Genomic DNA, 72089 nt, shown 5'->3' with positions numbered 1-72089 from the left:
ATGGTTTCAGTCAAATGAGGTTTCTATCATATGATAGGGATCCATATATATATATATATATATATATATATATATATATATATATATATATATACACATATATATGGTTTACTATTAAATAATCGAAAATTAAAAGAAAAACATAACTACAAATCGAAAGCTAATGTTGAAAATTCATAAACCCGGAAGGTCAGAATGTCAAAAATCATGAGGAATTGCCGAAAATGTCAAAGTCAACATTTTACAGCAATTACCCATGATTCCATCCTTACCTAGAAGTCCCAGACTCCTGCAAGGAACATCCCGTTTTTGCAGGGGGGCAAGCACCTCTGCACTCCCCACACCCCTGCTAACTATATATTACAACTCTGAGATCGCACTACAGTGGGGAAAGGGCAACCCCACTGTACTTCAGTCTCTTACTAAAAAGCCAATATGTATCAAACAGTTGACTTTTGATCAGCTGTACTGGCTTTACCGCCATAGATGAAAAGATATGTTTCCATATATTTCACATACGATGTATGCAGTGAATTTCATATATATATATATATATATATATATATATATATATATATATATATATATATATATATATACACACACACACACACACACACATATATATATATACATATATATATATATATATATATATATATATATATATATATATACATACATATATATTATACTGTATTCATATTCACTGGCAGGCTGTCATTTGGGCCTGAATGAGTTTTCACATTCACTGGCAGGCTGTCATTTGGGCCTGAATTTGTTTTCTTTATGTATTTGCAACCTACTATTTTGATAATTGTTTCATTATGTTTTATTTTTCTGTTTTCCTGAGTCTCTTAACCCTTTAGAACATGGCAGCATCTGATCACCTGTTAAAAAACTGGTAGACCTTTCCCTTCTGTCTCTTTTTGTGCATAGTCTGGTTGTAATGTTATATGCAAAGATAAGGGGTTCCTTCCAAGACACCCTGTATATTATGGTGGATTCCAGTACTGTTAGAGGGTGTTTTTGATCACCACAATCTGGTAGAAGACGACTATATCTACTTTCCTGATTACCTCTTTTTCTTATTTTTCTGCTGCATATAGTGCATACCTCTCAACCTCTTAGAGGAAGAAATCTGGACAAAGCCATAAATAGTGGGATGGACGAAGGCCCAAAAATAAGGATATTTTTTAAATATTGCTCTTACAAACTTATAAAGTTGTTAAAAAACAGGTTTTCAATTAGCCCAATTTTTCTGAAGGGTATGAAGTCTGAAACTCAAATGTCTGTCATTATTTTCTAACTTCGGTCTTTAATGATTCGCCACTAATTTGCCATAAAACCACAATTTTATGAAAAATGGACCAAAAATATGAGATAAAAATCTGGACGTTCTTTGAAAATCTGTACTGTTTAGAAGTATGATATGGTGTACGATAACGTTATTGAATACAGGTGCTTCTACTTAGGTCAAAATTCTCATCACAAGGGGAGGGTGTTAGGATGGGCTTGCTAAATGGCTGCTCAGTCTGATCTCCCTTTACTTAATCTGCAGATTACCAGCCAGTCTTCTGTGCCCAGGGCTTTTACTGATGTAGATAGATGCCTATTTTCTGCACCAGCATGTACCTGCAAGCCAGTTTTAGTATCTCCTGCCTCTAATTGGCCTTCATATCACACTCCTCTTAGCTCTGTTAAGGCTTGCTTACATCTGCAGGCCTTGCTGAAATATGAGCTGTTTCTGCCTATTGTCACCTTCCTGATAAAATCACATAAATTATTAACTAAATTCTAACTGTATTTTTATAAAATAATCCAGGTTATTCCAGATACCAGTAATGTCAGTGCCTGTGTATTTGCTGAGTCACTAATGAGTGCTTCGATAATGAATTGCTTACTCCTTCCTCAGTAGTGTTGTTTTAGTAACCCCCTGACATCCTGATGACTAATGACTGCAGTGCTTTGCATTTCCTTAAGGAGACTTTTTTTACTAGATTACAATCTAGACTGGAATCTCTTAGCAAGACCTTTGAAGTAAAGAATAAGTGCATCTCTAGAAAGGCTTTGGCAGGATGTCGCTAATAGATTGTGTTACTCATGTGAAACAGAAGCTTTGCTGTACTAATGCAGCAGATCAGTTTGACTTATGCAATATGCATATCTCCCAACCTTTTAGTATTACAATATACAGAAGTGGCCTTTTAAACACAACCACAACCAAGCACTGTCTTTGAAAACATATGTCTATATGACTTGCTGCTTGACTTGGCATCTAACAGTATATGCAGGGCCCAGCTCGCTGTTTGCTCACTGCTTGATAACCAGCATTTGGACCCCAGTGTTATGATCATGCGTGCACAGAGTTTCTTTGACTGTAAACTTGATTAGGGTACATTAGGGTAGATAGCCCCATTGAGCAGAACATGCTCCTAACTGTATAGTAAGAAAGTGTTCTGCCCTCTTTCCATTACTTCATTTTTTGACCAGGATTTATCTTACATCCTGCCCAAGTAAAGGTACTCCCCGTTTGAATCTGTAAACAGTACATCTGGATCAGCTTTCTACCCTGGTTTAAAATAAAAATAAAAATAAATAAGACTGGTGCAGGTCCCTAAGTCTTCAATGTGGCCACATAAACTACACTGCCCTTAACCTGTATGGCACCATCATTCTTGCAAACACAGCTTTCATAACCAAAATACTAAAGTATAAGCAAATACAACAAGGTATAACCACACCATAGATACCTGGCCAGACACTCCATTATACAATCTCTGGAAACAGTTATCATATTAAATCATGGACAGATAGTGCTTTTATTTTAAGCAACATCTACAGCTTATTTATCTTCTCTCCTTTTCTCTTCACCAAAAATACTGAAACTCTTAAAACAAAAATTAAAGTTAGGGGAATACCCAAATCTATACACCCAAGGAAAACTGGTAACACATAAGAACTCAGTACTGATGTGAGGGTGACTGACAGTGCTGAATGTACAAAAGCATATGTACAAGTGACTCACTAGCATAACATATGCAGCAGCTCTTATAGTATCAGCCTCCCCCTGCACATGACCCATATCCATCTGTGCTGTACCTCCACACTCTTCTGACTGTGTGAGAGGGTCAGCATCACCGGGTCACAAATAGAAAAGTGTGTGTGAGGGGTACTGACCCTGCCTTGACAATGTCCATGTTTTTCCTCCTGCCATGAAGATATGAATCCATAAATCAGCACAGACTTGATGGCATCTATCTTCCAGAAGTCCTGTGGTATCTCCTCTGTAGGCAGGATGGTGAGAACTAGAAGCTGCTTGAGTGTTGGCTGATAATTTGGATAAATAGCATGTTTTCATGTTTCCTAGCTGTTGCAGACTACATATGATAATATGAGATGTAAAAAGCTGTGGAGCTTGGACAAAGGGGAGCACTACCTGACTGCATGCACTAGCAACTTCTTGAATCCTGGATTATATTTTTAGATTGCAGATCCATCTCAAGGTCAGTGGGATTCTGATGTAAGCATCTGCAGATCTGACTGTGGAATGCTTCTTGTGTGACATGAGTACAAAGACCAGAAAGGTGAAGCTGACATCCGCTGTGACACCAGTACAACTGTGCACTGTATACACCGGTTGGCATATCACAATTCTGGCTAGAAACATTCCATCCTTCTACCAGCTCAGATCTGATGTGAGACATTGTTCTGAGGACCACATCCTCGATAACATCTTCACTAGTAATATGTCTCAGGATGATGGCATTCCTTTTCAGGGACACATCCTGACAAGTGATACCAGCAAGTTGTGGTGATGGATGTTTCTTCTTGGTATTCTTTCTCCTCCAGCTATGTTCTGTAAGCTGGAGAGCATTCCTCTTGTTCAAGGTAAGCTGTAATGCTTCCTGTTAAGCACTGTTCAATAAACATGGCAGGAGAACCACTGGAGATGGATGCCTCTGCCTTTAGCCTGCATACACATCCTGATGATCTGCCTTAAGCTGTGTTTGAGGCATGTTAGTAAGAGTGCATTTTTCTTAACTCCTCTACATTCTAAACACCTGACTATGACAAATGTTTCCTTAAAGATACTTGTTGTCTTCTTCAAACAACAATGTTTGCCATTACTCATCTTTTGAGATAGCAGGGGTAGTCTTTGATTATCCTGATGCTGCTTCCTGGCATGCTCTATTGCAGTAATCTCTTTCCTTTCTATGAAATCCATTCTGGATCTTTGCTTGGAAGCAGAACAGTTTAGCTCTCTGCCTTTCCTTTACATGGGTAGGATGGTGTTCACTTGTGTGTGTATTGTTCTCTGCACATTTTCAAGGGTTATCAACATTATTATTATGGGTGAACAACAGTGCTTAAAACTAATGTTTTGGGTAGATGGAGCTTGATGTGGATGTTCTTCATCAGGTGTGCTCACACCAATGGTACACTGGGCAATACAGGCTCAATGTACCGATTTCACTCCTTCATGAATCACCAATGAGGCAGTCACTGAAGCACAGTGTAGCCATTATTCTCACTGCCCACAGACTGCCACTGACCTTGAGCTGGCCTGCAGGCTAAAGATGTACTCAAAGATTAGACAAAATGAAACCTCATACCACATATAGCAATGTGGTCTAACTAGCTGCTAGCAGAAAGCTCAGATCGCTCAACTCTTCTGCTATCTTCCTCCTGAAGTGACCAACACAGGAAAATAGGTATATTGGTTCTCATCTGAGAAAGGCTCTTAAATTCATGCACCAGAACTATTGGCACAATGTGTACACACAAGGCAATGAAGTCTTTGCACAGCTGCTTACAGCAGTAATATAACCACAAAGCAGAATACATGGCAAGGCACACCCATGGTAGAGTCCTATTCGCAAATGAAGCATGTATAACATGACAGCAAATAAAGACACAACCCATGTGCCTCAAAAAAAAAAAAAAAAAAAAAACAGGCAAGGTCACCTCACTGTTGTATCACTAAATGTAAAAAAAAAAAAAAATACAAGGTATAGTAAACCAAACTGACATTTGCTCCAGAGAGGATCCAGATGTAAAGTCATGTTCCCCATTAATAAATATATCTATAAATAAATAAATAGCCCCATGAGGGCAACATTAAGGTGCCCATGAAGCATGAAGACAAACAGTATGTGTTAGACATATTTATTGTTAATGGGGGAGAGACACACTCTTTCAGACATAGTGAATCTGGATAACCGAAGTCTGTATTCTATAAAAAAATGTGAGCGGAAAGCCAGAAGGGGAATAAAGCTGCCACAGCTGAAAGTTGTTAAAGGTTCTAGAAAATTCCAAACAATAACAACTCTAGATTACTTGACCATTATAACTCTGAAGCCAGCAATGAAACCGTAAAGTAGTGCCACCTTGTTGTTCCACAAAGCCAGAGTGGTGCCCTGCATGTTACAGCCTGAGGCTAAGACAGAACTGCAAAGGCTGGAGAGAGGTAGAGTCTTCTCTAAAGCTGAATGGAGACAGTGAGCAAAATCAAGTTAGAAATTTAAATGTCTGGGGCTTGAAGATCACCATGAATCCAGTGCTGCAGTACTTATAGCCCATGGTAGGGCCACTGCATCTGTCTCTGCAATGATGTGGGGGGAGAGGTTGTGTTTACAAGGATTGACTTGGTGCAGGCATACCATCAATCAAAGCTAAATGAAGATTCAGAACGAATCTTAACCAGTAACACACATAAAGGACTGTTTAAGAATAATAGACAGGTATTTTGAGCAATGTGTGCGCCAGCTATAAAGATAAAGACAATGGACCAATGGTTATACAGAGTCCCAAACATGCAGTGCTACCTGAATGACATACTACTGGCAAGTTAAAATGACGAGGACATCTGAGCAATTTAAAATGAACTCTAGACAGGCTAATAATAAAGTACCTGCTCCATAAAAGTGTGACAAAGGGGGAAGATACATTGGAGATATTATTGACCAAAATAAACAGAGGAAATTATCAGCTGAAATGCAGGCTGTGCTGGACTGGAGAATTATTTCCATATTTTTTTTTTTGCCTGATCTAGCAGTTGTGCAGTTGTGCTAGCATCCAGTGAAAGCTTTGCTACAGAATGAGTCGGTGTGGGAGCGGAAGCACAGCTGCAAATGGACTTCCAGGGCAACACAGGAAATAATCAGAAAAGAAAGGGTACTGATAAAGTTCACACTGAGAAAGCAAAATTGCAATCTTTATCAAAAATATTTGTCTCATAAATGTGCTGGATGTCACGTGGTATAAATTGCACCATTAACACTGTTACACCTGTGGGAAGGGCTATCAGTGAAACAGTCGTGTACACACACACACACACACACACACACACACACACACACACACACACGCACACGCACGCACGCACGCACGCACGCACACACGCACACACTTTAAGTAGTTTTTTTCTATTGTTTTGAGCTGTAGGAACCAGAAAAGGAAATCCCAGCAGTCCCCCACTGCAAAGGGCCTTTGATGTCAGCTTACACTGATGAAATCCGGAAGTGCTGCCCCATACAAAATGTCATATAATACACAGAAATTTATAAATATTAGAAATCTGTGCTAAACAATTTAATACTAGTTCATAAATGTGATTTGCTGAAGTGTTTAAGACACACTTCTTAAGACCCTGTGCCATCATAAAGAGTAGAGTAACTACTAAAATGGTATTAATTCGGCTGCAAATGAGAGGAAAGTTTACTGCTCAGTAACTACGTGAACACCTTTCGGCACACACAAAAGAAAGCTGGATAGACATTATAAGGTAACACCTGCAAAGTTCTACAGTTACTTTGATCAAATAAACAAGCACAATCCATACCTCTCAATTGTCCAGGTTTTTGTCTCATATTTTTGTTCTGTTCCTCATAAAATGTGTGGTTTTCTGGCAAATCACTGAGGACTGAGGTCACTAAATAATGATATACATTTCAGTTATAGACTTCATGTCCCTCAAAAAAATGCATGCTAACACAAATACTGTTATTATAGCAACATTCTAAGGTTATAGGAGCAATATTTAAAATCTTTCCCTATTTTGGGCCCTTTGTTATAGGTTCATACTAGGCTAACTGCCCTTGCAAGCCATTGTAAGCCTAGCCAATTATCCCATGTCAGACGCAAACCCTGCACCTTATGTTTATAAGGCCAACACCTTAACCATTATGCCACCCTCCCACCCTTGTCCCCCCTTTGTTTTAGGTTTGTCTAGATTTCTTATCCTAAGAGGTTGAGAGGTATTGCACAACCTACAGTCATTGCTAAGAAAGGTATTGTTTTGTCATAACCTTGCAGCTCATTATTAGTCTTGATGTGAATTATTAAAATGACTTGATACAGTACCAGACCCTATCTTGGTAAGGATAGAGTAGTAGGCTGAACAGCCCAAGCCTGTCAAGGAGCTGGTATGCATTTTGATAGCAAATGGGGAGGGCTGTCACCAGTATTACATTTCTTTTTTTCAGATCATGAAAGGTTATAACATACAAAGTACAAAAACAGAGAGTGAAACATTGTTTTGATTTTGTCTCTGTAAGTTTCCAGTGATCTTGCCTCATAGCGGAGAGGCGAAATGCCACAGGGTGAGCCAAAACTGATGACAAAGAACAAGTATATATAAATATATATATATATATATATATATATATATCCATAGAATTTTTAAACATTCATATATGATTTACACTGTTTTAACAAATTGCTTTCTTGCTTTGATTTGTTGTAACACAAAGATATTGTGATATTGTACAGTATTTCCAAGCCCCTGGTATTTCCCTTTAAGATTTTCAAACTCTTAACCTACATTTCCTGACTAATCAATATCACGTAATCCTATTTACGTATGAATTTGAATGTTTCCCTTGATCTAATGAAGTCTTTTCATTGTCACAAAGACAAAAGCGCTTATTTTTAAAGTCAATTTTGAATAAAATGGACTGTTTTTTCTCTATGGTGGACGTACGGCTTTTTGTTTTACTTGGTTCCATATTTTTTGCTTCATAATCTTACTTTTGCCTTCCTGGGATGTAACAGTAGTAATAGTAAAGGATAAAGGATATTATTAGTTAGGAGAGCCCCCATAACTCTTTACAATCATTACTAGTTGCTAGCACGGGCTACAGTAAACGTTTTAACTAATATTTGTTGTTTGGCCACGTTGGCAGCTGAGAAACATGTCAATCATTAGATGTGAAGTGAAAAGGAGAGCTCACAAGTAACATACGTTGGAGGAACTTAGTACTGAGAGATATGATACCTAATGATACTTACCATCTGACATTAGAGATGTACGGTAAGGCTGTGAGTCATAGTGTTCAAGCAAACCCATTTACAGATGATTTCACTTAACGGGAATGTTGACACTGTTTATAACCAGATACATGATTCTGCACATGATACATCAGGTCATGGACTTTTATCATTTTTATAACAGAGACACTGCTTGTTAATATGTCCATAAAGAGAGCTAACCAAATGACTCATACCCCTGAAGTAGCTGTTTTTTTGTTTTGTATGTATGCTGTCTGCATCCAGTGTAAGCCATTTTTTTAAAACATTGCTTAAATTCTGCTTGCATATTTAAATTTGTTTAACTGACTTTTAAGGATACAAACTCACATTTGCTGTTTGAAGATTAGTAGAATACGAGTTCTAGCCACATAAATATACTTTGGATTCTTGAACCCACATTGCTAAGGAGGGAGAGAGTTTCTAATGTATGGATGTATGGATGTAGAAATCTGCATGACCACGTTTATTAGAGTTTATGGCATCCATATGAAAAACAAAAGAGATAACTATACAGGTATCCATGCCAAATGAGCATCTCATTTATTTAAAGATAGTATTCTAGGTTACCCTTTAAAAAGATATAATACATTTATTTGGTTAATAAATTCTAAATGGAGGCATTATATATACCTGCTAATTTAGAAAAAAAATGCTGGAAAATGTATTTGACAAAACAATTAAAATCATGCGGACATTAAATAATATGTATACTTGTACTGCATTGTAGAATAGAGAAACATGCAGCCACTTAACGTGATATTTAGGTCTAAGACTATATTCATTTCTTTACTGTTAATCTACAGACATTGAAATTCTTGTCTTCATAGAAGTGGCAGACTTTAATGGGAAGTGAGGATAGTTTGGCCTTATATGTTAGAGAAGATGTCTTTTATTCCACCAGTGTGAATTTTTTCTGTTTTATTTCATGCAGTAATAAACTTTATCCAGCATCAGTAGGCATCATGTCCAGAACTGGAAGTGGACTTCAGGAGCTTATGGTTAGTGCAGTGGTGCAGCGGTTGCATTGTTGCTTCACAGCAAGAGGTTCTCTGGTTCGTTCTCAGCTGGGGTGCCTTCTGTTTGGAGTCTGCATGTCCTCCCTGCATCCGTGTGGGTTTCCTCCCACATTGCAAAGAAATGAATCTGGAGCATTTCTCCCTCGGCCTTCACTAAACGTTGGCTTCATTCCAAGTCAGACTTTCCCAGTAAACAAATGTTAAATAAAAATGACAGCTATGGCTGTGAAGAAATTCTTCATCACATTTTTCCTCTCTGTCTATCATATGCAGCTTTGCAGCATGTTATCTTGTGGGCATTTCCTTTTCAGAATGATTCCCTTGTTGCAGCAATTTATTTTTGTTAGATATTTAATATCTGCCACATTTCTTCTCAAGAGTGCATAGTGAAGACTGCTAACTTTATCTGTAGGGCTTCTGATGCAGATTATGAGCTGTTAACATCCCTGACATTCTCCTCTATGCGTCTCTCATTAAGAACTACTTAAAATGATTTATGCAATAACAACACCTCTCCTTTCTTTTTGCCTTATTGTACCCATTATGATGGAGCCCAGTATGTCACCTGTCTTTCCTGTTGATTTTTCATGGTATATAGGTTCATAGGTGTGTACTAGGCCAATGGCCCTGGAGCCTTTACAAGCCTGGCCCACAGAAGTGCCCTGGCATCATGCCACCGTTACTTACTGGTGTTTCTATCAAGTAGAGCTACTGGAGTGATCCCCAGGGTGAACTTTCTATTTCCCATCCACTCATCAAGATTTCTCTTGAAAAGGGCCAGTGAGGTGCTCTGCTTGACATGTATGGGAAGTCTATTCCAGAGCATGGGCAGTCTCTGGGTTATGAACCTGTCCCTCCAGCATGTACTGTTGATTGTGTTAATGACGTTGAGGTCCCTGGAGTGTGTGGTGCAGAGGGATTGGGATTTCTTTAGGTGTAACATTTCTAACAGGGATGGGTCAGACATGGCTTTGTAAGTCAAGCAGAGATTGCCTCTTAATAGACGATATGAGACAGAGAAAAGCTGGAGTTTTTTGAGTCTGTCCATGTAGGTTATGTGTTTAAGGCCTAGGATCCTCTTCATGAGGTACTTTTGTGGCCTTTCCAGCTGTTGCAGGTGTTTAGTGAAGTACATGCCAAATGGGGCATTATACTCGATGATTGGTCTAATAACGGAAGAGCAGAGAGAGACGATGACCTCCTTCTTCCTGGATGCAAAACCCTTGGTAATGAGATGTGCCATATAGAAGGACTTTCTGACCACAGTGGCAATGTGGTGGTTGAAGGAGAGGTTGCTGTCAACCTGTGTCCCCAGATCTCTTAAAACGCCTTTAGTGTTCAGTGGGCTACCATCAATGTGGTACTTAGTGGGAACTGAGTTTTTCCCAAAGGGAATGACGATGCAGTTTTTGGCATTAAGCTTAAGGCCATGGTTTTGACACCAGTTGTTGGTCTCAGTGAGGACTTTCTGTAGGATGTCTACATTACTTGGGGAGTTAATAATGGCTCCCAGCTTGCAATCATATGTGAACTTGGTCAGCCAGAATCCCTCTGTGTTGGCCTGGACTTCTGAGAAGTAGATGCCAAACAGGAGAGGACCCATAACCAATCCCTCTGGGACTCCACTCGTGACTGGTTGGCAGTCTGCCTTGGAGTCTGCTACTTTCACACTGTGGGTTCTATCTATGTGCCAGTTTGCAACCCACCTAGTGATATAGGGGTCGATGCCTATTTTGGTCACTCTATCAATAATTCCTGAGTGGGGAATGGTATCAAAGGCCTTGGCCAGATCAAGGTAGGCTGTATGAACTGCCTTGCTCTCATCCACAGTTCTGGTGACTGACTCAAAGAAGTCAACCAGACTGAGCAGGCATGATCTACCCTTCACAAAACCAAATTGCATGGGATCCAGAGTTTGGAGATTCCCTATATCCTTGTTAATTAGGTCCATGATGATGCGCTCCATAGCCTTACATATCAGACTTAGGCTAATGGGGCGATAATTCCCAGGGTCTGTAGTCACTCACCCTTTATGGAGATGTAGCAGTGCACCATGCTGTAGGGACAAAGCCTGAGGTGAGGCTGTGATTGAACAGGGCACACATGGACAATTTCAGGTCACCAAGTACAATTACCACTGGATTCCTTTCCTTCTTGGTGGTTATAAATGTTATCCTTCCTATTTTGTACTCTTTCAGGGAGTTTCTGTCCTACAAGTGCAGTGTTATAGTTTTCAGACTAGAATTCAGATGCCTTGTCCCTATCTAACTTCATAGCTTCTTCTTGCTCTTTTCATAGAATGTAGAAACAGTGTTATTACACGTTAATGACATCTAACTAGAGACAGACTTTGTTTTTCAGCTTCTTTACAACATCATATACAATAGGCTAGTTGTACTGCTGTTTCTTGATTTACTGCATTAGTCAGGCTTCTTTCCATGAACTGAGCACTGTTTTCTACTCTCTTCTGAACTGCTTCTCTTATCCTTTTTCTAACTAATTTATCATATTTGCACTCAATTGTATACCAGTCTAGTAAGCATGTGTATTAGTTCCTCACATTGCATAGTGTTGTATACTTTGTTAAAATCTAGGAGGGTCTTCTCTTCCTCTGTAGAACAGAGACTGCTCTGAAATAGGCACTTCTCCAAGGGCAGTAACTCTTCACACGTCTCTGCTGCAGGTGAATCATGTCTGAGGATTTTCTCAGGTAACAGTTTAAGTAGCTGGAAGGAGCTACAGCATTCACTATGAACAAGTAAACTGTGTATTTAAGTGTCTCTTGATTCATGGACTATTCTGAATATGTCATAAACCACCACTGTTAAATTTTGTCTAGAACATGTGCAGCTTTCATGGTCACACAGCGCAGCTCTATTTCACAGAATGACCATTCAGTCATGCATTGCCAGCTCATGTGTTTGTTTGCATTTTTTGGCCAGGAGATCCCATTAATCAAAAGGTCCTTTTACAGAAGAAATAAATGGTGAAATCAAAGTATCTCAGATATATTATAACACAAATTAGCATAATCACTCATCCAACTAAGTGTATACAGGAGATGTAGTGTTGTACCCCATGCATTGTGAACATTGTTAGGAGACAAGTACCTTAACTTAGCTTGAAGATAACTGCAGTGGAAAAAGTACTGAGGTAGTGGCTGCTGAACAAGCAATTACTAGAAAATGGAAATCAAAGTCTAAACCAACTGTACTAGAAGTAGTGAATATAGTAACAGAGATGAAACAACTGGAATTTGGATCTTTAGAAAAGGATAGGAGCAAATTACATAGGAAAAATGTAAATTGTGGGAACAATATATACAAGGGAGGAATGAGATTTAAAAGAAGGCCGAATTTGAAAGACCTACAGTATATAATGTTTGACTGACAATGACTGGATAGACTATAAGTGATGTATAATGTTTGCAACTAAAATTGTCAGTATGGTTTGTGATGCAAAATGCTTGCTGTGATGATGTGAAGTATTGCCAGCTATGCCAGGAGAAGTAAGGCAGTGGATGTGTAACATATGCCAGAAAAGCTAGCTGGAGTTTTGTAAAGAATTATATGTCATTTGTATATCAAACTGATTTGTACAGGTGTTTATATTTGTAAAGTTGCTTGTGTTAAAAAATGTATCAACTGTGGGTCCTGCTGGACAGAAAAGAAATACACATGTATGTCAGACTGTATTGGAACTGTTGAAATAAATATATTGTAACAGAGGATACTGGAAGAGAAAATATTATTCTCGGTCCAGCTAACTTTGGATAATAGTCTGAAATTAAATTACCTGGTTTAGGCCATACAGATTGTAGGTTCGTAGGTTTGTAGGCATTTACTAGGCTAGCAACCACAAGGGCCTTTTTAAGCCTAGCCATGCATCCCAAATTTCTGACAAGTTCTGATACCCTTGAAAAATGTAAGCAGGGGACAGAGACATGAAACATTTACAGGTTGCCTGTGTTAAACTAGACATGAATTTCCTGTTCCCCATCCAACTGACCAAGTTAAACTTGAATCGAGTTAGTGAGGAACTCTTCTTCACACAGACAGAGAGCCTGTTCCAGAGATAGGGGTAGTCTTCTGGGATACATACCCATCTCTCCAGCAGGTCCTATTTATATCACAGGCAAAGTTTAGTCTTTAGAACAGGTATTTCTGGTGTTGTTTGTTTTGTGGATATGCAGGAGGTCCATCAGACTGGGGTCTGACAATGCCCTGTATGCCAGGCATAGATGTCCCCTCAACAGCCTGTAGGAGACTGAACACAGGGATTGGCGACACCTTGAGGCGGTCTGTATAGGACAGATTACTTACACCCTGTATTCTTTTAGACAGGACATTCTAATTGTTGGATATGCCTGGTTAGGTACATACCAAAGGGGGCACTGTACTCAATGACAGCTCTGATGAATGCTGAATACAGTGAACAATGACTTCCATGGACCTAGATGCCATACAAACCTTTGTTTGGAAGTTGTGCAACAAAGAATGATTTCCTCACTACTGTAGACGTGATGGTCAATGGCTAGATTACTGTCTATGAGTCTCCCTAGGTCCCTGAATACCGAGTCAACTCTAATGGATGTGTTGTCAATATGATAGTTACCAGGGGTGGACGACTTCCAGAAGGATACTATTACACATTTATTGGCATTTAGTTTTAGTGAATGGCTCTGACACCACTTGTCTGTCTGTGTCAGTGTGGGATTTAATGACAGCTCCCAATTTGCAATCAACTAAATTTAGTCAGCCAGAGACCACTGACATTGGCCTTAACTTTAGAGAAGTAAATGCCAAAAAGGAGCGATCCATAGACTGATCCCTGAGGGAATCCACCTGTGACAGACCTCTTTGTAGAAGTAGACCCAGTCTTTGGTATACACTGAATTGTATGAATTATTTGATAAGCATGAAGCATTTTTCTTGTTTTCCTGTCCAACTGATTCAATACCTTTTGGGGCCAGTCAATTGCCCCAAAACTGTAAGTTAGAACAGGAAGAGCAAATTGGTTTATAGCTTGGACATTGTTCCTACATATCAGAAGTGTTTTCAGTATTAATTTTAGTCTTCTAAAATATTCCTTACTAAGTTTTATTTGGATTTATTCATGTTTTATTGTTGATCCTTCATCAGTTCCCAAATATTTATACATTCCTTCTTGCTCAAGTTTTTTTTATATCATGTTCCTGCCCGAGACTGATATGTCCTTGGTGCTGTAGCTTTCCTGCTTTAAAGGTTGCTTTTGCACATTTATCAACACCAAATGACATTCTTATATCATATGAGAAAGTTTTTGACCACTTGCAGTTGTGCTTTCAGTTCCTGATCTGATGAACAGTAGAGTTTTAAATCATCCACAAAGAGAAGACGAGAAGTCTTTATAATTTATTGTTTTCTGGGTGCCAAATTGTAGCCATAACCTAATCAATGAAGTAGATAGCTTAGTGGTTAAGGGCATGACAAAGAGTCACTCTGGAATATCCCCTTTGAATTTTTATTCCTGAGATAATAATTTGTCCTTTATCATGGCTTAGCTGTAAAGTGGGTTGCTACTGTTTCATGGTCACTGTAATGTAATCAATCAATGCTTATACATTTGTAAGCACTCTTTTATCCATGAGTGTGGGATGCTGTCAAATTCTTTTTTGTAGTGTATCCATGCTATACTTAGATTCCTCTTCTTTTTACAATTCTCCATTATGACTTTATTTAACAACATATGATCCTTTGTTCCATATAACTTTCTTTTGTTACCCTTTTATTCTATTGCCATAATTGAGTTTTCTTATAAATGACTATAAACTCTGTTAGCATCAGTTCCAGTGAATAGTTTATACACCGTTGGAAGGCAAGTTATTGGTCTATAGTTTTTAGGATGTCTTGCAGGTTCACTCTTAAGGAGGTATATCATTTTACCTGTTGTTAACCATGTTGGTGTCTGTTCAGGGTTTGCATATAAATAGTTCTTACTCATGGCTAAATCGTCATGCAAAGATGTCAATACTTTTAGCCAGAAGTTATGTACTGCATCTGGACCTGGGGTTTTCCAATTAGGAGCTTTCCTTAATTTTGCTTCAATTTCTCTAGCGGTTACTTCATCTCACTTCATATCCTGTACATTTTAACTTCTTATTCTTTCTTTTATTTCTTCTAACATTCAGCATATTTATGTTCCACAGGATCTTCATAGATATTTCTCCAAAATGTGTCTATTTCTTCTTTTTTTTCCTTTTGCCTTGCTTCCCAGTTTCCCTATAAAACCTTTTTGAGTCATTAATAAACTGATTGTTTTGTAGTTTTTCTTTATTTTTATCTACATATATTATACATTTTTCTGCCTGTGCTGATCTCTATAGTTTATTACTGCAATGATGTACAACTGACCCTAGTCTGTTCTGATGCTGCAGATTGCAATTATCACATCTATCTTTCTGAATATTTTGTTGATCTGTTCACTCTTCTGTACACTTCTCACAGTGACACTTCTTGTTTTAATTGCTTTATAGTTTGATTTCTCCCCTTCCTTTCCCCTGTCCTGTGTTTCTGAGGTGAGACTTTATCTGTTATTAATTTAGCTGCACAGTAGTATATCCTATTTACTTCTGTTATATCGGATGACTTTCTATGAACAGTCTTGATTACTTTGTTCATTTGTTTTATCAGACTTCTAACATTTTGGGTCTTATTGACTTTCTGTTGTCTATTTCGTTCATTGATCTTAATATGCCTATCCATCTATAGTAAATCAAGCAATTCTTCCCATAAGATTATTTTCTTCTAAACTAAGAGTACATTCTTTGTTCTCCATTTCTTTCAGGAATTCTACAGAAAGTTTCAGAAAATCTTCCTGTGTTATAATCTCTTCAACTGCACCCTTTGTCATCTGTTGCTCTTTTATATGGGAACTCACTGGCCTATCACTTTACAACATTGACTGTGTTAGAGTTGCCACAGTTTCCTGTTCCTTTCCTTGCTGTTCAATTCCAACTGAGCATTTATAATGGTTTCCAAATGAGGGCTCCAAAATAGCTTCATATGGCAACTGACCATATGTTTCCCACTTACTGGTTTCTCATTAATTTGGGGATTTGTTATTTTATCATGCTGTGATGTTATCATAGTTAGATTTTCGGCTCTAAATCCTTCACTTGGCAGGTAATCCATAACATTGGTTTCTATTGCTTTAACTTCTCCATTACTAATCTTCTTTTCGAACCCCCCTTTGTTTTCTTATTTTTTTGTAATGTAAATATTTTCATATCTGGATGCCTTTGCCTGTACTTCTCCTCAAATTTCGTTGGTGCTGCTTTTTTGTATTGTTTTGCTTTTTTCTTTGCATAAATATTGCACCATATTAAATTTATTTTTCTTTTTCATATCCATATTTCTTCTTCAGATATCTCCCACTCCTCATGATTCTCTTTACTTGGGGGACTCATTGTTCCATCATGCTGTGACATTGCCTGTGTTAGACTTTCTGCACTAAATCCTTCACTTTAGGGGTATTCCATAACTTCAGCTTCTATTTTTTTAGCTTCTGCTTTACTAATCTTGTATTCTATATATCTACTTTGTGATCTTATTTTTTGTATTGTGAAATTTTGCATATCTGGGTGCCTTTGCCTGTATTTCTCTTTAAATATCTTTGGAGCTGATTTTTTGTATTAATTAAGTTGGCTTTCTCCTTTGCATAAATATTGCACCATATCAGATCTCTCTTTCTTTCCCATGTTCATATTTCATTGTTACAACTTTCAAAAATATCTAGATTTTGGTCTTTATATTTTGAACTTCCTCAGTCACTTCTTTTTCCAAATGACCTACACTTTTTTTTTGTCTATATAATGTTTTTTATGAATCTGTTGGATTAATGGACACAAATTTGCATTTGAAGCTTTTGACAGTTTTTCTTGCGCAAGTATTTTTCTTCCATCTAATTTCTCTCTTAATCTTTTTGTATATCATCTGTCTGGAAATTCTGGGCTTCTTGCATAATAGTAATAATACATAATTTCTTTCTTATCCTCAGTTGTCCACTCTACCAACTTGACAGCTTTTTTTCTTTTTGGCCTGTCAGTTTTTGTGATTGTTACAGACTATTACTTCCTTCTATACCAGGGGGGCCATCCTCCCCCTGAGCCTGGCCTACCCCCATTGTAGGAATGTTTCTGTGTCTTGAGGACACTACACTGTCATTTATTCCAGTCCTGGCACCAGTGTACCTACCAGGATTGGGCACTTTTTTTTATCCTGGGACTTGTGCACCCAGCTATCTCTTTTGTTTTTAACTTACTTCTGTCCATGATATATGCTATAACAAATACAGTATATATATATATATATCAATGTCATCTTGGTAAGATTTTGTAAAAGCAGGGTCCACCTTATGAAGGTACTCTTCAAGACTTGAGGATGAATTCACTTCTAGCAATACTACTGGTTACAGGGAGAGACTAGTGATAATGTGAAGTGCAGCAGTGTCAGATTCTCAGATAGTCTCAAAAACAGCATTTACCAGAGGTAACATGTAAGCTCTTTGGATTCTTCTTTGGCGCAATTTGCAAGACTGACTTCATGAAGCTATTAGAAAAGGTATTCCAGAGTCTAGGTGTCAGCACTCTGTCTTCCACTGACTTGAGAATAGAGGGAACATTATGAATCTGGGTGGTACTTGACCTTAGTTCTGTCCCTGGTACCTATAGTCTGACTTTGATTATGAGATGCACAGGATCCTGTTTTGTGGTTTAGTAATACTGGGAGATTCATATGCACCCATAACTATTCCCTTTGTCAGTGTTGCTATGACTGCTGTATGCCTCACATCATCCTATCTGTTTCCACTGCCACTTTTCTGTGACAGTCTATACATGCCTGAGTCTATCCCACAAGGATATTCCCATTTCCACTGAGCAATTAAACAAAACTTCCCACTGTGCAGTCCACATTTCCCTGGGCCTTCATAGTACTCAACAGTGCCCCACTTTGAGTTCATTCATCTGTCTACCGCTTGACCAATAAGTCTCTTCCTTTAGAGTTTTCTTCTGAAAATAATATAAAAAACACAGTATCCACTTTATTCCTTTCATTTTTTTCAGTCTTTTTCTTGCCCTGTACTTTACTTCTCCAGTATACATGATCACTAAAAGGTATCACTTATTTCTGTGTTCTACCTAAGTGTTTCAGTTAGCACTAAACTATTATCATCTTTTTATAGTTATTCCACTCCCCAGGTTAACATCAACCTCCTTGAACCCCCATATTCAGAAGCAATAGCTCTACTAACCAGACTTGGCCTTAGATGTGCTGGATCTTTTTAATTTTAATCCAATGGAGGAAAGTCTTTCATTTTTTTCATGATGTCCTAATTGAGTGTGATTTTTTAACAACTGGCAATATTAGGCTCCTTTTATACTTTACTACTTTGGTTTTGTAGAATAATTTCATCTTTATTTTGAGGGAGAGATTTTTAAGCAATTTAAGGGAGTTGATATGGGTGCTGCATTTACTCCTACATAAAATATTTGGTTTTATAAGCATGGTAGAAATCCTGTGCTTTTAGTTCAGAATATTTTAAATATTGTAGAATGCATCCTAGGTTTTCGGATGACATATTTACTTTATGGGATGGGCCTGATGAAATAGTTAATGAATTTATTAACCATTTGCATGATTCTATCAGTTATTTTTATTTACTTATAGTTTTGATAAGAACAGTATGAATTTATTTATTACTGTTCAGCATACGGATAATGGATTCGAATCTAAGATATATATAAAAAAAGTTTTAGCAACTCTTACTTGCATTTTAATAGCTTTAACCCATTTTATTTTAAGAGAAATTTAGTGGCAAGAATGACTTCTACTATGGACGACTTACAAACTGAGATGACAAAATTGCAAAAGATGTTTGTTGAGACAGGTTACCCAAAACTGATGGTCAATGAAATTACAAATGGAGTAAGGGGACCTGTGGGGATTAAGTATAAGCCCCTGTTGGGCATTGGCCTCACAGGACAAGGGAATGACCCTTCTACAGACATTACTTTGTCTGGTAAATTTGAGAGAGCCTGTGTCATACAATACAGTGAGTATTCACAGGCTATTAAAAATATTATAAGGCAAAATTGGAAGATTTTGAAAGGGAATTAAGGGACTTATAATATTTTAGGAAATCAGCCATTGTTTATTTTTAGACCTTGCCTAATTTCAAGAGATTATTAGAGATGCTTAAGAAGGTAACAGAGAATGGGAGAAATAATGTAGGAACAATAAAATGTATACCCTGTAACCAGTGTAAAAAGAGGTAATTGTGCCTCTGTTGGATTAGTTTAATTAGCAAAATGCTCATGATGTTCATGTTTCTATGCTGTCAAAATGGAAAGATCCTTGAACTAGAGGATTTATGAATATAATTATGATATAATTATGCAATTGGAAGAATTTTAATAATGCTCTAGCTAAGCATGCTGATGTATGCAATGAACAGAGGAAATTTTATTTTAGGATTGTGGAAAAAATGGATATGAACCCCCAGGGTGCTGAATCAGAGAATTTATTGGAATATAGAGAACTTCTTTGGCAGCTAAGATTAAATGCTGCAACACCCCCAGGCCTTAATGAAAATATTTTGATCCAACCTGTGAGCAGGTTATGGGCTGCTAAATTATAGTTTACATAAGACCATTTGACACGTTTAAAATATAATTATTATTATTATTATTAAGACAATTTATTTATTTTAACACTGGCTGTTTTTTTTGGATTAGTAATTATTTTTATTGTATTTATCTGTTTTGGTGTGAAAACACTATTCATATTATTCCATTTGGAAAATATTTTCTCAAGGGTCACTGTTCTTTAAAAATGGATGAGTATGTTTGGGTATATAAAGATATGACATGCCTAATAGTGGTATTCTGATGAAGTCTTCATTGAGAGATGAAAGCACTTAATTGTATGTATATTTTTTATTTTTCATTTAAAAAAACGCTGGAAGTTGTGTGAGTGGTAAAAAACAGAATACATCTGCTGATAATGGATAAAGAGATACTCTTCTGAGAAACCTTGACAAGTAAGCTACAAGAAGGCACTGAGCCCATCACTTAGTTTCCTTCCAGAAATTCTCCTCTAATGACACTAAACATGTTTGGAAAATTGTAAGCCAAATCACTAGGCAAGCTCTTGCTACATCTCTTCAGGGGCTGGCACTATACCATACATCTTTGGCCTCATTTACAGTAATGACTTTTTAAAGAGTTCTTTCATCTTCCTCTCATCACTTCATCTTCCACATGTCACTGAGCCCTCACATCTGAACCATCCCCCATATAACCCTCTATTCTACTTCAAAGCTATCTCAAAGGAAGAAATCCATGCTCTCCTTAATGACATTCACTCCTATGCTCCATCTGGATTCAGTGACAACCAACCATGGTTTATTTCCCTTTGAAAATAATTCTTTGTGCGCTCATTGAAAATATTATACAATAACTGTCTTACCCACAACATCATGCCCTCCCACTGGAAACAAAGCTACATCAAACTCCTTCTGAAAAAATAAAATACACCTTTATCCATTTAGACTTTCACCTCATTTCCATGCTAACCACTTTTAGCAAAATATTTGAAAAACTAATCTATACCCAGCTATACAATGCTCTTCATATCCTTCCTGCCAAATACCATGACTTTTCCACCAGTTGGAGCAAAAAGACTGCTCTGCAGACACACATGATGTGCTACTAATTTTTTTCAAAGGAAACCTAACCAGAGTAATTTTTATTGCCTTTACAAAAACCTTCAATCTCATACACATTACCCTCCTACTGAATACACTTTTCACTGCAGATATTAGTAACCAAGCTCTAGACAGGTTTGAAAGCTTTCTAGCTTGCACACTCTATGGTCAAAATAGGTAGCCCCTTGTCAGACTCTGCATTACTATACTCAGCGGTACCCTAGGGCGCAGTCACCCATTTCTTTCTCAGTATTCTTCAACAGTCTTCTAGCTGACCTTTGACACTTACCTATTATCCTAAATGCTGATGACATGGTTATTTATAGATCTCATCTTTCCCACTCTATTATCAAAACACAACTGCAATTGGGATTTTCAGGATGGCTGCACACTGATCAACAGCTTAACTTTAGCACTTACAGTGTGAAAAAAGAAACTGAAAAACAACGGCCAGGAATTATTTGATTTTTAGTAAATTCAGTTGCTGGCTAGTAAATACACTGTCTGGATGCCAGCAAAGAAGAAATTAAGAGAGCGTGAAAGAAAATCAACTAGAAAAGGTGAAGGGAAAACACTGACCAGGAAAAATCCTGCAGCTGTTCAGCAAAAAAGCAATTCAAGACTGAGATTTGGTGCAAGACATAGCTTTCAGTAATCTAGTGGGAAAAAAGTCAAGTGTGCTCAGAGCTGATTAAAATAAATGAAACACTGAAAAAATATAACTCAAAAAACAAAAGGCTGGAAAAAAATGGAAGAAACTTTAAACATATATGCAAAACTGCAAAAATCAGAGGTTGAAATGAAGGAAAGGCTGGCTGGGTATGAGGCTGCTTAAGAAGAGATGTTTCAAAAAATGGTAAAATTAGAGGACAAAGCATGTAGGAAAAATTCTAGATTTTCTTCTATACCAGAGAAACTAGAAGGATCAGGCTGTATTAATTTTATGAAGGCACAAGTAAGCAAGTAGACTGGTATTCCACAGCAGGGCCTGTTAATTGAAAGGGTACATTGTGTGTATGCTCCAAACCTGGCCATGAGAAAGTAGCCAAGACCTGTATTAGCAAAGATGCAATCCTACCAGCAGAAAGAGTTGATCCTGGCAAAATTTTGGCAAAAGTGCAAAGTATTAAAAGTTGGAGGTAGTAGAGTGTTTGTGGAAAATGATTATTCACTATACACCAGGCAGAAGAGAAACAAATGTATTCCATCTGTGATGTCCCTTCTCTGGGCCAGTGATCAAGGATCCTCGATCCTCACCATAGACACTGGTGGAGGAATGTTCACTTTGAGAGAAATAGACACACATAGTATTTTCAGATGCAGCTCTCTGCACAAAGCACAATTTCCCTTAAGATCACTCCAGTCCTAGAGCCGGACTCTCTCTCACTCTCACTCTCTCTCTGCAGGCCCCAAATAAGAATTTACACTGACCACTAAGGAGTTCTGTGTCTCTGTTCCAAGCAGCTGACAAACATTCTTTGAGATTTGATTTTCACACACATTCCTGAGAAAGGCTGGCACAGATTACCCGCTCTATCTCCTCTGCCCAGGCTATAAGGTAGTTCCACTGTCACCAGCCAACTACTCTAATGCTCTTAACAGGGTATCCAATTATACTGAGTGAAATTAATACTAATAATTTCGGAATGACCGACTAGCAAGACTTTCAGGAGAGTGATGCCACAGGGTCACTAAATAAATATAAGTGCTGTCAATGGTTAAATATTTCCTAAAAAGACCAGCCACAATGAAAAGTTTAAATATATTTAATAATAAATAATAAAAGAACATGAACATACCGAATATCTAATTACAGTAAACACCTGAGTTTCAGACACAGGAAATATTAAAAATGACACAGATGGAAAGATTCACGCTGATACAGAAAAACAATACTTAACTAATCTCACTATATTTTCCTGACTGATCTAAAGAATTACTGTTTCCTGCACACCTAAAAAAGCAAGTCAAGGTGATGTGGGTGAGTGGTCTATCTTGTCAGGATTCACAAACAGACTGCACTGAGACTTCTATCTCATCTAATATTAAAGTATCATTTCAGTGCTGGATTATAGACTGACATCACATCTGGTCACCTGAGTCTCAGGTTCCCACACTACCCCCTTTACTAGAAGCTGAGCCAGGATCTTGCACATATGTGTCACAATATACACACATAGAGCTTTGCTAATATGTGTTACAGCATCTGGAAGCTATAAAACCATTTCAACACTTCCACCCTTCAAGGGAAGCAATTAGTTCATCACTAAGGACAATATAGTAGGATTCCAAGTCCTTGTTTTCACAGATGTTGCATCTCTGGCTGTATTCAGACCTGTGAGATACAATCTTTATGGCTTATACCAGGTAATTTAATTTCAGGTTATTTTTCAAGGTTAGCTGGACTGAGGTTCACCTCTTCTCTTCCAGTATCCTCATATCCTCTGTTATAATATATTCATTCCAACAGTTACAATACAGTCTCACATGCAAGTATATATCTTTTCTGTCCAGCAGGACCCACTGTTGGTGCATTTTTTAACACAAGCAAATTTATAAATACCTTTTCAATACAAGTACCTGTACAAATCAGTTTGATATACAAATGACATATAATTCTTTATAAAATTCCAGTTAGCTATGATGACATATGTTACACACCCACTGCCCTATTCCTCCTGGCATAGCTGGTACTACCTCTCATCATCCCATCATTGATGAGCAGTGGTGTGGATATTAATTAAACTTCTGTAGTCTGTAGGTAGTTGTCACTGAAGGTGTGTGTACTTTCAGCAGTCACAAGGTAAAGATACAGAGTTTGATTTTCACAACAGTTTTATTTATTTTTTTTGTTAATTTAGTCAGGAAAAGCAGGCAAAGCAGGCAAAGATGTCAGGACAGGATTATGGCAAGCTGACAAAGAAACAGTTGGCCAAGGAGTGCAAAGCCAAAGGACTGGTGCATACCAACCTGACTAAAGAGGAAATGATTTCAGCCTTAGTCACAGCTGTAGCACAGACCAGCAACCAGGAGGATAACCAGTCCGGTGATGGGGATTTGCAGGCCTCAGAAACAGGACAGTTCACCTTTTCCTCAGAGGACTTAAAGACCCATCTGGAGTTAAAGAGACATGAACTGGAAGGCAAACATTTTGAATTAGCAGAGAGTCTGCAGCAGGCAAAACATATAGAATTAGAATAAGCAGAGACACAGCGGCATTTGGAGGCTGAAGAAAATGAGAAACAGCACCAACATGAGAAGTAGATACTGGCTCTTCACCAGGGTCATGGAGGTAATGAGGAAGGGAATAACTGAACCCCAGAAGCAATAAATGTCAGTAAAATTCTTCCACAGTTCACAGAGGGTGATAATTTTGATGTTTTTTATTCATATATTTGAAAGAGTATACAAACAGTATAATGTTGACAAAGGGGTCTGGGTACCATTCATGACCACATTTTCCATGGTAAAGCTGTAACTGCTGATTCTAAATTGTCTGATACTGATTGTTTAAACTATGACAAAGTGAAACAATGTTTATTTGAATGTTTTAAGTTAACACCTGAAGCTTACAGAAAAAAAGTTTTGTGAACATAGATGCAGGGCAGATGAAAGTGTATGTGATTGTATTGCTGAGTTAAGCGCTTATTTTCACAGATGGGTAAGTGGGTGTCAGGTCACCACTTTTGAGAGTCTGGCAGACCTTTTGTTGAGGGAACAAGCCCCTAGAATTTTGCCTGAGGACATGAGAATCTGGTTGGCAGACAGAGAGTGTAACTCTGTAGATGAGCTGGAGAGAAAAGGGGATCTTACTTAGCAAACAGGGCATCCCTGCACAAGAAGAGGATTCCCAGTGCTGCACATGGTTATAATGGAACCCATGGTGGACAGCCTAAAGCTCCCCAACAGAGTCCACCAATAACAGGGGAAGCCACTAGTTCAGGTACACAGGCAGGATCAATGTTTAGATGTTTTAATTGTAACCACTGGGGTCATGTAGCATACAGATATTCATGGAAACAAGGTGTGGAACAAAAGATGGGGAGACAACAAGTGGGAATAACAGAATGTCTGTATTAAGTTGTCTGGAGACAAGAGGAGTAGCAAACTATCACTGGAGTTTATATCCTGTCTTAGTAGATGGAAGACAGACCACTGCTAAGAGAGACACAACTTGTAAACAAATCAAACTGGGAAGCACGTAAATATCTGAAGGGTGCGTCTCAACCACTAATGCTTGTTGACACAATTTTAAAAATGAACAAAAATGTTGTTTATTTGAAATAAAGTGCTTTTCATAAAACAGAGTTGTGGGACTTCCTCAGATAAAAACAACTAGCAGAACACTACATTATATCCTGTGCTCGTAATCATGAGTACATATTTAGCCATACTGATAGGCTAACATACAAATTCATAAATTTGATACAAAGTAAATACTACTGCAAATGTTAAACATTGAACTTTGTCACTACACTTGTGCATGATTTCTACACCTGTGCAAAATTATTGCATATGTTCTGATGAAGTCTGCATGCTTAGCAGATGAAAGTGCTTAACGTGGATGTTACAGTTTTTGGAAGTGTTTTATTAAAGTTTTTATTCAGTCCGAGCCGGTGTCTCATCGCTGCCTTATTGAACCTAGCTGACGGTCGTTACCGTCTGTTTCTTTTCCTTTTCTGGTGTTGTTCTGTGTTTGACATTCGATTATTGTATATGTGACTAAAATAATCATTTAAAACATAAAAAACATAAAAAATGTAAAAAGATATGTTTTTTAAACCATATTTACAATTTCTATATAAAATGAATACTAAATTAATACTGCTGGTTGCTACAAGAAAAGACTGCATTTGTTTCATTAGCATTGCTATATACAGCATTTACCACTTTGCTCATATTTACAATCATAACTTGTTGAGTTAATGCAACTCTTTGTAACCTGCACCATATAAAACAATTGTAAACTGTTATTATTATTATTATGACTTTTAAAACTATTAACACAGGATGTATTAACCAGTTTAGCAATTTGGTCCCAGATGATGGCCATCCTCTGAATATGTCCCACCAATTATGGGCAGTGTCAGCTTTTGTTTTTGTCTTTTACTATTAACACTGAGTTACTTGAAGCCACACATACAAACTGTGGTGCCACTTTAACAAACATTTTGAAATTTGAAGGCAATATTGTCCATTTATACTAAATTGTAATCTGCCTATCAAAGATACTTGTAATAACTTACTAAATAGTAGGATATCCTTGTGCTTGTAAATGTATAATCTGTGAGATATCTTGTTTTACTAGTTTTTATACCAAGGTCTTTTAAATCTATATTTGGTATCTTTAAAACTTGAAAATTTAATATTGAAGTGCAATATTGTCTTTAACCCATGGTCCTTTTTGTATTACTATGTTGTTTATACAAATAGAGTATTAGTAGAAATCATACCCTTTTCTTCCTCTGTTGAGTTTATTCTTATGTTTGTGTTATTGTCTACACACTGTGACATTTTTGCATGATGTCTTTCCTGTCAGAACTGTTACATTTTCAGGGGGTAATGCACAGCAGTTAATAGAAATAGAGCTGTTTATTTAAATGTTTATGTCAATCTTTGATTGTTTCTCTACTTTTATGTATGCCTGACATTGTTTAGCTAACCATGCTGTTATATTTGTGTTAAATGTTATTTTTTTAAACGTACATGCTGTATGTTTTTTACAACTGAAATTGTCTTGTGTTCTATTTTGTGTAGCATTTTTTTTACTAAGTTTTTTGTGAAATATTGTAATTCTCTCTGTTGTGATGTTCAGAATTATGCAAATGAAATGCACGTCTGTGTTGAATGCTGCATGCCTTGTCTCGCAGCTGCATTTTTATCTATAGTCCTTGAAGCATGTTCCAGACACTGAACATTCAGCTTGTCTCAAGTTGTACCAGAATATATGTGTGCTACCAAACAGAAATACATGTATTTAGCTAACTATATTATTTTTACATATATTATAGCAACAGATGTGTATATGCATCTAACTAGCAAATAGATGTGCACAATGCATTTATACATATTTAAACATATCTATCACTGTATAAATTCCCTCTGTTTTATTTTAAATACAAAACTGTCTATAATCAAGTTATATTGCTATTAACTAGAAACAGACTGGGAAACAAAACCTTTAGTTTTCTTTTGATACAGCAATTTAACACAGTTTAATATTGTCAACAGAATGATGACAACCATTACTATTAGAACTGGATGAATTTGAATATGACTTTATACAGTGATGTTTCATACAGTAATTTATTGACAATGCTTGAGGATTTTACTGCAAAGGCATTGCAGTGTTGTTTTAAAAAAAAAAACATATGTCACAAATGTCAAGCTATGACTTGTTACTATTTATATAGATAAACCATTTACTATACTGTGCAGAATATACTTGCTTGTACAGATTGTTTTTGCATTTGTATATACATGGCTGTAATGTATACTCAGTCTAGTTTTTAAACTGAAGCCTGCTAATTACATACCTTTTACAGTACTGTTTACACAATTAGTGTAAAATTGAAAGCATGCCTTTTCCCCTGTAGTATACATCATTTTATTGCAGTATTGTTTGTTTTATGCTGTGAGAATTGAATGTATGCTTGCCCTTTTGGCTGTTACGTAGACTGTGACACTTTGCTGTTACACCTTTGTTTATTTATTTTGCTGTTGCCTATACTGTTAAAGTTGTAATAGGAATTGCTTTTACCAATTTTGAAAAGATGTTTACTGTTGCTAGTAGTTATTTGTGCCCTCCCTTTTTGTAAAGGGACCTGCATAATTTAACTGCATACTATAGCCCATGTACTGACTGTACTCCTATTATTTACTTGCAAACAGATTATTAATGACATATGCACAATTGTGACATTTTATTACAATTACTAAACAGGATTAGACTTTTGTGCTTTTTGATTAATGCTGTGCGTGAATTCTTAATAATAATGTTTTAGAAAAATGTAAGTCATTTAGCCTGACAACCAGTCTTGTTTCCTTGATGTTATAAACTTCAGTACCAGTAACATTTATCTTATGCAACATTTCTTGTAACTACCAATTCCAGCCTGGAAAGATTTCAGCTCACATACTTGCTTTTTGTTTCTGTGCATTCCAGATGCTTAACCCATAACTCATTCAGCACTTAATCGTACCTTCAGTCATTCATTTACTATTCTTGCACCTTGATATAAACATTGATAATGTGCCTATATATGCATAATATTGCTTTTGAATACTGTTTTTGCTGGTGCTTTTTATGCTATTATACAATTACAAAATATTGTAAGAAACAAAACAGATATTGACTTAACTAACACTTCACTAACACATGCTTAAAACAAATATATTTACATGATTTACATTTGCTGTGGTCTGCCTTTTGCTGCACTTTAGATGAAAAAAAAAAATGCATGCATGTCAGTCTTGTGACGTCATATCTTTTCTGCGTTTAACTACTCTCATTTGATTTCTATGCCCTAGAAATGTTTTGCTATTTGAAATGGTTTGAAAATTATTATTTAAGTGCCTTGCTTTAACTGAATGAAAGTTTATGCTGTGTACATTTAACCATTTTCTAAAGGTAGAATAGTACATCGTAAATTATTTTCTATCAGCGTACTTACTACTGTTGCTTTAACTCTTTACTAACCAGATTATATTTGTTAGTATTCTGTTCTGCTCACTTTAAAGCTCTTATGCACTTCTGAAAAAGTGTTTGCATATGTTGTCTGAACTTTTTAAACTCACTCTGACTGTGTCTTAGAAGTTTATTAAATCTATTTGTCAGTTCACCATGAACTTCATCTCTATTCTTATCTGTTTTGCAGTGGCTGCTGCTGACTTCAAATCAAAGGGGGGCTGCAGGAGACAGCTGAATGGGTGAGGTCAATGGGAAGGGGTGCGGCCAACTAGAAAGGGAAGGAGCAATGCTCAAAACCACAAAAACTGTAACTTTAATTAAATACGTTGCCCTGGGTGCCAAACCATCATTATGAGAGTTCAATCAAAGACAAAATGAAGTGTAGAAGAAAAAAATATTGCAATGCATTGGCTGTATGACAGCTGACTTAATATCTAGATGGAAACAAAAAGGTTGTAAGGCATGAAAAAGTAAATTACTGTTTAAATACATTACTGGCATGCCAGTCAAAATCAAGTATAAGAAAAACATGCAGCGCTCAACTCAAACCGCTTCTCCTTGCACTGCATTATCATTTATATTCAGCTTTATTAAAGTACCAAGTAACATGCTGAAAGTAGCAATCTCTGTGATACCCCCACTTATAAAAATGTTTCTTATCCAAAAAAGACCTGCTGCCTGACAACTATCTACTTGTTTCATGGGGAAAACATGATCAAAGTAAAAAATGAAAAGCAAACAAAAAACAAGCTCAAGATACATTGTTTAAAGGATTACTGTACAGGTTATGGACCACACATGATAGACTGGCATTCTGTTTAGTTTACGGGTAAAGCCTGCAGAGATGACTGGAGTTCTCCAACAAGTGTAATGAGCTTCTTAAAATAATGTAATCCTGTCCTTTATTACAAATTCTGTCATATACATTTCAATACCCAAGGCTTATACATTATGTAGTTATGTAAGTATTCTCTGCATGGCAACAACAGAAAGGCTTTCAATGTTGGCAGTTCTTTAACAGTATGCTTATTAAAGCTTACTTGCATCTTACAATCTCAGACAAGCTTACCTGATGGTCATTAAAGCATTGCTACTTAAACACAGACCAACAGGCACTTTCTGAGTAATAATAAGCATAAATCAACAGTACAAAAATATGACAGAAACCAGACCATTATGCAAAATCAAGGACAGATGAAAAGCCACTGTAGTACTTGTGTCTACCTTGGATGGGAGATACTCTACACATTTACACTGCATAACTGCTCCTTGCCTGCTTGGACACATCCAGAGTCACTACATGGGGGAGTGGGGTGCAACAAGTATGTCACAATTTGAAATGTCTCTGGCTGACTGTGATGGCCCTGACACATTTGTCATACCTCTCAACCTTAGTGCAAGAAATCTGGACAAAATCATACATAGAAGTGGGACAAAGGCCCAAAAATAAGGACAATTTTTAAATATTGCTCTTATAAACTTAGAAAGATAATAGAATAGTAGGTATTGCATTAGTATGAATTCTCTGAAGTGTATGAAATCTGAAATTCAAATGTCTGTCATTATTTTCTAACTTCAGTCTTTAATGATTTGCCACTAGTTTGCCAAAAAAACACAATTTTATGAAAAATGGACCAAAAATGTGATGCAAAAATATAAAATAGCCACAGAATACAGCTGGGAACCTGTCAAAGAAGGGATAAGCTAGTAATATTGCAATAGGGAATGGATGGCAAACTGATAACAGGTTCATAGTTACTAGGTATCTTTGCCAAAAAGGACTGCAGCATCCACCCCCTTTACAACACAATACAGTATCAGCAATGCATCTACTTACTGCAAGAGTAGAACCCAGAGCCTTCTGCATCAAAACCAAGTATGCTACCTGTTGTTCTATTAACAATGCAAGCAGACTCAGCATAAGCAGCACTAAACTTTTGTTCCCCTGCAGCTCTCAACTTCTTGTAAAATCTACTTGACACTTAGCTGTAGATTTGAACTTTGCAGCACAAGAAATCTGGAAAAAAACAAAATGTATTGGGGGGGGGGGGGGACAAAAGCCCAAAAACCAGGGATACATTTTAAACATTGCTTGTATAATGTTGAAAAGTTGCTAGAATAAAATGCTGTGCTACCACCATACATTTCATTGCCAAGTATTGAACCCAGGCCCCTGTGCAAAACAGTCAAAGCAACATACCACTACAGCAAATCATCTGTGTTATGAAAGAGAGGAAGACTGAAACTTAAATGGCTACCATTTAGTGAATTCAGTTCTCACTATAGCTGTCAGCCTCTTAGCACAAAACAACTGAACAACAGCCCCCAAACATATTCAAACCAGAGAATCTGTAGCTGTCAGGCAACAATGCTACCAGTGCACCACTGCACCACTGACTGTGTCAAGAAACAAAAATACAGAAACCATAAATTTTATGAGGAACAGAATAAATATGAGGCAAAAATCTGCAAATTTTTGACAAATAGTGGTGAGTAGGGAATTCAGGCTCTTGCCACTTGGGTCCAAGATACAGGGTTCAAGCCTTATTCTCTACCCACCACCATGTAGCAACTGGGGCATTTCACACACACACACACACACACACACACACACACACACACACACACACACACACACACACACACACACACACATTTTGTCCTCTGCAGCAGCCCAGCTAAGTCCTCCATCTGTATCTGCTCTCCATAATGGCTAAGTCCTCCGTAGCAATCACCTGTCTCTGTCCTCCATAATGGCCCGTGCATGCTGTTGGGTCTGATGTGAGTAGGCTGGAGCATCCTGCTGGTGGGTCCCCTATCCGGACTGCCTAACAGAGCAGTCTGGAGCTCAGGAATGAGCATGCATACATGCGTGGAGTTCTGGTCTGCCTAACAGCAGTCAGAACTAAGCACACATGCGTAGAGTCCGGGACTACTAGTGAAAGATTTTTAATTTTTTTATGTGGGGGGAATTTATTTTATTCATTTTACAGGTGGGGGGCTACAGTCCTATAGCATGAGCCGCCCCTGCTGTTTTGTAATGTGCAGTGGGTTCATGCCACTTTTGTCTAGCAGGATGTACAGAAGATGTTGTAAATAACTGACTTGACTGATATTGTAACTCTGAAATTAACATTTTACATGTGGTGACAGGACATAAACATTTACTGTCATACAAATGATGTTGATGTTTAAGATACCAGTCAGACATAATGCATTTACATAAAGCATTGACATTAACATTAACTAATAAAGTACTGCATGTGCTACAGTTGTGTTTATACCAATGTTTGAATTTTGACAATACATGTGCTGGACTATTACTACTGTGTACCTGAAAGGTAGTGGTACACTTTATGGTTCTGTTGTTTATGACATCCATGCTGTAGAATGAGAAACAAAGAAAAGAATTACCAGTTTCTGTGCGGAAGGTGGCCAAATCTTCCATCGAGAAAGCGTGGAAGTCCCTTGTTGATTCTCTCAAAAGTTGGTCAACAGAGCTGGCAGATTCAGCTGTGCAAATGTACAGGACCTGTGAAACTTGCAGAGATGCACTGTTCTGCTACTGGATACTGTGCAGAAGAAGGAGGCAAACGTTTGTTTTGCAACTAGACGTACTAACTGAATAAAATGAAAAATAGCTGTAGTTGTCAAAAGGAGAAACCATGTGGTCCGTCAACTGTGGCTCGCCATTGAAGAATTCTGTACTGCCTTCCTGTTGGTTACATCTTGTTATTTACATTTGCATGTAAGCACATCACAGTATAGTAACTCTTAGTATGAACAGCTACTTTTAAATACTGGATTGTACTAAGTACAATAAATACATGGAGGCAAACTGCTTCAGTAAACTGCTTTAGTTAGTATGACATTTCTGTTACATTTGACTTTTGGTTCTACAAACACGCAACACATATGCTGTCAGCTCTCTATAGCAAATTCCCAAAATCTGTTTATGCATAGTTACATTTATACCAGAAGGTCTGGTATTTTTCCAGAGTCTGATGTAAAACAGTTCTTTCTTTGTATAACAGTTTTTCCTTTGTTTCCTTGTCCTTGGTTCTTTGTAGTTTGATGATCCATGGAAACTCAGTCTTGCATTATCTGAAACGTAGTGTTCCAGCACTATCTGAAACTTGATGTTACATTTCTTTACTTCATGGATGTCCTTGCAGCTGCAATTCACGCAGTTATGTTTACAGACTTTGTTTCTCAATAACATACTCCTTCACACGGATGCCAAAATCTTAACTATGCTATGCCAGCACATTTACTACTACTTATTTTTTAGCATTTTATTCTACTTCTAAATTAACCCTTTATATTTCATATTATTCTTACAGCTTTTATTCAAACTAATAATCATGCTAGCAGTAGATTGAAAAGACAGTATATACTATATAGAACAGAGTATTCTTTCAAGTATGGCTAAATGTGTACTCGTGATTATGAGCACGGGATATAATGTAGCGTTCTGCTAGTTGTTTTTATCTGAGGAAGTCCCACAATTCTGTGGGATGAAAATCACTTTATTTCAAATAAATAACCTTTCTGTTCATTTTAAAAATTGTGTCAATGAGCATTAGTGGTTGAGACACAGCCTTCAAGGCAACCAGGATACCAGGAAAAAACACAGTTTTATTGTGACGCGCTTTTCGTCATTCACAGTTGAATGACTTCTTCAGACAAACAAGAATGAATGACTCATAGTTTATATACATCACTCACATTAATTAACCAATTAAGTAACCAATTAAAACACCAATTAAAATTTAAAAATCCATAATATACAAGAGTAACTCCCTACAAAAATAGTACAACCACGTCAATGTAATCAATAGACCTGAAAATACTATTATTTGATAATAAGTAATATAATACCTTAAAGTACTAACTTGAATCTATACAATTCCTTTAAAACACTTATAAAAAACATATATATTAAGAACTGTTATATTTAAGTATAAGTTATTATTTATATTCTATTTTATTTTGTTTTATTTTATTCTATACATATAATACTGTAAGATCATAAAATTGTAAACCAGAAAACATATGATGAATAAAAATATGCAGCAGGAACACCAGTAAGTCACTATCTAAATTGACTAATAGTATATCTAAGAACCTGTCTAAAAGTAGCATACAGCCAAAAGAAGAGGCTAATAAATGTTCAGTTATATCTAGACAAGCTTTTAAGTTTTAAGAGGCATGCTATGTTGCAATGCTCATTTAAACCTGGTTCTGTAAAGGCATTAGTTCTAAACTGCCATGAAAGTTCGCTTTCCTCCAACAATAAGTTGAATGGGCCTCTTCGATTATCTAATTCTATCTGATCTAGTCCAATAAATTTGAACTGATGGTTAGGAAAGAGTGTAACATGCCTAGCTAAAGCATTATCAGATTTTAGTTTAGAGATAGCGTTTGCATGTTCATAAATTCTTTCTCGAAAGTGCCTTTCCGTCTTTCCTATATAAAAACATGGACGATCATTACATAGTGCGGCATATACAACAAATTTTGTGTTACAGTTCAATCTATGGTTGAGTTTGTATAATCTTTTGTTAATAATGTGCTTATTGCCGCTTTTAATGTGTTTACACATATTGCAGTTGCCACACTTAAAAGTTCCCTTTTTTTTGCCTTTATCGTTGAACGTTTTATTCTCCAATAATGTCTTTAAATTTTTCCCTTTTCTATAGGTAATTTTAGGTCTGTCACTGAACATATAAGCACATTTTTTATCTAAACTTAAAATAGGCCAATTCTTATACAAAATTTCCCTTATTGTATGACTTTCAAGACTAAAAGTCATGATGTAACTGCTGCAAAAGCTGTTATTAGAAACAGAATTGCTGTAACTAAATGTGTCATTAGTATTATGGACTAGCTCATTAACATTCAGTAACCTATTATTACAACTAGTGTCTAAAAGGTAAGGTTCAACCATATCTACTTCCACAACATCAGTTGTAAGGACACGGGTTCTATCCTTCAAAATGGGTAAAATAAGCCCATAGTTTATTTTTCTATAAATTTCATCAAATATATTAGTTAAAAACTTCTCTGGATAACCTCTGAACCTAAACATATCTTCCAACAGTTTACATTCACTAAGGAAATCACTGTCACGAGTAACCATACGTGCTGCTCTATTAACTTGGCCCTTAACTATAGCTTTTTTTCTGAGAATAAGGATGTAAACTGGTAAAATGTAAGTAAGAATTACAAAAAGAACTTTTTCTGTAAATTTTAGCAAGAAACTGTTTACTATTTTTGTCTTTAACTAAACATATGTCTAAATAATTAGTAACAGTCTCTTGAAAGTCAAAAGTAAATTTTAGAAAAGCAGTAGTATCATTCAAGTAATTCATCAGTTTACTAGCTGTATCTTTGTTGCCATTAAACAGGATGAAAATATCATCCAAGAAACGTGTATAGAATATGATGTTAGGTTTATATTCTTCTTTATTGAGTAAGAAATGTTCCTCCCAGTAGGCCATAACCATATTGGCAAAGCTAGCCCCTACTGGGGATCCCATGGCAACTCCACATTTTTGTAGATATAATTCTTTATTAAATAGAAAAAAGTTATTAGTCAAGATTATATCCAGCAAAGATGTAACTAGATATACTTCATTACTAGGTGCTCCTTTTTTAACCGAAAAGATGTTCACCCATTCTAATCCCTCATCGTGTGGGATCGAAGTATATAAATCCATTACATCAATGGTAAGAAAGTTACACTCTTCGCTATATTCGAGTTCATCTATTCTCTTGAGGAATGTCCATGAGTCCTTACATATTTGTGATTCTGATGTTAGATATTTTTTTAATATATTGTCTACAAGTTTAGCACTTGCGTATGTTATAGAGTTACGTCCATCAATGAGTGGTCTAAATGGTGGATTAGATAAGTTTTTATGGACTTTAGGTGTAGCAAACAAAATAGGTATTTTGGGCCACTCAATCTTGATATAGTTATACATATCAATATCTATGTAACCTTCTATAAATAGGTCACTAAAATATGATTTAATACGACTGTAAGCTATATTAACTTCATTTTGGCTCACCCTGTGGTAGGTGTCTTTGTCTAATAAAGACAGGACTCTATCAATGTAATCATGATTATCGAATAAAGTGAGTCCCCCACCTTTATATGGTTTAATAGCCCTCACATTTAAGTTTTTGAATAGATTAAGAGAAACATATTCTTCAGAAGTAACATTACAAAAACTAGTCTTATTAAGAAACAGGTTATTATCTATATTAGCAAGATGTCTAAGATCTAATTCCATAAGCGTTTCAAACAGTTGAAGGGTAGGGTGTAATGGTGGATTATAGTCACTAGGTATATAATAAGCCGAAGGTGTATGTTCTGAATTCCCCAGAAGTAGCTTTAGATTTAGTTTCCTTGTAAACAGTTTTAAGTCCTTAATATTCTGGACCAGGTCCATATGTCTACTAGGTATGAATGTATTTCCTTTTGAAAGTAATTCGACAAAAGAGGAATCGACTTCTATACAAGAATAATTGTATAGGAAAAAGTCACCATCTTTGTTGGTAATAATTTTCGGTATCATTGGCTCATTAGTTACCTCTTCGATCTGTTGAAGTAGCGCTTGTTGTTTTTTTGATGATGCTGCTGCAAGTAGTTGTTTCCACCATATGTAGAAGTATTTTTAGGGATAGCTCCCTGTTGCATATATTCAGTACTACAGGAAGGAGTACTGGGGTTGAAATTACTGTCTGCTCTTTCTCTATTTCCCCTTAATCTGTTTGCCCAAGTGTTCTTATTATGATTTATATTGATATAAGCAGACAGTAACAGGGGATGCTGCTGCCATGTGCTTAGGCTTGTTTCTACCTGCCACATGTTGCTGAAACTGTGCTCTTATCACTTGTAAGCATACTTGTGCCTTTCTGTGAGCTCATGGATTTGATGGCTTTGCTCAATGTTAAATTATTGTCACAAAGCAAAATCTGTCTCATTGCAACACTATTAACACCACACACATGCCTATCCTTTATTAACTCATCTTTCAAGTCACAAAATCTGCACGTTTTAGCTTTGTTTCTCAAGTTGGTGATATAAGCTGCAAAAGTTTCAGCTGGCATTTGGTCTCTTGCATAAAATAAGTGCCTCTCTAATGTAACATTTGTCTGGGGGTTGCACATTTCTCTAAATTTATGTTTTAAGCACTCAGGGTCCTCCCTGGATTCAGTCAGTACTACAATATGATGGTTTGCCTCTTCTCCTACATATACTTCTGGTGCATACACAAATGAATACTCTCTTTCAATAGCTTCTGACCCAGCTAAGTTGAGCAAAATGAATGCCTTTGTATGTGCATCTTTGTCAAAAAAAGCTGCTTGTATGAAAATATCATATTTCTGCTCGAATACTCTCCAATTCTCTGCTATATTATGGTTAAACACAAGTGGACTTGGTCCGGGAAATGCATCTGCCATATCAACATACAATAGTGAAGGTGCTTGAAATCATGTATGAACATACACACAAATATACCAATAAGCAAAAAATAAGTGGTGTTAGTAAACAGTGCCACCAGAAAAAAGTCAAATTGTAAAAACAGATAAAGGAGGCAGCAGACCATGGCTGTATGAAGTATAAAATATTTTAATAAAATGAATCAAACACCAGGTGAGCGCTTTCATGGCCCAAGCCACTTCATCAGACAATTTAAATAACAAGCCTCCAAGATTTATACCTAGCATTCCAATTAATTATGCTAATACACTATCCTACCTTCTAGATTTATAAAAACATTGCATAAATGACATATATCACAACCACAAAACAACTGTATTGTTTTGTGGTTATGATATATGTCATTTATGCAATGTTTTTATATTTTGAGTGCTTTTGAGTATGACCCTAATCTAGTAAAATAGTTGTTCTGCTGAATGTAATGTGACTTTAAATCTAGAAGGTAGGATAGTGTATTAGTATAATTAATTGGAATGCTAGGTATAAATCTTGGAGGGTTATTATTTGAATTGTCTAATGAAGTGGCTTGGGCCACGAAAGCGCTCACCTGGTGTTTGATTCGTTTTATTAAAATATTTTATGCTTCATACACACAGATATATATGCCAGAACTTTATGCCAGTACTTGTAATTATGCCCAGTAGCACAACAAACTCTTTTAAATAACTACTTTGCCAAATAAGTCTCCATAGCACAAGAATACTTTGAAATCACTGTATTTTATGAAACCACTCCTTATCAGTGTAAGAAATACTTTGAAATTACTGTACTTTGCGAATAAACTGTACACAGCAGAAAAAGCTCAGAGTAAGAAACACTTCGAGATGAATGCACTTTGCAAATAAACTGTACACAGCACAAGAACCTTTTAAAATGGTTGTACTTTGCGAAATAACTCTGCAGAGTGTAAGAAACACTTTGAAACAGCAGCTTTCTGTGAATAAATGCACATACAGCACAAGAAACTTTTTGAAATGGCTGTACTTTGACTGCACTTTGCAATATAACTGTACTTTGCACACAGCAAATTCTTTGAAATAATTGCACTATAATAAAGCACACACTCTGCAAGCACTTTGCACATTCTGAGATACTTCAAACAACTCTAATTATGCTTTGAATGGCTTTGATCTAAGTGAAATAGTAGTTTGTGCCCAAACATGGTCTTTTACTAAAAACATACAGTCGCCTTGCTCTTTAAGCTTATTTTGCCATTTTAATGTACTCGTTATGCCCTTTTAATCTCTTATTTTGCTCATTATACTTTTCTTGTGCTTGTTTTACTTTAAACATGTTCGTTATGCAAGCCAAAGATAATTCTGATCCCCCTTATGAATACTTTTGTTAGTTTTATAAAATACCATGGTTTTGAACATTTTGTTTAGTTAATAATGCGGTTTGTTCCTTTTGTTTGCTTAATAATATGTTTTGTGTTACTTGTTTGATTAATAATAAGTTTTGTGCCTTATAAATGCACCATTTCATTTTATTTGCCAAATAAATCATTTGTGCAGTTTTTTTTACCTTTAGCTAATTTCTGGCCCTTTTTCATTTGTCTGTGCTCAGTTTTACTCAGCCTGCTTAGTCTGCTTTCAGCTTCAACTCTGCACCTCATGGCTTGAAGAAGTAAATCTTCTAATCCCAGTTTTGACACGATGTCGCTCATCTTGTCAGGATAAAATGGACGAACATTTGTGGGTTCTGTTCAAGCAGCTTTATTACACGCAAACACATCAGAAATGAGGTTTTGTAACTTAAACTTAAATAAACTTATAAACAGACTGACTACCACACTCATACATATTAATACTCTGGCTGTTCTCTCAAAATGGCACTACTGCCTGCACATGCTCTGTATTTATATGCATGTGCCTACATCTGGAAATGTTTCTTAAAGGTACATACGCACACTCTGATCTACAGTGAGGTGGCTATTTCAGGGAGGGAGATACCCTGCAGCAGTGAGCCTGAAGGTGAGCCAAAGCTGCTGGTAGGTACTGATGTTCTCTTCGACAGAGTGACTGCAAGGGCAGTGGTGAGTGGTAGTACTCAGGTTGACAGTGAATCATCGTTGTCAGAGAATACCAGACTTCCTGTGGAAAGGGAGCTGGAAAGGGTCACAAATGTAGGGTTGAGACATGCTCAGCTCTTGGACCCTACACTAAGAGGCTTGAGGGAGTTAGCTAGGGAGGCACATGATTATCATGGAAAAGGGGAGTCTGTATACTGGAACAAAGGGTTACTGCATAGAGAGTGGACCCCTGAGGGAGGGCTAGAGGGTGAGGTAATACAGCAGTTGGTAGTTCCCAGACCCTACCATCTGGTGCTTCTAGTCATAGCCCATGACATTCCTTTTGCAGGTCATATGGGCATAAAGTGTACCAAGAGATGTATTATACAGAACTTTTATTGGTCTGGGATTGTAAGGAATGTAACAGGGTACTGCAGGACCTGTGAGCAGTGCCAAAAGGTAGGGAAGGCAGGACACAAGGTCAAAGCTCCTTTGATGCCTTTGCCTGTGATTGAAGAGCCATTACAGAGGCTAGCTATGGATATTGTGTGGCCTCTGAGTACCCCAAGTTCCACAGGGAAGAAGTATATCCTGGAGGAGTAGATTATGAAACTAGCTACCTTGAAGTGGTGGTTCTGTCCTCCATCGAGGCAGAGAAGATGGAAAATACTTTGTTAGAGACTTTTAGCAGGGTAGGTTTCTTAAGAGAAATACTAACTGACGGAGGTGCCAACTTTATGTCAGATCTGCTGGCTTATTTGTGGGAGCGCTGCGGGATGAAGCACCTAAAGACCACGCCTACCACCCCCAGACTAATGGTCTTGTGGAGAGGTTAAAATCTACACTTAAGACCATGCTATGGGCATTTGCAGACTAGTGTAAGAGAGAGTGGGACAAATATTTGCCCCATCTGCTATTTGCATACAGGTAGGTACCCCAGGAATCCACAGGTTTTTCACCCTTTCGGTTGTTGTATGGGCATAGGGTGAGGGGCCTTCAGATTTGATTTGTGATGAGTGGGAGGGTCAGTGTGAATCCTACAAGGAGTCTATTGTGGCATATGTCCTAAACTTCATGACAAGGCTTAGGGAGCTCATGGGCTTGGCCCAGGAGAACCTGATAGGAGCCCAACAGCAGAAAAAGGTCTGGTATCACAGGAATGCGCGAGCACTAACATTCCTTTCATACCAGACATTTTTCTGCTATTGTGCTCCTGCCAGCAAAATGACTGGAATCACAGGAAAAAAAGGTCTGGTATGACAGGAATGCTCGCGCACAAGACCATGCTGTTGGACAGCTGGTTATGGTTCTCATTCCTGTCAGATATAATAAGTTGCAGGCAGCTTCGGAGAGACCCTTCAAAGTGGTAAGGAAGGTCAGTGATATTAACTACATGGTAAACCTGCTAGGCAGGTGGCAGGAGCACAAATTCTATCATGTTAACATGATGAAGCCTTACTATGATAGGGAGGCCCTGGTGCTGAAATTTGCAGTTGATGTCAGAAAGAGTCTGAGGGGGAATCAAATGACTGATCTCCTCAGTGAGGCTCGGACTGACACCTCAGTGGAAACGGTACCATTGTTCCAGCAGCTATCCCCTACTCTGGTTCAAGAAATCTGAGCAGTGTTACAGGAGCTTTGGGGCATGTCCATTGGGAAACCTGGATGCCCTCACCTCATACAGAACTGTAATGGGGTCAGCAATATCAGTACAGATGGGTTCTCAAGACAGGGTATGGGTTAATGTATTCCCAGACAGGTTCATTTCTCTCAAGCAATGTTTTTCCAGGATCACTTGAGAAGCTAGCTTGTGTCTTCAAAGGGGGTAGAGATGTGATGATGTGAGCTATGCCTGAAGTAGGGCAGTGAATATGTAACATATGCCAGTATAGCTAGCTGGAGTTTTGTAAAGAATTATATGTCATTTGTATATCAAACTGATTTGTACAGGTGCTTGTGTTGAAAATGCATTTGTAAAGTTGCTTGTGTTAAAAAATGTTCCAACAGTCGGTCCTGCTGGACAGAAAAGAAATACACGTGTATGTCAGATTGCATTGTAACTGTTGAAATGAATATATTGTAACAGAGGATACTGGAAGAGAAGAGGTTAATCTCAGGCCAGCTAACTTTGAAAAATAGTCTGAAATTAAATTACCTGGTTTAGGCTATAAAGATTGTAGCTTACAGTTCTGATTGAAGCCAGAGACAAAATGTCTGTGAAAACCAGGACTAGGAATTCTACTGTATTGTCCTTAGGGGTGAACTAATTGCTAAAAAAAAGTTGCCTTCTTTGTGATACATAACTCTGTCTCCAATATGTTTTATTTATGTTGCAAAAGAGAATGAAATCTATTCACCAAGTTGATGATGTGTACATGAGGGAGAGATCGCCCATTAGTAGCCTGTTGACACCAAGAAGAGCGACAAGGCTTTGAGATGGCACACATCATTTTTATAATTTAGGCCATTGAGTTTTCTTAGTAAGAAAACATTGTCAGCATTCCAGTTCTGTCAAATTCTTGGACAGGTATAAACTGAAATGGACAGTATACTTAATGATTGGCACAATGTATGAGGAATACAGTGGAATGGTCACATCCCTAGACCTGGACAACATATCCTTAGTAATAAGCTGTGGAATGAAATAGGACTTTCTTACAGTATTGGATACATGGTGATTGAATGGCTGTTCTTTATCTACATAGGTTTCCAGGTCCCTAGCTACTAGATCAATTTTCAGGAATGTGTTGTCAGTGTGATAGTTACAAGGAATGTATGGCTAGGCTTCCAAAGATCCGCACAAGGGATGTCTTGCATGCTGAAGGACACTATTATACATTTTATGGCATTTGGTTTCAGTCCATGGTTTTGACAACAGTTATTGGTTTGAGAAAGACCCTCTAGGGGGATATTGGTGTCTTCTGGGGAGATTATGATGGTAGCAAATTTATAGTCATCTGCAGTCAGCCATAAACACCTAACATTAGCTTTGACTTCTGAAAAGTAAATTCCAAAGAGGAAAGGCCCAGGGCCTAAGCCATGGGTCACTAATGACAAGCCTTTTAGAGGAAGTAGAGCAACACACTTCAATTTAAGGGTTTCTCTTTGTGATCCAATTTGCTATCCAATGACTTACAGAGAGATTAACATTTAGCTGGGATAGTTTATCCATGGTACCTGAAAATGGGGTGGTGTAGACCACCTTTGCATGGTCTAGATATGTGGTGTGTACTGTTTTGCCCTCAACCATTGCTTCAGTAACCTGTTTGAAGATGTTAATCAGGTTAAGTAGGCAGGATCTACCCTTGACAAATACAAACTGGCTTGGTTTGAGAGTTTGTAGGTTATCTATATCCTTATTTATTAATTCCATAATGATCCTTTCCATGGCTTTGCAGATGTGGCTGGTCAGACTTATGAGTCTATAATTTCCTGGAGTTTGTTGATGTCCCACCTTTGTGCAAGAGGATGACAGCTGATGTCCTCCAGTCTTCTAACACAAAGCCTGTTTTCAGGATGACATTGAAAACAACTCTGTAGAGAGTCTGACACTTGCTGGCTCAGAATGGCCAGTAAATAGCTTGGTATGCTATCTGGCCCCATTGAAACAGTATTCTTGGCTTTGGATAATACCTTAATGACTTGTTCATGGGAGATTTGGAGGAAGACATAGAAGCGGGTATGAGATCTGGGAATGTTGGGGTTAAGTTAGAGCTAAATTTATCCTCTAATGGATTGGCTATATTCTTTGGGTCAGAATATGTAATATCATTTACTGTTAGCTTTGGTCAGTGCTGGGTATTATTTGTAAGGTCTTTAATATGGTTAAAAGAACTTTGTGGTTGTCCTTTGCTTGTGAGTTATTTTATCTCATATTTGGCTTTTGTTGATTTGATCAGGTCTGGAGTTTCATTCTAAGTTTAGCAAAAAAGTTTTTTGAATCTTGAGAGTTACATGTATTTTTTATGTGCAATGAGTTTTCTTCACTTTTTATAGAGCTTGTTTATATATAGGTTCCACCAAACGGGATATTTTTGAATTTGATATTGTATTACTTTGGAGTGAAACAGATGCTTCTATGTAGCTATTCACATGTACATAACATTTAGTTATAAAGGATTCTTCATAAGCAGTGGTGTGATCATTTTTGAAAAGGATGTTGAATTTAGTCAGGTCCCCACTCATTTACAGTTGATAAGCCTTGGCATAATCTCTGAATACCGAAGTATTGGGGGGTGCTTCTGTGAATGTGACTGATTTAGAGTCCGATTTGACAAGGGAACATGCCTCTCAACCTCTTACTGCAAGAAATCTGGACAAACCCAAAAATAATGGGGGAGGGGAGTCAAAGACCTAAAATAGGAACAGATTTTAAATATTGTTCTTATGAACTGAAAAGGTAGCTAAAACAGGATTTATGTTTCATAGTTTCATAGTTTCATAGTATAGTACTAGGCTATCTGCCCTAGGGCATTTATAAGCCTAGCCAAAGTGTATGTGGCTTTCGCCACCCCATGTAATGATACAAAAGTGTACAATTTAAATTAAATTTAGTTTACTGTGCCTCTATCTAGCAATGACACAGAGATGACCCCCGGGGTAAACCTATGATCACCCATCCATTCATCCAGATTTCTCTTGAAGAGAGTCAGTGAGGGGCTCTGCCTAACATGGACAGGTATCCTGTTCCAGAGTGCGGGAAGCCTCTGGGTTATGAATCTGTCCCTCCAGCATGTCCTATTCATATTTGTGCTGAGGTTTAGATCTTTAGCTCTCGTGGCTCTGATTGATTTGGATTTTTTGAGGTGGAGCATGTCCATTAATTCTGAATTGGACATGGCCTTGTACGTAAGGCACAGATCACCTCTGAGCAGGTGGTATGCTACTGAATAGAGCTGGAGCTTTTTCAGTCTGGCAGCATATGACATATGCTGGAGACCCTTGATCCTCTTGGTAAGGTACTTTTGGGGTCTCTCCAGCTGCTGCAGGTGCCGGGTGAGGTACATACCAAATGGGGCATTGTACTCAATCATAGGCCTGATAAGGGAGGAATATAAGGGTACAATGACATCCTTTGATCTGGATGTGAATCCCTTCATGATAAGGTGGGCAAGGTAGAAGGTTTTTCTAACCACTTTGGTGACGTGGGTGTCAAATGAGAGGTCACTGTCAACTTGGGTCCCCAGGTCTCTGATTACTTTTTCCGTACTTAATGGATTACCACCTATGTGGTAATTTGTGGGTACTTTATTTTTTCCAAAGGGGATGACTATACATTTTTTGGCATTTAGTTTAAGGCCATGACTCTGGCACCACTCGTCTGTTTCTGTGAGGCCCTTCTGCAGGATGCATGTGTCAGCTGGTGTGTCGAATATGGCGCCTAGTTTGCAGTCATCTGCGAACTTTGTCAGCCACAACCCTCCTATGTTTGCCTGCACATCTGAGAAATAAATGCCGAACAAGAGGGGTCCCAAGACAGAGCCCTGTGGGACTCCACTTGTGACTGGCTTAGAGTCTGACATAGCTCCAGCTATTCTGACTTTGTGGGTTCTGTCCTTTAGCCAGTTTGCAACCCATCTTGTGACAAACGGGTTTACATTTAAGCTGTTGAGCTTGTCTATGATACCTGAGTGGGGTATTGTGTCGAAGGCTTTTGCCAGATCCAGGTAGGCTGTATGAACTGCTTTGCCTTCATCGATGGCTCTATTGACTGTTTCAAAAAAGTCCACCAGGTTTAAAAGACAGGATCTGCCTTTTACAAAGCCGAACTGGGTAGGGTCAATTGTCTGTAGGTCTCCGATGTCCTTGTTTATGAGTTCCATAATGATCCTTTCCATAGCTTTGCAGACCAGGCTGATCAAGCTTATAGGGCGGTAGTTTCCAGGGTCTGTAGAGGTGCCACCTTTGTGGAGTGGGACCACTGTAGCTGTACGCCAGTGTTCAGGGACATATCCTGTAACAAGGCTAAGATTAAAAAGCGTTCTTATGTGCAGGTTTAGCTCCCCTAGGAGTTCACGTAGCACGCAACCCGGGACACCGTCAGGTCCCATGGATGCTGTATTTTTAGCTTTGCTGAGGGCAGCTCTCATCTGGACATCTGAGATTTCAGGGAGTTTGCATTCAGTTGAGATATTTATTTCATCTTTTGGGGGAGAGGGAGGGGAGAAATTTGCACTGAACCTGTCTGCCAGTATGTTGGCAATATCTGTGGGTTCAGTGTATTTTTTGCCGTTATGAACTAACTCTGCGCATATCTGAGGGTTTCTGCCCAGGTTTCTAACATAACTGAAGAAGGCCTTGTGATTATCTTTAGTGTCCTTAGCGATTTTTCTCTCGAAGTTGGCCTTTGATGATTTTATTAGCGAACGTAGTTTTTTTGCTAGTGCTGATCAGGGATGCCTTCCCTTTATGGGATTTTGCTCTGTCTTGCAGTAGCTTCCTTCTCTTGTTATAAAGTTTGTTTATGGCTGGGGTCCACCAGATAGGATGCCTGCCTTTGGTGGAAAGGGTCTTGGTTTTATTTGGGATTGCATGATCCATGCATTCTTGGAGATGCCCGTAGAAAGCATTTGTGAAGGATTCAGCAGTGTGGGATGTGGTTTCCACTGGCCCAGGGGCTTGAAGGATACCATTTCAGTCCTAAGGAGTGTAAAGTCGGCTTTTGAGAAGTTTCTCACTGTGGTCTTTTGTGCTGGGGGTGGAGGTGGAATATGAATATCTAGGGTTATTAGTTTATGGTCTGATCTCACTAGTGAGGGGTATACTTCCAGTGTTGAGCATTTTGTCCCCATGTTTGTGATGATCAGGTCAAGTATATTATTTCCCCTTGTGTGGGAGGTGACTAGTTGTTCCATCACATTTGAGTTGATGAATTCCAGGAACCTTTGGGCTAGGGTGTTGGGGCTTGAGTAATGCACCCATTCTATGTTTGGGTAGTTGAGGTCTCCCAATATGATGGTATTTGGTGAGACATTCATATGTGTCTCCAGTGTCTTCAGGAAGGCTGAATGGAGTTCCTGAGATTGCGAGGGTGGTCTGTAGCATGCTACAAGTTGTATAGCAGTTTTGCCTATAGTTAGTTGCACATGGATGGTCTCTGATGCTTCGTGCGTTGCCACTAACTTGGAGGTGTGGGTGTCTTTAATGAATATGGACACTCCCCCTCCTTTTGTGGTTCGGCCCAGGTTTTGGGGATGAAATGCATGATACGAGGTATAACCTGGTAGGGCTGGGGTGCTCTCAGGAGCCTTGAACCAGGTTTCAGTTACTGCACAGACATTGATGCTCTCCATACTGAGGAGTGCTTTGAGAGCCTGCATCTTGAGATTTAGACTTCTGGCTTTGAGCAGCATTACCCTTAGTTTTTTTCCTTTATTGTTTTCTAAGGTGGTGGGTTTGTCTTTTGAGTCTTGCCTAAAAAAGGCACTATGGGGGTGGCAAGAGCCTTAGCCAATATCCGGAAGCCCAGTGGTGACAGGTGCAAGCCGTCCCTTGCGAAGCAGCGTGGCTTGTCCAGCATGTCATTCCAAGCAGACAGACATTGGATCCCCCTAGAATGACACCAGTAATTCAGCCAATTATTAAAGCTGATCATCTTGTCTTTGTATTGTGGCATCATTCTTGGTGAGGGCAAGATGCTGTTCAGGGTCAGGGTCATGCCGGCCTGGGCTACATAATCAGAGAGCTCCTCTATGTCTCTTTTCATGTAGTCCAAGGAGGTACGTCTCAGGTCATTCACACCAGCATGCACAATGATGGAGTCATAGTTGTACTTGCTATGGAGTGACCTGAGTGCTTGTGTTATGTGGCGGATCCTAGCTCCTGACAGGCAGCTCACCGTTACCCTCTCTTTGTTCAGCCTGGTAAGCGGGATGTCAGTGTGTCTGACTATAGAGTCACCTATTACTAGTGTATCAGGCATGGTGTTTCACCTTAAGGGCTGTGATTGTTTGGCACACTGACTTTGTGTACTATGTGTTGCTTGTGTAGAGTTTTGAGGTGGTGTTTTCTTGGATGTCTGCTTTGGGAGCCTCTGTTGTTTCGGTAAGTTTTTTATTAGAGCTTCCGAGTATGTCTTTGTGTTACTATGTGTTTGGTTTGCAGTTGTGGTTGGTTTATGTGAGACTGGGTTTGTTGTGTGTGTGGTTACCTTCTCCTCCTGTCTGGTCTTGCTAGTCCTGTGTTGAGAGAGTTCAGCCTCCAGTTTGGCTATATAGTTGCATCTCTCACATGTGTTTGTGTTTGTTGGGAGGAGGAGAGGGTTGTCTGTGTACATGAGACAATTGTAACATTGTCTCAGGATTCCCAGATTAACCAGTTGAACTGGAGAGGATGGTTAGCATGCATTTCCTGAAGGATATGAAATGCGAAACTCAAATGTATGCCATTATTTAGTGTCTCCAGTCCTGAGTGATTTGCCAGAAAAAACACAATTTTTTTGAGAAACAGACCAAACATATGAGGCAAAAATCTGGACAGTTAAGAGGTATGCAAGGGAAGGAGTTACAACCGGTAGGGAGCAGAGCTGTCCTATACTGGTGAGGACCAATTCCAGGATTTTATTGCCACTAGTCAGGGTACGTCTTAACTCATCCAGAGAGTTTGTATGAATGAAGTCCAAAAATTTCTAGGTATACATGTAGGAGGATATATATGTTTCCCAGTTAATGGTGGGGTTGTTGAAGCTCCTTAAGAGAATAGTGTTTTGCTTAATGCAGAGACTCCATACTAGACAGGTAAGAGTTATGGTCTGAAGAGGACATAGAGGGAGTCCTACAGCTAGCCATGATATGATAAGGAGTTTTGTTAATGGTGATTTCGATGTGGAGGAGTTTCACACCATTATCATGTCTAACTAGTCTGGAAGTGAAGTGTTTTATTTTTACAGATATAGATACACTGATGCCTTTAGTGCTTTCATCTAGTGCAGTGGGCCTGAACATGCATTAGGCAGTGAAACCCTGCACTGATGGAGTTTGGTCTTAAACCAGGTCTCTCTGATGATGTTATATTTTTTTCTTAAGACTCTTAGCACTGAGCAATAATACTTTTATGTTATCTGGATTCTGTTTTGTTATGTTGGAAGTTTTTTTTATCACTGTCATTGCCTGAAAAAAGGCACTATGGGGGTTGGTAAGGTTTAGCCAATATATGAAAGCCTTGGTGGTAGCTGCAGGACACCCCTGACAATGTAGTTAGGACAATCTACCATTTCCTACCAGGCTGATACATATTGGAACCCCTTTGAATGGCACCAGAAGCTAGGCCAATTGCTGAAGTCAGTAATCCTTTCTTTGGATTGTGGCATCATCCATAGTGATGGTAAAATGCTGCTCAAGGTTAGGTTCATACTTGCCTCAGACATATATTCTGAGAGCTCCATCATGTCTCTGTCTTCATATAGTCCTATTAGGTACATCACAAGTCATTTATACCAATGTGTACTATGACTGTATCATATGTGTACTTGTGGTAGAAGGACTTAAGTGCCTGAATGAGTTGGCAAATCCTGGCATTTGATAGGCAACTGATGGTGACCTTCTTGCACAACCTGGTGAGTGGTGCATTGGTGTGTCTCACAATGCAGTCACAAATAGCTTCTGCCATAGCATATGTAATTATTATACTGGTGTCAAAAACACAGCACCACTGACAGGTGCTTGCCAAAGCCCACTAGCTATCAATGACTAACAGGATAAAACTGATTAACCTTCAATCATTTCTCTTCTTTGCCAGTTAATTATTTCCATGGTCCTCAGACTACAACCTTAGATTTCTCCCAGCATAACCTCCCTCCAGATACCAGACCATAACTTCAATATCTTAGGGCCACAGGTCAGAGAATCCCTTCCTACCTTTCTTAAACAATAATATCCCTTTAAGGTATTTAGAAAAAAAAATGAAATACTTCCTGTTTAAAGATGCAACTTGCTCATGCTTCAAAACTGGTACAATTATCTTTGTCTACCACTCTCCCATATCATATTCTAATCACACGTGAACCCTCATACGTAAAACACCTACTCCCATTAAGCAAACATCTAGGACTACTCACTTAAGCATAAGTCTCTATATATTATACAGAGACATAACTGCTTTCATACTGTATTTTCCTTATTGATGATGGCACTTTACTTCCATATATAAGTAGTTTTCAGTGTCTTTTCCTCTCACCATATTTCATTGATTCACACTGACTGACTTATCTAATGATTTTCTGTTATTTTATACTTGTTATACTGTATGTTGTAAGGCCAGTTTTATTTGTTGTACTCTATATTTCTAATTTTTATATTTTCTTTTTTAGTCATAAACAATTGTATTTAAATAAAAAGATGACGTACTTATTGGCACATGTCATGCACTGTGCCATGTTTCCTTCACTGGTGGCTTACGCAACCTTCATATGTGTATAACTCTGACCTCTGTTATTTATACATTTGAGTTAAAGCAGAGATCTCCAAGTTCTACTCCTTTAAATTACATCTTATAAACTTGTTTATACAGTTTCCAATGGATTTTCCATCAATGTGCATACTGCTGTTTTTACTTAGATCAACAGTATTTGATGACATTGTGATCTGTAGTGAGAGTAGGGAACAGGTGGAGGAGACCCTGGAGAGATGGAGATATGCTCTAGAGAGAAGAGGAATGAAGGTCAGCAGGACTAAGACATAATATGTGTGTGTGAATGAGAGGGAGGATAGAGGAATGGTGAGGATGCAGGGAGTAGAGGTGGCGAAGGTGGATGAGTTTAAATACCTGGGATCAACAGTTCAGAGTAATGGTAAGTGTGGAAGAGAGGTGAAGAAGAGAGTACAGGCAGGATGGAGTGGATGTAGAAGAGTGTCAGGAGTGATTTGTGACAGATGAGTACCAGTAGGAGTGAAAGGGAAGGCCTACAAGAGGGTAGTGAGACCAGCTATGTTATATGGGTTGGAGATAGTGGCATTGACAAAAAGGCAGGACTCAGAGCTGGACGTGGCAGAGTTAAAGATGTTAAGATTTGCACTCAGTGTGACGAGGGTGGACAGGATTAGGAATAAGTATATTAGAAGGTCAGCTAAGATTGGAAGGTTTGGAGACAAAGCCAGAGAGGCAAGATTATGTTGGTTTGAACATGTGCTGAGGAAGGACGCAGAGTATATTGGGAAAAAGATGCTAAGGATGAAGCTGCCAGGTAACAGGAAAAGAGGAAGGCATAAGATAAGATTTGGTGAAAGAGGACATGCAGGTGGTTGGTGTGACCGACCAAGATGCAGAGGACAGGAAGAAATGGAAACAGATGATCTGCTGTGGTGACCCCTAAAGGGAACAGCCGAAAGAAGAAGAAGAAGCATTATTTGTTACAATCCAATCAATATTAACACTTAACAAGTTAACAACCTCTTAAGCTCTTTAATGTTTTATCATACACTAAAATATATCCATGCATATCACTTGTCATCTCTTATTACTACTTCTTAACAAAGTTATTTTAACTATGTACAAAATTTACTTAATGTAGTCTACTCTGCATTCCTTCTTATTTGTATGTCCTAAGCCCTCCTCTCTCTCAGGCTATTGTTAACGCCTTCTACAATACATTTACCTCCATAGGTAGCAATAACAGGTCCTTATCAGTTTTGAATATCTGCTGCTCCTATACTTTCTGACTCTGTTGTAGCTCATATGGCCCATTTCTTTCCCAGAGCTTTTCATCCCAATTAGTTGATACTGTTAAGCTCTAGATCTTTAATGTCATTTATCATTCCTATCACTTTCTTGATGTCTGATGGGTCCTTCTTTTTCTGTTGCTGTGTATTAGCTTTCTTTGCTACCATCGTAAGTAATGTATAAATTTTACTTCTGTACTTATTTGTCTCATCATGGTTCCACTGTAGCAGAAATCATCCCCCAAGTTTAATTGGTTTTGCAGGCACCTTTTGAAAAGATCTAAGCCTTCACAATCCCAAAATATATGCTCCCAGGTACCTTATGCCCTTCCTCGCATGTCCAGCATTGACTTGAGACCTGAAGAAACATCTTTACTAAGTTTACTGTGTGTATAAAGATACCTTACATGTGGATATTCTGAATCTTGGCGCTAGAAAAATCTCAACCCCTTCGTCCCATGTCATGTCTCTATGATATCCCTCCTCAGTTTTTGTTTCTCCTAATTTAATTACCCTATATATTCTGCTGACACATTCCTATGAATATCCTCACTTCCCCTAGCCTCTGTCAAGATCATTATTAAATATAGTTGTTCCCCACTGCACTCCACTTTTCATCTTTCTTTTCCTTAATTCTGAAATCAATTTTTGTACTCTAGATAATCTCTGTTGTCTAACTGATATTCCTGCTTGATTCTTTGATAAGATTTTATTGCATTTCCATCTATTTGTTCCTAACAGATGGGTACTTTGCCTTCTTTCTCTAACTATCTGATGTCCTCCCATGCTGATGGCCTGGCCTGTTATGAAGGCTGTATACAATAGGCAATACCCAATAAAGACATGGTTTAACATTGTGAGCCCTCAAAATTTATGTAAAATAAATAATAACATTATATAAAATTAAAATATTTTTCATTCCTATCGTTAGGGATTCTGTTAAGGTTTCATCTCCAGATTGTCCTTCTGTATATCTCTAAATACTTAGATTTTGTTTTCCCCTTCTTTTGTGTATCTTGCTCTGTCTTATTTGTTGCCATTTCACTGTCTGCCTCTCTGCTTGCCACAAACAGTCTAACTTGTGTCACTTTGTGATAGCCTCTTAAGTCTGGCATGTTTAGCCCTCCTTGCTCAATCTGTAATTTTAGACTGACCCATTTAATTAAATTCCTTTTATCATTACAGTAAAAGTTCTTGATTATCTTGTCTATACTGCACCACAATTCCTCTTGGGGGGTATACTGATATAATTGACCAATGTATAAAATTAATGGTACAATAAAAGCTTTGACAGCTTATATTTTGTGGTCTTTATCCATATGCATCATTCTCCTTCTCCTTACACTAGTTATTATCTTTCTTTCTGAGTCCTTCCACAGTTCTCCTGTGGCTTGTTGAATATCTCTTCTAACCCACACCACCTGGTATTTTAGTTGCTGACGTCCCCAAAAGAATGGGTTATTTTGAACAAGCTGATATGTGGGATGATAATTTGTAATAACAGATTTAGTCTTTTGTTCATTTATTCTGTACCCTGATATCTCACCAAATTTTTCTATTTCCCCTGAATAAGAGTGTTATATCCTTCTCCATGTTCTCTACATATAGAACCACAATATTGACAAATAGCTCTATTTTTAACTCCTGTTGTTCACCCCCAGCTATAGCCCTGTATTGCACTTTGCTTCAAAGGCTCCATGTACAATGTAAATAGCAGTGAAGCCAAGGGGTAGTCTTGCTTTGTGCTCTGCTGATTTCAGTTGTATTAGTTAGTCCCCGTGTACATTTTATTTTAGTTCTAGATACCTGATATATCATAAATATAATCTCTATCCATCTATTTGGAACTTCTAACTTTTTGAGCACTTCAGGTAAAATCCCCAACTTACTTTATTGAATTCCTTCACCGCATCATGGCTACCATTAATGTATTTCCCCAACACTTAGCATTGTTCTCAGTATATTGTCAAATGTCTGCCAGTTTGGTCCAAATGTATAAATTTAACCAATATTTTTGATAACCTTTTTGCCGTAATTATCATGTAGCTCTTATAATCAAGATTCAAAATAACTATGGGTCTATATGAACTTGGTGGCAGAGGATCTTTTCCTTATTTGGAGATAACTGCCCATTTCTGTGACTCAGGTGGAGCTCCACCCTCTTTAATATTCTTAAATAGATAACAGCAGATTTATTCCACTTTAACTGAGCTTCTTTCATATTTCCACTGGATTCCCATCTGAGCCTGATAACTTCCCTCCCTTCTGTGCCATCATAGGCTCCTTAATCTCTTTCATGTGATATGATGCACATCAGAGTTTTTTATCACCCTCCACAACCATTCCCATCTGTAAGACTGCCATATATTCCCATATTTCTAGAATTCTGTCCTTGATCTTCTCTTTCTGTTTATATAGCGAGCTATCGTATCTTTTCATTAGCTCCCTTATTCTGCCATGCTCCATCACCTTGCACCTCGCCTCTGGGTCCCACGGCTGTTTAATCATCCTCCCAACATATTGTTCAATAAGATTTTGTGCAGGATATTTACTTGCTCTTGGCATGATTTTGAAAAATTCATGGTGTAATGTTTTCACTAGAAATGCACTGAGGTTGTCTAAATATTCCTTCAGCTGTTTCATACCCTTTGCTGCTCCAACCACTGCATTCCTCCTTCTGTCTCTCCCAGTTTTTCTTGCCTTCGCTTCATATCTCTCACTGCTGTCAGATGTTTTCTTTTACTTCCACACCATCTATTTTTAGCATTTATTTCAAATTTCTGCCTCATGCTCTCTTTTAATTTGTCCCACAGTATTTCTATTTTCTGTCCATGCATTTTGAACTTATCTGACTCCAGTGACCGCTCTTCATCCAGCCATCAGGCAAAATATTTATCCTTTAAAAGATAATTCGGAAACTGCCAATGCTTCTCTGTGATAGCCATTCTTCCCATTTGTAATTCCGCTATTATAGGAACATGATCACTTGCTGTAACAGGGTGCATAGTGGCCCATTCTACCCTGTGAAGATATCTCCTATCTAATCTTGTTCCTGTCCCATGACTATCTGAATATTAAGTGAAGTCTACTGTGTCAGTTAACATTTTTGTCTTAATATCGACTATGTCAAATGTCTTCAGATATTCTTCTAGAAAAAGACCTTCAGTTTGGGGTTTTAATTCTCCTAGGATGTCCTCTGACATCTTTTAGCCTTCCTACCACATTCCAATCTCCCAGTACTAGCACTTGGCCCTACTGAAACTCTTTGATATATCCCAGTATATTTTTGATTTAATTTTTGCTGGTTTTAGGGGAGGATATAAACCAATACTACTGTGATGGATACTCCCCTCCAATTGCCCTGTATCACTCTGTATCTACCTTGGTGGGGAATCTCTATATTCCATTTCTACTAATAATTATGTCCTCTCACTATACATGATCATAACTCCTCCACTTTACACTCCCTCCATGCTGGAATGATGCCCCTGCATCTGTACATCTCTTAGTAATTTCTCCCATTCATCTTGAGTAAGATGTGTTTCCTTTAACAGTGTTATTTGGGAGTTTGTCTTTTGCACACATCACATCACCCTGCACCTGCCAGTTGAATTAACCAATCCATTTACATTCTATACAATGACTCTCATATTCATCATCCATATCTAACTCCTTTTTACCCCTACAGTTTCCCAGTGAGTGGTCCTTTTCTCAACACTCTTCTGTGACCTACTATTCAATGTTAGCTTCAGGTTTTGGGCATTTCTGAAGGCATGCATATTGCTTAAATTCACTATATTATTAATTAACACAAATATGTATAGAATATTAACAAGAATAATCCCTCCCCAGGGTAAACTATTTACTTTGATTGGCCTTACCTCTTTGGCTGTTTGAGCTTCTGCTCTAAAATAGCTGTCCCCTCCTTGCATCTACCATGCTCTTCTGTTTATCTTCAGTCTAACTTCCAGCGTTTGTGTCTTCCTTCTGTTTACAGTATCCTCTTACTCCACACTGCAGGTAACTTAATCCACTGGACCCTATGATCAATTTGTTCATATAACTGCTTTTCTTTTACTTGGTTAATGACCATTTCTCCTGCTGCCTCTCTTTTTTTACCTATTGCGAATAGTATGTGCTAAGGTGCAGTTCCCCCATTCTTTCATATCTGTAAGTCTCATCCTCCTTCCCCTCACTCTATATCCACTTAGCTTTAACCCCCCCCCCCATATATTCTGACCCATGGATCACTCATATCCACATCTCCACCTGTTCTAGCTTCCAAGTAGATCTGGATGTGCTAGTGAAGGATCAAGTTACCCTAAATGTTCACATTATTTTAAAAACGTATGGCGTTGAACTTAGGATCATAGGAGGTTACTAGAGTATTGGCCCTAAGACCTCTATACGCCTAGCCATATTATACCCTTGTTCTCTTATGGACCAAGATGTATAGTCTATGTTTTCATGTGAATCTAAGATCAGTACTGGCTGTCCCTGTCTAAGAGGGACATAGGTGAAACCCCCGGTGTAAATTTACAGTTCCCCATCCAATTGTCTAGGTTAAGCTTAAATAGGGTCATTGAGGAGCTCTGTGTTATATGAATTGGGAGTTTGTTCCAGAGCAGTGGCAACCTCTGGGGGACATAGCTGTCTTTCCAGCATACCCAGTTAATATCCCAGGCTAGGTTAAGATCTGTAGAGCGAGTGAATCTTGTCCCATTGGATTTGTGGATGTGCAGCTGCTTCATCAAAGCAGGGGTTGAGACCGCTCTATAGGTCAGGCACAAGTCACCTCTAAGCAGTCTATATGATACTGAGTAAAGTGCTAGGGCCTTCAGTGTTCATGTTGCCTATCCTTCTTGTCTTACTCCACTCATTCATAAATCTGACCCTTCTCATTTGAAAAACATCGAACAAGGGGCAAACCCATCACTGCTTACCTTAGTTATTGCTATTGAGACCAAGTTACAAATGAAGTGTAGCATTAAAACAAAAGTGTTACACATTTTTGCATTTACATAAATATTAGTCCAAGCTCCATTTTCTGTGTCTAATTGTTTTATAGTATATCAGTACCTTCCTATTCTTCCATCTCTTATTCTTCTAGCTCAGTGAAGGGGTTATCCCGCATTACTTCTTTGAAGTATTTTTTTATTTGCCTCAGTTTTTTCTGCATTTTCTACTGGAATACTGGGAAAGGTTTAGCTGGTAGTCTACTATCTAAATACTTTTGTGGTTCCATCCAGCTTTCTGGTGTGTCAGCTGCTCTTTTGCAAAGTTCTTCCTCTGCTTGAACAAGGTCGGTGTGCGTTTTGGTGCTTAGGGGATAGAATATTCACAATGTGGCTGAGTAAAGGAGCCTGAACTTCAAGTTTTGTCTCTTACACTGCCTGATTACTGGGAGATAAGCATCTCTGTTCAGTCTTGTTGCCAATTAATAAATATCATCAATGTAGACTCATCTCTCCCACCTTGTAAATTGCTCCTTTATGTCAAAATGTTGTTAATATATTTTCTTTTTCTTTGTAAGTGGCCAATTTTATTAATATTGGATGGGATCTCTGTTTGCCACCACTGCACGGGACCACCACTCAGTTTGGTTGCTCTTATATGAAGCTCATCAAATGAAAGCCCCAGCCACTCCATTAAGCATTTTTTGCATAAAGTCCATACAGTTAGTCCCTTCCACTACCTCAGGATTGGCAGTGAATCGGATGTTTTCACTGCTCAATCTGTTTTCCAGCTCTATTATCTTTTGTTGCAGCAGGTCTTGCCTCGTGCCCATTTCTGCCATTTTTTTCCTTTATCTCTTTGTCCAAATCCTACAGGGCCACCAAGTCATCCGATTGCTACCTTATTTCTTCTTCCAGCTATTGCATCCTTTGATTATTGGATTTAATATACTCAGTGAGTGCACCACTGACTTTGAATATTTCTGTGTGCATTTGACTAATTTTCACTTCCAGTGAGTTCATTGAATTCATTTATTCCTCTGCCATTTCTATTGACTCTTCTTGTGCTGCTGTTACTACTTAGAACTGTTTCCCTATCTTGTCCCCATGTTTTTTTTTTAATTTCTTCTTGCCTATCTGCCTCTTTCATTCTTTATTTGTGTACATGTATAGTGTTAGTGTCCACACATCAATTACTTACAGCAGGTAAATGCTACATACTACAAACGCTGTGAAGTCTGCAGGAGCTAGTCTCTGCACTGCTTTACTACAGTACCACCATCTTCATTCTCAGTATTTTTTTTATATTTTCTTCTTCCTGAACCAAAGAGACCAGTATTCTACTATAGTTGACAAATTTAAATAAAAAAATAAATAAATCACAGGCATCTTTAAACCCTTCCACAGATTTTGTCTTCATTACCCCTCAGATGTTGCAATCTAAGGTCCAAAACTGTCTCTGTGAAGTAATGCTTCCTTATGTTTCTTTTAAAGCTTTACTATTCCAGTTGCTTTTCATGTCTCAACATCCTTCCAGTCTCATTTTTCAGTTCTGAGCCACCTGTCTACCCTAAATGATGCATTGTGCCCTTGTTATCTCTCCCCATTCCACTCCCCTTTCAGTATGTATATTTCCTATTAGCCTGATCCTTTCCTCATATTCCACATCTCCTGTTTCCTTTATCACCTGGGTAACTCTGCTACACACCCTGTCAACTAGATAAGTGTTTTGTGAATTCAATATTACTTGTAATAATGACTCCCAATCCCATTTCATCTTTGACTGTTTGAAGCTGAACATCACTTAGTTCATAGCGATAATGGAGGCTATTGTCCCCATTACACATTCTGTTGACATGAATGGACTTCAGCAGTAAGCACAGAATTCCAAAGGAAGTGTTAATCAGCACTTCATAATGGGAAGATGACATCTGTGTAATGAAGAACCCACACCCTTTCCAATATACCCTGATATTCTGTAAGCCTGTTTCACTGCCCTTTCATACTGCATAACCTTTATCAGTCTGGGGTGATTATAACATATCAAATGTTTTTACTCTGCCCATCCTTGTAGTAAACGCATGTCATTACTGGAAGCCAGTTGAAAAAAGTGTCCTTTTTCCTACCCTGTAATAAGTCCTGCCTCAAAATTTTTGTCAGCAAAATGCTGCTTGAGCTTTGGTTGAAATTAATAATAGTATTAATTTCCCTTATTCAAGACAGTATTCTATACAGAAGTCATTTTAATACCACTGTGGCCTTTTTGTCCTGCTTGTGTTAAACTTAGGTGCACACAAATGTATTCTGACATTTAAGATATAAGTAGAATATCTAAATTCCACCCCAAAACAATTTCTTATCATCTTATACAACGTCATTGTCTATGTTGTACTTAAAATCCCATTTTATACATTTATAGGTCAAGGAGTATAAATCCCGTGTTCTTAGTCATTATCTCTGTTAATCCTCTCTAAACTCTGCAGAACCTGTCAAATCTCCTGAATTCAAGTTGTTCTTATTAAACCGTGAAGACACTGAGACTACTGCATACTTGAAAAGTGATCATAACAGGAACCTGTAGGAAGAACAATGGTTTCCATATGCATTGACCAATTCATTTCAAATGTCTCAAAATTTGGCTGTGACTTTGTAAAATATATGATTCCTTTCTTTGCAAATTAGTAAAAACTATAGTCATTTGATAATGCCAGTTATTCTTGTCACAGACTCCTTACTGTATGGCAAATGCATATTAATACATGTCCATGACTCTGAAGCTAATGGGTTGAGAATTATGGACATAAGTATTTTTAGTAATTATGTCAAAGTTTATATTAGTTTTTATTTTTCAGTGTGTTATAGTATTTTGTGAATTCCATATTACTTGCAATAATGACTCCCAAACCCATTTCATATTTGACTGTTTGAAGCTGGACATCACTTTGCTCATATTGATAATGGAGGCTATCGTCCCCATTATGCATTATTCCACATTTTACATACATTACTTACTATTTGCCATTTGCACAGACCATCCAGATTGTTTTCTAAGATGTTTTTGTTGTTATTTCTACAACAGTTATTCCAAGCCAGGTCATCATTTGGCAAAAAAAAAAACAAACAAACAAAAAAAAACAACAGACCAGCAATCAGCATAGAAGACAGTGTCAAAAATAATAATACTATAATAAAGCAATAAAGCAATGATACTAGGTAAATTGGTATAGGAAGATAAAGCCTTGACTATAACCCAAGCTTTCAAAACTTAATTAGCATTTCAGGAGCTTGATGATTGTGACGTGTGGGGGAAGTGACAACGCTTTGCTTGGGAGAGGACTTGTCAGACATAGATTCATAGGTTCATAGCTGTGTACTAGGCTACTGGCCCTGGACCCTTTACAAGCATAGCCCATAGAAGTGCCTTGGCATTGTGCAGCTCTACTTTAGTTCCCAGTGCCTCTATCAAGTAGAGGCACTGGAGTGATCCCCGGGTTGAACTTTCTATTTCCCATCCACTCATCAAGATTTCTCTTGAAGAGGGCCAGTGAGGTGCTCTGCTTGACATGTATGGGAAGTCTATTCCAGAGCATGGGCAGTCTCTGGGTTATGAACCTGTCCCTCCAGCATGTTCTGTTGATTGTGGTAATGAGGTTGAGGTCCCTGGAGTGTGTGGTGTGAAGGGATTGGGATTTCTTTAGATGTAGCATTTTTAACAGAGCTGGGTCAGACATGGCTTTGTAAGTCAAGCAGAGATCGCCTCTTAGCAGACAATATGAGACAGAGAATAGCTGGAGGTTTTTGAGTCTGTCCATGTAGGATATGTGTTTAAGGTCTAGGATCCTTTTCATGAGGTACTTTTGTGGCCTTTCCAGCTGTTGTATGTGTCTAGTAAGGTACATGCCAAATGGGGCATTATACTCGATGATTGGCCTAATGAGGGAAGAATAGAGAGAGATGATGACCTCTTTCTTCCTGGATGCAAACCCTTGGTAATGAGATGTGCCACATAGAAGGACTTTCTGACCACAGTGGCAATGTGGTGGTTGAAGGAGAGGTTACTGTCAACCTGTGTCCTCAGATCTCTTTTAATTCCTTCAGTGTAAAGTGGGCTCACATCTATGTGGTAATTAGTGGGAACTGAGTTTTTCCCAAAGGGGATGACGACGCATTTTTTGGCATTAAGCTTAAGGCCATGGTTTTGACACCAATCATTGGTCTCAGTGAGGCCTTTCTGTAGGATGTCTGCATCACTTGGGAAGTTAATAATGGCTCCCAGCTTGCAGTCGTCTGCGAACTTGGTCAGCCAGAGTCCCTCCGTGTTGGTCTGGACTTCTGAGAAGTAGATGCCAAACAGGACAGGACCCAGGACCGATCCTTGTGGGACTCCACTCATGACTGGTCAGCAGTTTGACTTGGAGTCCCCTACTTTCACACTGGGGGTTCTATCTGTGAGCCAATTTGCAACCCACCTAGTGACATAGGGGTTGATGCCTAGTTTGGTGAGTTTATCAATAATTCCTAAGTTGGGAATGGCATCAAAGGTCTTGCCCAGATCGAGGTAGGCTGTATGAACTGCCTTGCCCTCATCCAAAGCTCTGGTGACTGACTCAAAGAAGTCAACCAGGTTGAGCAGGCATGATCTACCTTTCACAAAACCAAATTGCGTGGGATCTAGAGTTTGGAGATTCACTATATCCTTGTTAATTAGGTCCATGATGATGCGCTCCATAGACTTACATATCAGACTCATCAAGCTAATGGGGCGATAATTCCCAGGGCCTGTAGTCGCTCCCCCTCTATGGAGAGAGATGACTGTAGCAGTGCACCATTCAGGAGAGACAAAGCCTGAGGTGAGGCTGAGGCTGTGATTAAACAGGACACACAGATGTGGTGCCATTTCACTTTGTAGTTCATGTAGAACACATCCAGGGATATTGTCAGGTCTCATGGAAGCTGTATTCTTGGCTTTGTACAATGCAGCTTTAACCTGTGCTGCAGTAATGCTGGGTGCCTGGCATTCCTCCGATATTGTGATTGGTCCTTTGGGGGGAAGACAGGGGTAAAGTTGGCACTGAATCTGTCTGCCAGGATGTTGGCAATATCTGTTGGCTCAGTATAGGAGGTACCAAGCTGGCACTGAATCTGTCGGCCAGTATGTTGGCAATATCTGTTGGCTCAGTACAGGAGGCACAATTGTGCAGCAACTCAGAGCAAACCAGTTATTGCCATGGAGATTCAGATATAATTATAGAAGGCTTTGTGGTTGTTTTTAGTGTCTGCCATAATTCTGCCTTCGTAGCTGGCTTTAGAGGTTTTGATGAGGGAATCTCAATTTTTGTTGAGGCTAATAAGGGAGTTTTTTCCAGTCTTGGGACTTCACCTTTTTCTGCAACAGTTTCTTCCTTCTGTTGTAGAGTTTATTAATGGCAGGGCACCACCAGATTGGCTTAATGTTTTTGGAGGAGAGCGTCTTGGTTCTGTTGGGTATGGCTAGTTCCATGCATTTATGTACATGTTCGTACAGTGTATTGGTGTATGATTTGGCAGTCATGCATCTATTTTCCATTGACACGGGTGACGTGAAGTTATCCACCTCTGTTTTTAGGAGCCCAAAGTCAGTTTTGGAGAAGTTTTTCATGGTGGTTACCTTTGTGGGGTGGTGGGGGTGAGATTTGGATTTCCATGGTGATTAGTTTGTGGTCGGATATAACCAGGGAGGAATTGACTATTTGGTGTAGAGCAACAGCTGCCCATGTTAGTAATAACCAGGTCAAGGATGTTGCTTCCTCTAGTGGGGGTAAGAATGAGCTGGTCCAGGGCACTGGAACCGATGAATTCTAGGAAGCATTAGGCCAGTGTATTGGTGCATGAGTAGTTTTCCCAGTTGATGGAGGGGTAGTTGAAGTCACCTAGTATGAGAGTGTTGGGTTGGACCCTAGTAGTTTCCAGGGTGCTTAGGAACATGGAGTGAGAGTCTTGGGACATGGTTGGGGACCTATAGCAGGCTACAACCTGAATCACGGTCTTACTAGTTGTACCTGAAGTATCTCAGATGCATTATGCTGGGCTACTACTCTGGAGGTGTACATATCCTTTATGAATATGGAGACACCACCACCTTTGGAGCTTTTGTCCATGTTCTGGGGCCGAAAGGTGTGGAATGAGTTATAGCCTGGTAGCACAGGGGTGCTTTCTGCTGCTTTAAACCAGGTCTCCTTTACAGTACTAATATCTATGTTCTCCATTTTGAGGAGTGCTTTGAGCAAGTTTATCTTGAGATTTAGACTTCTAGCATTGAGCAGCATGACCCTCAGATTGCATTTATTTATAGCTGTTATGGTGGTAATTTGGCCTTTGGTAAATTTAGGGTTAGATTACAGGAGCATGTTCGTGACATCAGGAGGGGGGCAACAGAAAATTTGGTTGCATTACATTTCTTAGAAACTCATAATAGTAATACGGATTTGTTACAAGCTACTATTTTAGAGAAGATTTTTGTTAAAAAGGGTGATTATAAGTTACTAAAAAATATGTTATTGTACAAGGAATCTATTTTTATATTAAAATATAATATATTATCGCCTAATGGTTTAAATATGGAAACTAATTGGAAATATCTACTTTAATAACAGATATTTTGCTGCTTAACATTTTTATATATGTTTTTTATGTGAGATTTCTATGTACTTTTGTCTATGGAGAGAGTGGAGTCTCTTTAAATGTTAAATGTTATTTTGTTTAATTGTTTCATTGATTAATTAATTGATATTTCTCTCATTATTGTGCATATAAGGGAATGGATTTTTACCATGATTTATGTGCTCATTGAAGGCTGTGGTAGCCGAGGCGCTAAGACACGATTTATGGAATGAATATTTTTCTATGTGGAATCTTCGTTGTTTTTTCCTTATTGGTCTTTTTTTAGACCTTTTTTGCTGGTTGTTTTCTATTATCATCATGGATTCCATGTTGGAACTTCCCAGAGTGTTTCGTGATGACTCCAACTCTGTTCAGACTGGGGTTGTTACCCCTCCGGTTCCTAGTGTTTTGGGAATTCAAGGTGCATCGGGTAATTCTATGCAAAGAACTTTGGATAATTTTTTACTACCAGGGGCATCTATTTTGGCTTCTGCTTGCAATATTGTTGTTAATGGTTTGAGTAATTCTGTTGTTGCTGCCCCACCAGTCTCTACTTCTGCTACTGCTGTTGTTACTACAGTTTTACCTGCTGCTTCAGCGATAGCTGGTAATGATAACAATCTTAGACCGGCTTATAGTGCTTTACAATTTATGGAGGAGAGACAACGAAAGTTCCTTAACCCGTTTGTGGGGTTTGGGAGGCTCTGCCCCAGGTATGTTTTCTAAAGAAATTCAAGATACTGTGAATGACTTTGAGAAATTGATTTTTCATGAAACCTGCTGCCACTTTAATTTGCTGGGTTTAAATAGATATACTGAACTTAATATTGCCCCTAGGGGGCTTAGAGCATTTAAAAATCCAGCAACAACTTTTGACTCTACGGATCCTACTGATAATTTATTTAAAGACAGATGGATTGCTGTCACCCATTCCTGTGCTATGGAATGGGTGAATATATTAGTAGAGAGAGAGCATGTGCTCAAAAATAAGTTGCAACGAGAGTTACAGAACATGCACTCAGATTTGCTCGCTGAGATAGGTGAACAAAAGGTCAGTGACATCTTTAAAAATCTGAAAGATAAATTAAATAAATTTGAAAATGAACAAGTAGATTTTAAATCTACCAAAATTAAAAGAGATATTCGTGATTATAATAACGGGCGGGCCTTTTTGTGGCATACTCAATCTAATTTGCGCTTTAAATCAATGAGAAAGAATCGAAATAAGAAACAGTTGTCTGTCTCATTTGCTTCTTTGGAAGGAGCAGGTCTAACTACAGATTCTGAAGGGGAGTTTTCTGAATTCCCGCCATTGCCAGATGCACAGAATCCACAGGCTCATAAACAGCGTTTTCAAGCCTATTCAGATAGTAACCAAAGAGGCAACAAGAAAAAAGGAATTAGTGGTTGCTCTCCACCGAGTGAAGGACAATTTAAACAGACTTCTAAACGTAGCAGATGGAACTAATGTATGTTTAACTTCTCCTACAATTTATGCTTCTAATGTTGTTAATTTGTCAGGTCTTTCATTATCAGAGGAAGAAATATCTGTTTTGCAGTTAGGTTTGAAATTTGAACCAACAGTTATTCCAAGAAACTATGTTATTAAACATGAAATTTTTAGATTGATCAGGAAGTGATATTTAAAATATTATTTTTCTCAGAATAATATATCTATACATGACTATAATGAAAAATGCAGTTTGGAAAGTGATTTGAGTACCGACAGTTTTTTCTCTTGTATTTCTGATGATTATGACTCTACAGTAGCTAACGCTTACACTCTTCTAAATACAGATGGTATTAAATATCGAAGTCGTCTAGAGGTGAAACAAACTAGTAAGCAAACAATTCAGCAAACCTTGGATCCTGGTCTCTAAAAAACCTTTAATGCACAAAATCCAGACCAAAACGAAGACAATACACGATACAATCCACAAATGCAGTACAATCCACTGATACTGACCGCTTTCACCCCTAAACTTGGGGCATCATCAGAGTACAAGATTGTGTTGTTCATCATCCCTTAAGTAGTAGTTGCAGAACCAATTAAATAGCCAATTAATCAGTCATCTCAATTGTCAGAAAATAGCCATTTTTAAAAAACTTAAAAACATATACATATTGTAAAACAAAGAAATATGAAGGTATTATATCAACTATATGTAACCTTATCTTAATTTGCATGTGTTATATTGTTGTAACATTGTTTTAGTGTATGTGTAATGTTGTTCAAAACTTCATAAATATCTAAAATTAACAAAAAAATCAAATATATATATATGTGTCAAAGTTTAATAAATACATCTTTCTTTGTGGAGAGTCACACAATGTATCTAAAAAGTAGTGTGTTGATAAATATATATATATATATATATATATATATATATATATATATATGTGCAAAAAAATGCCAAATGTAAATGTAAATGTAAATATAAATATAAATATATATAAATGCAATGTAAATCTAAATCAAAATAAGGATATGAAAATATATATGGATAAAAATCCTTATGTTATATAGTATAAAATAAATGTTAAATGCGAATAAATAAAAATCTGTATGTTATGTATCGTATAAATAGTTTTAAATATAAAATATAAATACAAATAATACATTTACGTTATATACACATTTATAATTTAATAAATATATAAAAAAATGTTGAAGAAAATATTAAATATTAAATGTAAAATAATGTACCGGTTCTTCTAAAATAATTTGTGTTAAACTAAAAAAAGGTATAAAATAAATAGTCTGTATAGAAGATGAAACATGGTGTGAATGTAAATTGGTATAAGAGTGTAGTTTCTAACAATAAGTAAGTATTAAAGTAACATTGTCATATAAAATGTGATCTTAGTTTCAGTATGCTGGAAATTGCTATTTGCTCATTAAGGCCAGGCGGTTGACAGGCATTAAGCCTGAGTTGCCATAAACATTCTTTGGCTTCTAACATGGTTTTTTCGTCACCACCTTTGTGTGTATTAGGTGGTATTCTATCAATAACAAAAAACAAACATTTTTTAAAATTAGTACAGTTTATACTGTGGTTGAATAACATGTTAGATGTTTTATGCCTTTTAATGTCACTTAGGTGTTCAATAATACGTGTTTTAAGTTTTCTGATAGTTTTTCCTATATAGAATGCTTGACAAACTGTACATGTTGCTGCATAAACAACCATATTAGAATTGCAATTACAGCGGCCTGGACATTTAAGAGTTTTACCATAATTAAAGATGGAAATATAAGGACCGTCATTAATAAATCTGCACACATGACATGAGCCACATTTGCTCATCTTTGAGTGCCTGAGCAATTCAATGTTACAATTATTCTCAAATAAATTTTTTAGATTTTTCCCTCTACTGTATGTAAATTTGGGTACAATACCTAAAATGTCTGAAAGTTCCGTGTTAACCTCTATAGTCCTAGCCCATGCTTCTTTGATACTGGTGACAATCTCTTCTGTTCTGTTGTTAAATGGAATAATAATTGCATCATTTCTATCTACAGTAATCTTAGGGGCAATCTTCTCTGTTGATTCAAGATTAATAATAGGTTTGTATTTAGTAAATCTCATAATTTTCACCTCCTTACTAATAGTAGTGACCAAATCGTAAGGGTAGCCTCTATCAAAAAACATACTCATAAGTACATCTACTTCCTGTTCAAACACCTGGTTGTTACTGATTATTCTAGACAGTCTGACCATTTGACCTTTAACAAGGTTTCTTTTTTGATAAAACGGGTGACAGCTGTCAAAGTGTAGGAACGAATTTGAGTATGTTTTCTTCCTGAACAATGTTGATTCAATTCTGTTATTAACAACAGTAAGCTTGATATCCAAAAATTCAACATGATTTTCAAAGATGTGACAAGTGAATTTTAAAAAATCTGTAGATTGTCCTAAAAAAAGTGATAAAATCATAAAACTCTTCCTTAGATCCCCCCAAAAAAATCAAAATATCATCCAAATAGCGCAGATACAGTAAAATCTTCTGCCAATAAATACTAGAGAAAATAGATTCAGATTCCCATTGTGCTAAAACTAAATTCGCATAGATGGGGGCACATCTAGCCCCCATAGCAACACCTTTTTTCTGTATGTAGTAGTCGTTGTTAAAATATACAAAGTTGTTATTTAACATCAATTCAAGCATTTCAGTAAGCAAACGGTTGTCAGTTGAATTAAGTCTTTTGTGTGTATTTAGACAAATTTCAAACATTTCCGTCCCCTTATCACGTGGAATAACTGAAAAAAGATTAACAACATCTATAGTAGCCATGAAAAAGTCAGATTTAAAATCAAAATTTTTTGAAAATTCTCTGACTAATTCCAAACAATGCCATGAATCTCTAAGAATGTATGGTAGACTTTTCAAAATATCTTTGCATTTAGAATCTACATATGCTGCTAGAGCTTCAGTTTTGAGCCTTTGGTCTGAATGGGTGGTGTATATCCTTGTGAATTTTGGGAATCCCAAAAATTGAGGGTGTAAAAGGGAATTCCACAGTAATGTATTTGAAAGTATTCTGATCAATTCTAGCATCCATCAAATACTCGTAAGTTAACCAATCAATTGTAGTGTATGCTCTGTTAACTTCATACCTAGTCACTTTACCATAAGTGTCCTTGTCATCTAATAATTCTGCCATTCTATTGTAATAGTCAGTGTTCAACATAATGACTACCCCACCCCCTTTATCTGGTTTCATAATTCTGTATTGATTAGAAGTGGTTAATTCTTTTAGGCAAAACTGTTCTGCTGAGGTCAAATTGTATTTTGTAACCATTTTCTTATTTAAATTTCTTCTATTTTGATTTTCACAGAGTTTCTCAAAAATCTGAATTAAAAAGTGTTGTGGGGGGATAAAGGTGCTGTGACGTTTAGGAGTAAAATGTACAGAGTCTAAAATAGGGTTGTTAGTGTCGTTAAAAAATATTTTTAAATTTAAAAGTCTAGTGTATAGTTTCAAATGAATCAACACACTACCAATATCTAAATTAAAAGAAGGTACAAAATTGAAACCTTTCCTGAAAAGTTCTAAATGGTTCTTATCAATGTTATGTTTAGTGTAATTGTATACACTAAAGCCTGAATATTTTGTGACTTTCAGACATTTTAGGTATTGTACCCAAATTTACATACAGTAGAGGGAAAAATCTAAAACATTTATTTGAGAATAATTGTAACATTGAATTGCTCAGGCACTCAAAGATGAGCAAATGTGGCTCATGTCATGTGTGCAGATTTATTAATGACGGTCCTTATATTTCCATCTTTAATTATGGTAAAACTCTCAAATGTCCAGGCCGCTGTAATTGCAATTCTAATATGGTTGTTTATGCAGCAACATGTACAGTTTGTCAAGCATTCTATATAGGGAAAACTATCAGAAAACTTAAAACTTATTGAACACCTAAGTGACATTAAAAGGCATAAAACATCTAACATGTTATTCAACCACAGTATAAACTGTACTAATTTTAAAAAATGTTTGTTTTTTGTTATTGATAGAATACCACCTAATACACACAAAGGTGGTGACGAAAAAAACATGTTAGAAGCCAAAGAATGTTTATGGCAACTCAGGCTTAATGCCTGTCAACCTTAATGAGCAAATAGCAATTTCCAGCATACTGAAACTAAGATCACATTTTATATGACAATGTTACTTTAATACTTACTTATTGTTAGAAACTACACTCTTATACCAATTTACATTCACACCATGTTTCATCTTCTATACAGACTATTTATTTTATACCTTTTTTTAGTTTAACACAAATTATTTTAGAAGAACCGGTACATTATTTTACATTTAATATTTAATATTTAATATTTTCTTCAACATTTTTTTATATATTTATTAAATTATAAATGTGTATATAACGTAAATGTATTATTTGTATTTATATTTTATATTTAAAACTATTTATATGATACATAACATACAGATTTTTATTTATTCGCATTTAACATTTATTTTATACTATATAACATAAGGATTTTTATCCATATATATTTTCATATCCTTATTTTGATTTAGATTTACATTGCATTTATATATATTTATATTTATATTTACATTTACATTTACATTTTACATTTGGCATTTTTTTGCACATATATATATATATATATATATCAACACACTACTTTTTAGATACATGATGTATTTATTAAACTTTGACACATATATATATATTTGATTTTTTTGTTAATTTTAGATATTTATGAAGTTTTGAACAACATTACACATACACTAAAACAATGTTACAACAATATAACACATGCAAATTAAGATAAGGTTACATATAGTTGATATAATACCTTCATATTTCTTTGTTTTACAATATGTATATGTTTTTAAGTTTTTTAAAAATGGCTATTTTCTGACAATTGAGATGATTGATTAATTGACTATTTAATTGGTTCTGCAACTACTACTTAAGGGATGATGAACAACACAATCTTGTACTCTGATGATGCCCCAAGTTGCTCAGTATCAGTGGATTGTACTGCATTTGTGGATTGTATCGTGTATTGTCTTCGTTTTGGTCTGGATTTTGTGCATTAAAGGTTTTTTAGAGACCAGGATCTAAGGTTTGCTGAATTGTTTGCTTATTAAATATTGAAGTAAATTTATTCCTCCATATATTAATAGTACTATCACACAATTTTCTGAAATGTTATATTTTTCTTTACAACAACTAGTGAATGTTTTTGATAAGAATTCTTGCTCTTTTAATATTACAAAGTGTGAATGGTTTGCTCTGAAGAAGTTGATGAATAGGAATGATCTTATTATTAAACCTTCTGATAAGGGCAATAAAATTATTATACTTCATCATACTCAATATTACGATATGTGTATGAAACATCTTTGTGATACATCTACTTATCAAATATGTGAATATGGGGAATATATGAATTCGATAAAATGATTTACTATTCTTATTGAAAAAGGTGTACGCTTAGGTTACTTTTGTAAAAAAGATTTAGACACTATGTTTAACATAGATAACTGTCAATTAGCTACTTTTTACTGTCTTCCAAAACTGCATAAGAATCCTTATAACCCTCCTGGTCGTCCCATTGTGGCAGCTACTAATTACTTTTTACAAAATGCAGGGGAAGTCATACATAAACATTTATTGCCTTATGTAGAAATATTGGACTCATATATTAAGAATTCTTTTGATTTTATTCATAAAATTTTACATGTACATTGGACTCAAGATATGTTCTGGGTATGTTTAGATGTGGTGAGCTTATACACCAATATTAATCATAGGGATGGTATGCGAGCTTTACATTATTTTTTGGGTGATAGCCCAGTTTCCCATTACATTTTGGATTTGACTGATTTTTGTTTATCAAATAATTTTTTTAGCTTTAATGAAAATATATATCATCAATTAAAAGGTACTGCCATGGGGTCACCTTTTGCCCCCATGTATGCCAATATTTTCATGGCTAAATTTTAGTTAGATTATGTTTATACTAATAGTTTTGTAAAGAATCATGTGTTGTTATATTTTCGATACATCAATGATTTAATTTGTTTGTGTCAGGGATGTCATGATTCTGTAACTCATTTTGTATCTGAACTTAATAATAATAATTATAATATTAAATTTGATGGTTTACAAATAGGTGCAAAGGTTAACTTTTTAGACATTACTTTAGTGGGTAGAGTAGATGAATCTGTACTTACCACTGTTCATCAAAAATTTGTTGATGGAAACCAATATTTGTTTGGTACCAGCTGCCATCCTCTTCATACAATTGAATCTTTACCTTACAGAGAAATAGTAAGGTTGTCTAGATTATGTAATGATTATCAGGATTTAGAAAGACAAATTAATAAACTTGTTGATATGTTTTTGCATAGAGGTTATACTATCCAATGCATTATGGAATCTATTAATAAGTTTATAATGGTTACTGAAGGACATACCATTCCAACTTATACATCTAAACAGTATAATAAAGTACAGCAAGATTATATTTATTTTGTTACTACATATAATTTAATGAGTAAGAAAATTTGGGATATAGTGAAATATTATTGGAAGTTCTTAAGGAAAGATGCAATTTTGTGTAAATTACTTCCTGTAAATCCTAAAATTGCTTATAAAAGAGGACAAAATTTGAGTGATATGTTGATTAGAGCATATTATATATGCCCTATTGACAAGTTAAAATTTTCACTAAAAACTTTTGGTACTATACCTTGCTATGGTTGTAATATATGCTCTTTTATAAAGCTTACATTTAAAAAAATAAATAATAAAATATTTACACCAAATCAATGTTTTTCCTGTTATACTGAGGGGGTCATTTACTGTCTCAAATGCCCTTGTAATCTTTTTTTTATATTGGAGAAACCAAAAGAAAATTTAGGGTTAGATTAAAGGAGCATGTTCGTGACATCAGGAGGGGGGCAACAGAAAATTCGGTTGCATTACATTTCTTAGAAACTCATAATAGTAATATGGATTTGTTACAAGCTACTATTTTAGAGAAGATTTTTGTTAAAAAGGGTGATTATAAGTTACTAAAAAATATGTTATTGTACAAAGAATCTATTTTTATATTAAAATATAATACATTATCACCTAATGGTTTAAATATGGAAATTAATTGGAAATATCTACTTAATAACAGATATTTTGCTGCTTAACATTTTTATGAATGTTTTTTATGTGAGATTTCTATGTACTTTTGTCTATGGAGAGAGTGGAGTCTCTTTAAATGTTAAATGTTATTTTGTTTAATTGTTTCATTGATTAATTAATTGATATTTCTCTCATTATTGTGTATATAAGGGAATGGATTTTTACCATGATTTATGTGCTCATTGAAGGCTGTGGTAGCCGAGGCGCTAAGACACGATTTATGGAATAAATATTTTTCTACGTGGAATCTTCGTTGTTTTTTTCCTTATTGGTCTTTTTTTAGACCTTTTTTGCTGGCTGTTTTCTAGTCTCTGGGTTATAAACCTGTCCCTCCTGCATGTTCTGTTGATTGTGGTAATGAGGTTGAGGTCCCTGGAGTGTGTGGTGTGAAGGGATTAGTATTTCTTTAGATGTAGCATTTTTAACAGAGCTGGGTCAGACATGGCTTTGTAAGTCAAGCAGAGATCGCCTCTTAGTAGACGATATGAGACAGAGAATAGCAGGAGGTTTTTGAGTCTGTCCATGTAGGACATGTGTTTAAGGTCTAGGATCCTTTTCATGAGGTACTTTTGTGGCCTTTCCAGCTGTTGTATGTGTCTAGTGAGGTACATGCCAAATGAGGCATTATACTCGATGATTGGCCTAATGAGGGAAGAATAGAGAGAGATGATGACCTCTTTCTTCCTGGATGCAAACCCTTGGTAATGAGATGTGCCACATAGAAGGACTTTCTGACCACAGTGGCAATGTGGTGGTTGAAAGAGAGGTTACTGTCAACCTGTGTCCTCAGATCTCTTTTAATTCCTTCAGTGTAAAGTGGGCTCACATCTATGTGGTAATTAGTGGGAACTGAGT

This window comes from Protopterus annectens, chromosome 1.part1 (genome assembly GCF_019279795.1).
Source record: "Protopterus annectens isolate FY-2018-M chromosome 1.part1, PAN1.0, whole genome shotgun sequence".
In the NCBI taxonomy this organism is placed as follows: domain Eukaryota; kingdom Metazoa; phylum Chordata; order Ceratodontiformes; family Protopteridae; genus Protopterus; species Protopterus annectens.
The sequence above is the reverse complement of the archived record's forward strand: the minus strand, read 5'-3'. Positions refer to the sequence as shown.